The sequence below is a fragment of the Cryptomeria japonica genome, chromosome 9 (assembly GCF_030272615.1).
Source record: "Cryptomeria japonica chromosome 9, Sugi_1.0, whole genome shotgun sequence".
Taxonomy (NCBI): domain Eukaryota; kingdom Viridiplantae; phylum Streptophyta; class Pinopsida; order Cupressales; family Cupressaceae; genus Cryptomeria; species Cryptomeria japonica.
In genome coordinates this window covers 428,832,027-428,904,115 of record NC_081413.1, presented here as the reverse complement: position 1 = coordinate 428,904,115, position 72,089 = coordinate 428,832,027, and the positions used below count along the sequence as shown (strand labels likewise).

Sequence of the window (72,089 nt, the reverse complement as noted above, 5' to 3'; positions counted from 1 at the left end):
CTGGTCAAGGGAAAAACCATGGTGGGAACCTACCCACAGTAAGATGATACTCTGCAGTAGTATATGAAAATATTACAATGGGGAATGCACATGCATTAGGGAACACTTCCTAGAGCTCACTGCTCAAATATAATGGCTCGGAAGGCTACAACCCTCAGGGAAGTCTCACTGACTTACAATAAGATTTAGACTACAATTCAGAAGAAATGAACTGAAAGAATAGCATCTCCAAATGCCTGATTACAATTTCGGTTAAGCACAGATGTCTACCCTGTAACACCAATCTCACTTCAAACTCAACATCGAAAGATAAATCACTTGTTTGCACATACACCTCTCTCTAATAATGTAGACACAACATCGACACCCAAACTATATGAATATATCACCTATATATACAATTCATCAACCTTAACAACAAGGTCAGCTAAACCCTAACCCTCAACCCATAATTACAAAATTGCATCACACGATACAAAGATCATCCGTCGAACCAATATAATGGTTTACATAGCATAACATGGTCCTAAATCAAATTCTCAAATGCACAACTCCATCAGAAATCATGCTAAGATCAATCGTAACACGCTACACCACTAGGAAAAATCGCATAACATGCAAATCAATACCAGTTGATGAAAACCACCAGAAGTTCACACAACAATCAATGCAAATCACCAAAGAAAATAAGACACGACTAGGAAACACCAGAAAGCACGTTAGAATCGTCAGAAACAGTTGCACCAATACCACTTATCAAATCTTTATTGATCAACATCTGAAAGCTCAAGAACACAACCAATCGGCAACTGTCACGAAGAAAGATAACGGAGCACCAAATCACGAACCATCTGAAATGAAGATACACAAGACCATCCCAAACAATATCCCAAAATCTCAGCACCAGATCTAATCACACCGAAATATACAGGAGAAAATACCGAACTCAACAAAATAGTGATCAACAAACCAACACTACAAAGTGGATCAGAAAGTATTCCCAAACAAAAATCACTGGAACAATACATAGGAATATGTTGACATCAATGACACCAACATATCCCAGTAGCAGCAATGCATGACAATATCCAACAATCTCCTCCTTTGGCATTGATGGCAACATATAAATGTGAAAAACAATCAATGCAAAGAAATTAAGATATCACCAGCAAACTCCCCCTAAGATCATGACTTAGAAAGAATTTTTTACTCTAAGTGGTGGGTAGCTCAGAGAAAAAAAGAGCTCAAAGCAAGGAATATCACCCTCACTTATGATCTCATGGGGACTGATGAGTCCATGTCTTCTAATCACTATGTGACATCTAGCAGCCCAAGGAATCCAAAAAGTGTTGGATCGAGGAAAAGGAAGGAACCCACTGAGAATTCAATAAGGACAAAAGTAAAGAAGATTACTGGAGAGGTAGATGTGAGCAAACGCCATAAGTCAAATGAAAGTCATTCGACTATCAGTGTTTCATCCACTACTCTAGTCAAAATTTTGATCGATGAACATGAACAAGATAGCGAAATGGGAGGCAATGAGATGGAGATGTCATCTCCCATTATTGAGGAACCAATTCAGGAGCCCATTCCCACAAAAGTTGTACAACCAGAGAACCCTCTACCTGAAGGAGAATTCCTAGATGACATAATCTCTGTGGCAAAAGGAGTTGAAGATAATTTTGATGATAGCATCATGGAACAGTCAAACATCCCTGATTGGTTGAAAGAAAGGATCAAAGTCAGGGTTCCTGAGAAAGTTCACCAAGAAGATAACACTGTAGCACTCTTGGCTGAATTGAACAAATGGAGTGAAAAGAAAACACCCAAGCTAGACAAGAAGTTTTCTTTGATTCAAAGAAACTGATAGCCCTGAAAATTGATTGCATGAAAATTTCAAATTTAAGCCCAAAACATTGATTTTCAAGTTTTTTTACTTGTATCCTCTGAGAACGATTCAAGGTCTAGGGTTTAGGGTTATCAAAACTTCTTAGATTTTTGTGAAGAAAACCCTAGAAGTGATATATTTTGCTGTTACTTTTTCCCACTTAAAACCGAGGGTACCCTTTCCATGAGCAGGGCCATTTTTATTCCCTAAGCAAAATGTTGGTTAACCGGTTCGTGAAATAAAATTTCCCTAAGTCAAGCGCATATCTTTCCTATTACTGGTCCCTTTTTAAAATACTTATGGCCACGCTTATATTTTCTTAAGTCCGACAAGTCCTAAATACTCGAACCGTCTGTTAAAGAAAGGATAGATCCAACAGCTAGCGGTTCCTCGCGATCAAAGATGTGAGGATTTTAATGACCACGGCATCGCGAGATTGTGTCATGTGTTATCAGCGGAAACCGACAGGGTTAGCAAAGTAACCGGTCGAAAGCTTTGTAGTACCGGTTCGCAGGCGGTAAGGGTCGGTCTACTAACAGTCCCATCAATTTGCACGTGCTCAGAGTGAACGAGGATGTTTTATCCTGAGGTAAAAGGTGCTCAACTTTTAAGTCATGGAGGAGTTGACGAGCAGTATACAAAGAGGTAAAGATTGAATAGATCGGACGGCCCTCGTATTCCCATGATGGAAGTTGTAGGGAGATTACAGACCATGGCATCACGAGATGTTGCCACATGTCCCTGGCTGATCAGGAAGGCTTGCAGGGAGGTTGCTAACGGAGCTTGGTCGAAGAATGATATGGCGCTATCCAGTCAAGATTATATAGGTCCAAAGATGCAGTTGGAAAGTCAAATTGCTAAGTTGGCAAGAAGCAACTGTTAGATTTGCCAGGTTGGATGAGATCTGCGGCTAAGTTTCAAATGAGAAGTATGGAGGGATTTTGGAGGCACCGGTCGTAGCTCGCGGGAAAGGGCAGAATGAATGGGATTCAGACTTGTTGATTTAGGATTGATTTGACAGTCAGATGATAGCTTAGAGATGTGAAAGGATTTGGATAAGCTTCCAGTTCAGGTGTGATGAATCATGAGTTCTCTGATGAATTTAGAGATTTGTTTGTTGACAGAAATCCTGAAGCAAGAGATTGTACACTGAAAAGAGGAATAAGATCAAAATAAAATCATTCACGTAAGGCGAACGGATGCCAGTGGCAATAGAGTGATGGCCTAGGAAATGGTGGTGATAATGAGAGTAACAAGGTAAAGATGTTTTACCCACAGCAGAGCAAAACTTTCACATATGCAAAAAATGGATAAGAGATAAAAGGCTTGTGAAGTATCTGCATAAATTTAAAAATGAAAGAGATATTTTAAGTTACCAGTGTAAGTGAGTGAATTATTTTGGCTGTTAGAAATAGAATAAATATTTTCACTCACTGGTGAAAGTGCACACAGAGGCATTACAATGTGGCAAATATTTTTTTCACTTAAGTGATATTCGTCACATAAATATTTTTCATTGGTAAAGACAATGTGTCAGTAACATGGTAAAAATGGTAAGTTGGTGAAGGTAAATGGATATGGATGAGTGGTAATATTTCATGAAAGATGAACTACTACAACAAGAAGGGTTAATGATTTTACTAGTATGGGTAAAAATTTCTGTCAAAGAAATGGGCGTTATGAAAAGGAAAAAAGAATCAAAGTAAATTGAGAATTTCACTTCTACCTTATAAAAACTTACCATGAGAAGTTTGAATTTTTCTTAAGGGAAAAGGGTTTTTTAAAATCAGGTGTGTAGCTGTAAATGGTTTTCACTAGGTAAATGTTCTTACCAAGAGTGAAAGAATTTTCACCAGACAAGTAAATGCAGTAATGATTGTTTGAGAAGTTGTTCTCATAAAGGCTAAAGGGTGAATAATTCTTTTCTCACCAAGGAAATAATTTTTCAATCAAAGGGGATTGTACAATTGAAAGTGGAAAACACATTAACGAGAAGGCAAAGTGTGGACAAAAGAGAATATATGGGATATCTTTAGCAAGGCATATATTTTTCATCAAACAAGAAGTATTTTCACGGGAAAGACAAATGGAGAATATTTTCAGTTAGAAGATATTTTGGGAAAGTGCAGATCAGATTTTGAAAATGCAAGGATATTTTTTAGATGCAGAGAGATGAAAGAGATACGACACATGGCATCAATAGGGCAAATTGAAGAAAACATGTGGCAAAGCAGGAGCAGATCTAAAGTCTTCTTCTCTTCTATTTATTCTTCTTTCTTCTTTGTAGTAAAGTTTTTGAATTTTTTCTCTTGTACAGGGTCTGTAGGTAGTTCTTGTCCAGAGGTTTTAGATCCATGTAGTAGACTGGTTATTTTGAGCAACATGTAATGCATTTTGCAGAGCAGTTTTATATTGAGTCCAGTGTTCAAGTTTTTTGCAAGCATTTTGAATAATGGAATGTAAAGTGTTATTGGCAGAAGTAGCATTTGGAATACATGGAAATATGGTTCAGATCTAGCTTCTCTCCATTGTATGATTCTATTAGTTTTTGAGTCAAATCAACCAAGGGTTTATTTTATTCAGTGCATTGTTATGATGTATGTGGTTTTCTGTTTATGCTTTGGCCCAAGGGGTCAACTAAATTGCTTAAATAGAGTTGCAAAATGATAGAGCTTATCCAAGGATTTAGGTAAGTAGTTCTAGATATGAATCACTGATGAGATACACTGTAAGGCAGTATTATCTTAGATCTAATAACTACTGGATAAAATCTTGTCATATGTCATTTTATGTTTTTCACAATTTCAAGTTGCCCAATGGAATGAGGCACTGATCACAGCTAGCAATTGTGCTTACAGTCAGTGTTGTTGTCAAAATCATTTGCTCTTGCTACAAGCTTTGTTTGAATCAGAATATCTTCTATTTTGTGTATGTGTTTTTATGAGCTGAAATGTCTCATAGCTCCAGGAAGTTGAGGAGCTTTCTCCTTTTCTGTTGAGCACATATGAGAACCATTATTTCCAATAACTTGAAGAGTTGTTCATTCTCATTGCTCCACTTTAAGTTGTAGATCAATGGATGATTAGCCATTATTTAGCATCTCCTTAAATTGTTGTTGAGCCTTTTGATGAGATTATCTGCTTTATTTAATGTTATTTACAAGTGTGGTGCAAAGATTGTAAATGCATTAAGGGATCACCCTCCCTGGTTTTGCAAAGCCTAAAGTGCAGAAGGATCTTGTATCCTTGTTAAGTTGGTCCAAGTCCTTGAAATTTTTTGATAATTAAGGATGGCAACCTCATAGGAAGTGGAGAGATCAACTTGGTTGCTGCATAAGCATAAAACCCATAATTGGGAACCAATAGAATCAGTGCAGGATTCAAATCCGTTCACATAGCAGTGTTGAAAGTAGATAATGCTCAAGACAGTATCACTCCTAAGGAATATGAGATCACTACCATAAGTATGGGTAATGTTGACGTGTATTTTGTACACAATCAAACACACAATAAAATACCCAAGGGTACCTTATCCTCTCTTGAATAAAGCCTCTGATTGCTGAAGATGTCGCGAAAAAGGATCAATCAGGATGACTCCAAGGTTCTTTGATGTAGGGTCTCTACGTGTGGATAAGCACCAGTGGTCGTTGTGAATGTTGTTTCATCAAGGGGCCTTACATTTCCATACAGGAACAAAATTTCCTAAAACTAACAAGTTCTCAAAAAGGATAAAAAGGTAGGGTTTGCAAGAGATGAATTCTAATCTAATCCTAGGAATGACTCAATGTAGGCTAGACTTGGTAAGATTCTACCAATTTCAGTATTGCCAAGGAATAACAACTCTACTGAAATTGATGCGATCTTCTAAGGTGACTAATGATTTTTCAATTCATCAAGAATCATAGACACTACCATGAAGGTACATATCAATGGTTCAATAATGATTGAAGGTTTTAAGCAATCCAAATATCTCCAGTTGACCACACAAGGCGTCCTTACAATCAGCAAGAAGCTAGTGGTTTGGAACATGAATCTCACCAAAGATCAAGCTCAACACTTAGTCTTTCAAATTTAAACACTACTTCAACCAAGAATGATTCAAGAACGTAAGCAACCATGAAAGTAGCTACAAGAATTGCAATAAAACACCATAACTTCAATATTTTATTGATCTCAAAGACAAAATAGACAACAATTGCTTGAAATTCTCTCTTCAATGCTCAATCTTGCTACAAAATAACTTCTAACTATCTGACTCTAATATCTATTTCTCCTCTCAATCTCTAATTCTATTCTGCTATTCTCTATCTATATCAAAATGAAAAAGAGTGAGGGTATATATAGCATCCTCAATTACAATGAACGGCCCAGATCAAAAGAAGATCAATGGCTGAGATTCTGACACCTAAACCCTAATTAGGGTTTTATTACAAAAAGTTCCCCTTCTATTGAACAATATTAAATGCATAGCCAAATATTTAATTGGCACAAAAATCTAGGAAACATAGACCAATGACAATTAAGGTGCCACATCATCTATAACAACCTCTCTTCTAGAACCTTGTTCCCTTTCCAATGCTCCTTCTTAGCATATGCAATGAATCTGGACACCATTCCTTCAATCTCAGCAATAGGAATCTCGGAAAGATTCCTCATTCGTTCCTCCAAGTGGATAACTTGATCGAAGGCCTTGAGAAGAGCTACATCCCATCCAGGTTCGAGTTCCTTGATTTTCTCAATCAGGAGCATAATAGCGAACATTTGATCCCTTTGCTCATCTGTGATAATATTCCCATCTTTGCAAAAGATGACCTTAACCTTCTCTTCCAATTCTTGAAGATTCACATCTGTCTCACCTTCAATCCTTCTGCCAAGAATAGAACATAACACCCCAAATATCTTATCCTGTATTGGATGGATGACCTCTTCAACTTGATTGCATTTGGTGCTGATGTCTTCGAAAAGAACTTCCTTCATCTGGAGTAGAGTTGACCACTGGAGTAAATTATGAGCTCCTCCATCCATTATCTTTTCTTGTGCTAGGATCTTCCTTGGTGTTTGCCTAATTACTTGTAGAACAGGAATGATAACATCTCTAGTGTGGGCAAAGGCGGCTACTGTTATCATTAGGTTGTGAATGATCTCAAGGACCTGGATAGCTCGATGGGTGGTCTGCATCATTCTTGTTGCGAACTCAATGGCAACGGTATGGGATTTGTCAATCCAAGAGCTCATAAGCTGAACCAAGCTCTTGACTCTTTCTGCCTCGCCAACTGATTCAAGGGGAAGTGCTTGCACGGGAGACACTGCTGGATCCTGACGTCCCAAAGGCTGATTGAGATGGCTAAAGTAGCCTCTCCAAGCACCGACCTCTCACTCAAGCTTTCTATTCTTTTCCATTTCTTCTTTAAGCTTGTCTTTAAGTGCCTCAAATGAATCAGTTGCCTCATCCAGTGTCTACTCGACTGTGAGTGGACCAAGCTCAAAGGTCTCTACATCATACTCCTATGCCAGGATCTCACCTTCATATTTGTCCACTGCTGGTGTAGCTATCTGCAACTTCCTGGACCCTGTCTCATCTCTGATCATCTTGGACATCTTGGTAGCCTTCCTCCTCTCTGTCACTTCTTGAGAATTTCCAACAAGGCTTTCTAAATCAATTACATTATCTTCATCTTCGATCACAATCACCCTTGTTAGCCTCTCCTTTAACCAATCTGGAATGGCGGACCTTGTCTCTCTAACTTGTATCTCTTTAGGCACTAATCCCTCTTCTCGGAGAGGAGATGTCAATTCATCATCATTCTTGTCTTCATGTAGCTCATTGACTTGGGGAGATTGACTTGATGAACGTTGAGGTGCTTGCCTTTCTTCATGTTTATCATTCTGGACCATTGATTCCATAGATTCCTCAACTTCAAGTACCCTCTTCTCTTGTCCTTGACTTGTCCTTTTTTCATGTCGGGAAGATGTGCCAGATGAGTGATCTCGATGGGCTTCTTGCTTCTTCTTGGAGGGTTCCCTTTTCTCAGGTCTTTCTTTCCTCTTCGTGCTTCTAGGATGAGGATTGCCTTCACTTATGCATCTAGGGTGAGGATTGTCTTCACTTGTGCTCCTAGGATGAGGATTGCCTTCACTTGTGCTTGCTCCTCCTTCCCCTAGCCTTTCCTCCAAAGTAAAAGTCATCGGTGTGTTTTGTTCTCTCAACTTTTGATGTTGTATATCCACCCATCTGCGAGTACATGACAAAACCGGAGCCATCAAAGTTCTCAAGTCTGTAATCTCAGGCTCGTTCCAATCTATCTTCATTGTTTTGTCCTCTCTGTCATAAGATGATTGGAGATGTCTGCCACTGTCCTGAGCTTGATCAGCCACCTTGTAAACTTTGCATTTCCTGATGAGATCTAAAGGCAATCTGGAATGCATCTTTCTTTTTACTTCTAGATCACTTGAGAGATTCATCCAAAAGTCCTCTACCTGACATTCATGCCTGTACTTTCTACCAACTGTTTCCTCTATATACCCATAAGGATCAAAATTCTCTCTCAAGGCAAAGAATGAAAATGAATATAAGGCCAACTCTTTCTCTGCATCATCCAAGGCTAAAGCATTAGGACATACCTCAACTGAATTCCCTAGTATGATAGGCACCGGAATTCCATTCCCATGCCTATGTCTGAATGCTTTCGCATAGGCTACCAACTGTCGAGTCACCTCAAGTAACACTATCCTGTTTGTCGGATATCTTGGCAACATATATGGAGGTGAAGGACACCCATGAACTCTAATATATGTAAACTTCTAGAATTGGATAAACCAAGAACCATACCTCTTTACAAGCTCTTGTGCATCTTGAGATATCCGATTGTGAATCCCACCTTGCAACATCCTGGTGATGTTCATCGTGAAGGTATCATTAACTAACTTGTAGTTACTTCCAGGTGGGTGATGCAAATGAACATAAGATTCACAAACTCTGACTTCCCCGGGCCCTCTTCCGATCACTCCTCTGTGAGGTAGTCCTGCATATTTAAAACTCCTGATCAAGGCATATATGATGTACGAGCTCATGTGGAATGACTTGGTAGCCTTTAGTCTTCTCAACTGCACGTCCAAGCAATGGCTAATAATTCTAGCCCAATGAATTGTTCCTTTTCCTTGAACTATCACTTGGATGAAGTAGAACATCCACTTCTCAAAATAGAAGGCTTGAGGAGCCCCTGTAACTCGATTGAGCAAAGTTATCAAATCTCTGTATTCCTCCTGGAAGTCAATCCTATGTGGTGTGTTGGGAATCTTTCTCAGGCGAGGACGAATTTTGAGTAACCAATTCTTATTGATGATGCTCAAGCAAGTGTCTGGATCATCTTCGTACATGGACCTAGCTCCTTCCAAGCTTTTGTAAACCATATCTTTATGTTCTGGTAGATGGAGAGCCTCACTGATAGCCTCTTCTGAAAGGTAAGCCAAAGTGTTCCCTTCCTTGGATACGATTGACTTTGATTGTGGGTCATAATGGCGGGCACACTCGATCATCAACTCATGGCACTAGACTGCTGGAGGGAAACCGGCCGCCTTGATGATGCCACTTTCAATTATTCTCTTTGCGACAGGTGATGGTTTTCCAATGTAAGGGACCTCTCGAAACTTCTTCACACTGAAGTTTCCCAAGTTGGTATCTCCAATGTTGCTCCACTTTGACACGATCTTGGTCTCCAATTCTTCATTCCTCTGATCTTCCTTCATGAGAGCTGGACAAGTAGTGGATGCTCCTGCCTTTGGGGTCGCCATCGTGACACCTACACAACATTTCATAATGAGTAATATATCTTGCAATCTAAACACATAGAGTAGAAAGGAAGATTGAAGCTTTTAATTTAGGAAACTTCATGATAAATCTTCGAATTATCATTTCCTAAATTTAACTACGCAATTTGAAATTCAAAATTCAAAATTTCAACATTGAGACTAGGATAATCTCGCCATACCTCCACTTGAGAATTAACTCTAAAAAATGATGCAAAATAAGGTAAATTTGCTAGGCAAAAAATGTAGATCAAAACTCCCTTTAGCAAAATGCGCCTCTCTTTTAGTCCTCACGAGCATCAACTCCACCACCTTAGTCTTTAACAAAATTCGCTCCAACTTAGACCAGATTTCGCACCTTCTATTGCTTCTCCAAATCGCACTTTGAATGAATGATTGAATGATGGATTAAAATCGCTCAACACACCTCTCTTATATAGGCGCTCACCACTTCCTTTTCCCATAGGCCGACTTGGAAAATAGGCCAAAAACAAATAAAAATAAATAAAAGGAAAAGGCCGACTTGCCCCAAAACATTAAAATGATACCTTAAGCGCTTGTTTTTTAATTTTTTATTTAATAATAATTAATTTCGAATGCCTTAATAATAATAAAAAAACGATTTTCCAAGGCTTAAATTAATTATTAAATACCAACGCACCCTTATAAAATGCCAATTTAATTAAAATATTTCAACGTTTTAGTGAATTTGGCAATTAATGCGATTTGTTTGAAGTAAGCACTCAAGCCTAGGAAAAATAATGGATATCAATAACATCGCTCTGGTCCCTTGGAGAGGGACAGGAGCGCCCATGCATTTTAGACCTTGCATTTCTTATTTTCACGTTCAAAACCCCACCTTTGGCATTCAAAATGGCATTTTTATTGGGAACTTTGAGTTTAATTCATTCGATCTTTGGAAGGAGCTTGCCTTAAAGCATTTTCGCCCTGGTCCCTTGATGAGGGACAGGAACGATCTCACCCTTTGTCCTTGGTCTTTGTCTTTCAAATCGCCAATTCAAGTTTGGAGGTAAGCGATGATCTTCATTATTCGTTCTATGCATGTTCAACTCGCTTTCTCAAGGCAAAATAGACTCTCCAAAGATTTTCGGCCTGGTCCTCCAGTGAAGGACAGGAGCGATTTTTTGTATTTGAGCCTAGGAGTGTTGATTCTTGGAGGCAATTCCTTGTTCATCATCTTTCGGAAGATATTTCTCACTTTGCACAACCTTGTCTTGGCGTGATCCTGGAGGGGATTTGTTGATTTTATGAAAATCGCCTTGGTCCTTCAGTGAAGGACAAGAGCGCTTTTTAGTTTATTGCACAAATTCTTGACCACGTCAACCTCCAATTACCTTCAAGGCATAAAACATGATTCTCCATTCTATCTTGAGTCCTGGAAAAAAGAAATAGTATTTCAAACGTTAAGTGTTTAGGCATACTTGAAGATTTCGCTCTGGTCCCTTGGTGAGGGACAGGAGCGCCCTAGCCCATTTTCATCGAATTTTGTGGTCCTTGCAACTCCATTCTTCCTTGAAGCAATTTTGAATATAACTCCAATCTTGTGCCTTGACCTGGATTCGTCCCAATTTGGGGAGGAAAGCTTGTTTATGTGTTTTTCGCCCTGGTCCCTTGGTGAGGGACAGGAGCACCTTGGCCATTATGAGCTCACTTGTGTTTTGCTAATTTTCAAAATTATCTTCAATGGACCGATTATGCCTCCCTTCATTCATCTCAAACATGAAACTTGCTTTACCTTTGCCAGAAATTTGTCTTGTGAGAAAATCGCTCTGGTCCCTTGGAGAGGGACAGGAGCGCCTTTGGCCATTTGGGTTGATTCTCTTCTTTGTGACCTACTCAAGTTATATTCAACGGGCAAAACATACTTCCCTTGACCTCTTCAAATCGCGAAATCACTTAAATCTTGCAAGGATAATGCAAATTTAGAATTCAAGCTCCGGTCCTTCAGTGAGGGACAGGAGCGCCTTTTGTCCTCAAGGCCAAATCTTTTCACTTTTTATCTCAAATTCCCTTTGCTGGGGAAGATATCATCTTTTTACAATCCATGAACGAGAGCCCAAATCCAGAAAAAGTCCAAGAAGGTGTGTACAAAGAAAATTGCTCTGGTCCCTTGGTGAGGGATAGGAGCGAATTCATCTTGCTAGACAAAAGTTCAACCTTTCATTGCTTTTAACTAAGTCTGGATACTCTATTATGCTCGTTTCATTCTTCCTTGCACCCTTGATACTTCAATTTGACCAATCAAGGCCAAAAATGACCAAAATAAATCATCTCGCCCTAGTCCTCCAGTGAAGGACAGGAGCGATTTGTCTTAATCCTTCAAATTTCATTATTTTTAAACCTTCAAAATCCTCAAAATCTTCAATTCACGTCCAATTATCTCCCCTGGAGACCCTGCACAAAACAATTAAAGGAAGTTAGAGACAAATATGCACTAAATAACATTTTCGCCTTGGTCCCTGGGAGAGGGACAGGAGCGATATCATCTCTATAAGCCAAAATATCCACAATTTAGGTCTTCAATCATTTGACAAGGCATAATTAGGTCATCTCCAAGGCCGGGAACCAGTTATCAAGCCTTCAAAATATTGGTCAAAATTTACCCAGACAAAAATGCACAATTCCATCCTCAAAAATGCTAGCACTTAGACATAGCTTGAATTTGCCCTCAAAAAACCCTGACTGGACCTAACCTGAGACATACCTAACTTCCTGACAGGCTCATCCTATTTCAAAATTGCAAGCCTCGGGAGGATGCATAATAATCTTCAAAATTTGACTGGACTCGGCTTGAAAATATCCAAAAGAAACCCCTAAGGCTTAACCCTAGTCCAGACAACTCACTCTCTTAATCAAAACCCTAAAAGCAGAGAGAAGAACAGGCAAAACAAAAGCAAAAAGAGGGGGTCCCCATTTTAATGGGGCGATGTGTGAAATGGTCACAACAGGTAAGACCACCAAAATCCAAGAAGTCTAGGAGTTTGATGATTCCAGCAATACCCTTGAGGAGAGGTTAAACAAGGAAGTTGAGAAGAGAAAGAAGGTAGAGGCTGGAAATGAGCAGTGGAAGAGGTATGTTCAGCACTTGACAAATCCTATTAATTGAAAGGAGGTAGCAGTTACTCCACCCATGCTCCTTCCATAGGAATCAATGAAAGACTTGAGGATATGAGAACAACTTTCAGAGAAGTCAAAGGATGGACTTCTGATGCCTCAGAGCGTGCTGATATACCTGTTGAGAACCTAATGTCGGCATATGACTCCACCTCTTCACTCTTGAGAAGACTCCGGGATATATCTGAAACTTGGAGGGCATTGAAGACATCTAGAACAAAATAATCTCGTGCTTAAAGACCATTAGAGGGCTTCCCCATCAAGATTTAATTGATGGAAAGGTTATTCAACCTGGTGACATATATGACTTCAACACTTGGTACTTTGCCTTGACTACTAGAGTTGAATCTCTGAGGAAATCAGAAGCTAAATGTTTGGAGATAGAAAAGACTATCGGGAGTATTCAAGACAAGGTCTTCCTTGTAGCAGCAAAGATATTGCAGCAGGATGAAGTGCGAGAGAAACATTTATGTGCAAAGAATCTGAAGGCCAAGATTCAAGGAAACTTATTCAAAGTTTCAAGTCCGATTCTCAAGGATGATCTCACCAGGATTTCGAGTTTCTTGCTCATTGACGAGAACTTCCTAGCATAGGCAACTAACTGGGAGAACACTCTCGCCACATGTACCGATGATGTGGACGTGGTTGATTACCAAATTGGCAGCTTGCCACATGTCACCATGGAGGAAGTTCGATCGCTCGCGTCTAGATACATTGAATTTGCAGCTTCCAAAAAGGAAACTAGACCATCCACTTCACTGAAATTAGCAGTTGTGCCACTTGTCTCATTTTCTCTTGTTCGAACTAATAGAGTTTTAGGAAACCCTAATTAGGGTTTTGATCTTTCAATCTGAGCCCTTGATCACTGTTCGATCTTGGTCATTCAAAACTTTTTGCGTGATTATATAAGGTTTCCTCCTCTCATTTGGAGAGCCTAAGGTTTTTGAAATATTGTTGCGAGAGGTCATTTTTCGATAATATATTGCTTGTGTGCTTCTAGGCTTTGTAATCTCTGTTATCTGAATGATTAGCAAGGTTTTTCAATTTCTTCAACACAATAGATCAGATTTAATGTATGTTAGATTGAATGCAAGATTTGATAAGTATTGATTTGTGGTATATCTTCGCTCATACTTTTGATGAACAAATGATTTTTGTTCATTGTGTAAAGTTAGTCTAAGCTTTCCTTTGTGTATACTTAACTACCTATCATAAGCACATCCCTTGAAGATTGCATCCACTTTGTGTAGTTGTCCTAAGCGAGGCAAAACCAAGTGTGGTTATTGAATTCACCTAGTTAATACCATCTCTTGAATTCTTAGGAGTAAAATAGATCTTCTAAACCTCATCCTTTTGTCTTTTTTGAAATTTTAAATCCAAAAATCGAAAAAAAAAAAAAAAAAAAAAAAAAAAAGAGCATCTATTGTTAAATTTGTCTAAGTCCTAAGATTGTAAACAATCTAAGCGTAAGTCCCCCTTGTATTTCAGCAATACATAACCGAGGTAGCTACCCAATATAAAGTCGCTTGTTCGCATATATAAACCTTGGAGTCGTTGTGTGGTCTTTCTTGTGCAATCTTGGCATATGTAGTGATTTTGATCAAGAGAGGGTAGAGTGTCCTTGACATTTTATTCTAATGTTCGGTGAATGATAAAACGTACACCAATAGGTAGACACTTGGCTTAATAGGTCTCCTACAATATGTAAGGTGGTTGGACTTTTCTGGAAGCCAAAGAGATCTATTGTAAGCTTGTATACCCAAATAAGGCATATCGACAAAGAGCCTGTCGAAGATGATCTCAAAGACTTCATTTTTGAAATCCTCAAAAAGGCATGTTCTAAAGATTACAAAAGTGAAGAATGCAGACAAAATATCTACAACTTTGAGAAGGATTTGTTCCAAGGTGAAACTGAAATCTCGGAGGTCTTGAAGTCGCATGGGAATCTGGAGGAAGTCATTCTGATATGGCATATAGCTACCACTTTATGTGAGAGGCAGAGAGAATTGTCCCAAAAGAATGAGATTGAGAAAGAATTGCTCCAAAAGAATGAGACTGAGAAAGATGTTAAGTTGAGTAGAATACTGTTGAGGTACTGTGCATATATGTTGCTGTCATGACCCAATCTTTTGCCTCTCCACCAACTTCTGGACATGCTACCGGTGTGCAGTATTCTTGATAAAAAACCTGAATATGTGTTAGGCTCCACGACAAAACTGGCTCATCAGCTGCTGAAGAAAGAAGAGGATAAAATGTGGGAAGTTATTGGTGGAGTATTGGGGTAAGTTGGTAATATACATGGCAGTGTACAATAAGGCAATATTTCATGCAGAGTGTGTGGCTGCAAGAGGAGAATTTCTAAGTCTAGTGTGGGTTTTAGTGGCTCATATGGGATGTGGAGAACGGTCTGATTCTGCTGTAACCAAGAAGGTAGAGATGCAATCAGATAAGGAATTAGTAGTAGCCATGACAGATTACCATGAGTTGTCCTTTGGAAGAAAGGCTATCGTACAAACAGTACTGATGCAACTTCCAATGATGCGCCTTCAGTTGCACATCAAATATACAATTAATTTAAAGCGAGTGACGTGACGAAAAGAATTGAATAATCTAAATTAACCGTATCTTTTAAAGCGAGTGATGTGACAAAAAGAACAGTGGATGCACGACTGATGGAAGAAGGAAATGGACGACCGAGATGATTTCAATCATCTTGCCAAGGTAAAAAGTATTTTCAACCATAGATCTTTTATATCAGTTGGTCCATTTCATATAAGGAGATGCCTTCAGCGTAATAAAGAAGAGATATCAGTGGGAAGGTATCAACCCAATACAGGGGTTGCAACTAGGAGAGAAGGAGAAATGACTGCATGCAAAATGCGAAAAGTAAAAAATTGCAGAGGATATGTATGGTGCGTAGGAAATCAAAGAGGCACCCAAAGAAGATGAAACTTGGCAGAAGGAAGGTGGTAGTTAAAATTAAACGCAAATATAATTACAATTTGCAAATGGAAACAAAGACATGGATGAATGAGTGTGTGGATATTGTCCAAGTTGGAAAGGAAAGGCCATTAGAGTGTGGGTTGTGGCCTGAGAACAAAGAGTTGGAATTCGGCTTGAAAACTTAGAGCCATGGGAGCCAGTAAAGATTGGTAAAGTAGCTGCTATAGAGAGTAGTTGAGATGTGTAGATTTAAAAACTAGGGAAGATAGAATGTGTGCCAATAAGGCTGTTGAGAGGCCATGATTGTATGTTTTATGTTTGTAGTTTGATAAGAATATAGTTATGTTTCTTTGTTGCAATCTAATGTTAATCTAGAAGCAGAGTGTCTCTGCATTTATGTTATGTGTTTTGAGTTTTGAAGTTGAGCGCTAGAGGGAGTACCTTTTGCATCATTTACTTAGCTATCATTTGCTTTGGCTATAGTTTCAACTTCTTGGCTCTAACATATTGACAGCTACCTCTTCGCCTTATTTTAAAATTGGCTCTCTAGTTGCCTTGACCCAATGTCAAAGGTGAACTTTGCTCCTTTGTGTAAGAAAGCTTAAAACACAATGGTTGCTGATTATTCTTAATGTCTAAAGTTTGTCCAGAATTGATTCCAGAATGATAAAGTCAATGAGATTTGATGGCAGAGGATTAGGAATATATGGACAAGGAATTAAAAAGCCTATGGAACCCAATATGAGATCAAAGTATGCAAGGTGTTAATCCATCTGAGTGATTAGAACCACAAAATTTGTGAAAGATGGATATATATTAAAAGTGACAATTAAACAGCGTTCAGGTATAGCAGATCAAGGGTATATATTGCTAATGAAGATGATTGACTTGACAACAGTGGTACTAAATAACTTTTAAAAGGCAGTTAATAAATTGGCCAATTGGTATTCACCTGATTGAGATTGTTTACATTTTAGCTAAACATATGAGCTAGTGGGTGAAGTTTTCAATACTACAAGATCAATCACACAACTAGAGTTTCAAAATGTTCATGTTGTTCAGGACATGAAAGTGCTGATGTTGTATATTTTGTAGCCTTTCACAGTTTTGAAACATTTTATATTTGTTCTTAATGTCTTTCTTTCTTTTGTTTGTTTATGAAGTTGACCCTTTGTTTGGGTACTCCTATGAGCTGCTATTGTAGTCCCATGTATCTACTCTGGTCATCTGTGCATATTAATATAATTTCAATTTCTCAGTCTTCTAGGGAAACCATGGTTTTGTATTGCAGTTTACTGCTTTAAATGTGCAACATGCCATAATGTTTTTAGCTGCTTAAAGATTAAACTCAAATAATGCACTAGTTCACAAAGAGAATGCTCCTAAGTTCAGAATACTACCTAATATAATACCAGATAAATCACATTGAGATATATTTTAGATTTGTATAACTATAAGTGACATCTGAAAACGAAATTCGGAAAAATAAAGTACACATTAAGCATTCAATTGGAATCATCTTTTAACAAATTAGATCAAGAAATTACATCCTCACATTCAATGAGCTTAAAGAACAGTTTCTAAACTAATGGTCACTTGGTTTAAGTTCCAGAAATCAAAACTACTTTATTGAAATGCACCACACACTTCCTCTTTGAAGCAATGATTTTAGATACTAATATGTCTCTGTTCTCCAGTAACTTTGCATGTCGCATCATTTTCTGATATGATCCACTGAAGACAGAAGACAAAATATCATTATTGTTGTGTTCCTTTCGCTTTGAATTTGCAAATTACTGAATCCCATATGTTGTACCCTTTCTATAAGTTGTTTCAGGATTGAATTAGCAAAGAAGTAGGTAGTATCGAGAAAAAGAAAAATGTCTTCCTGCAGAAACCTTAGATTTAAAAGGGCATTCTACATCCTCAACAGGTGGGGACTTTACATATTTGCCTATTTGAATGCAGACAAAGACCAAACTCAACATCATAACTGAAATTCTGAAATCTGAATTATGGAGCGGCTGAAGACCAACAGGATGGAAAAATTTAGGTTCAAAGTCCCATGAAAGCTCTGCATTGATCTTCCCAGTGTTTCTTTGCTTGCTGGAGACGCTCTATTCTTTCCCTCTGAAGTCTCTGCTCCCAATATTCCTCACATCTATGAGAAAAACAGAAATATATTTGAAGTTTTCTGGGATACCATAATCAATAAATCTCAGAATACACATGTTCAAATCTCTATAAAAAAAACACAGATATTTTTTTCATGTTCTGTAAAATAAAAGATATTAGACTTCTGAAACAACCATTGTTCTTAACAAAAGTACTTTCATTGGTATGATCTCAATTTACCTTTTACTCAGTAAAATATTCAACTCCACCAATCGCACAGCTTCTGTGAAAACGCTTTCCTAATGTTATTGAATCAATAGAGATTCAATAGAAATGTAATGGAGGTTGAAAATCAGAAATATCAAATAAATACAACTACTAGGATATAAACCACAATGCTTCCAGTAACAAGAACTTTTACCTGTCGGCATAGAGGGCATTTGGATGTACGATTTGCTCTCTCTAAACCCTCAATGATTGTGACTGATGCAGCAGCACAAGCACAACTGTAGCAGAACATATGGCCACATTTTAAGGAAACTGGGTCAAATAGAGTTTCCTATACAGGTCCAGAAAACAAGATGAATTTTAGACAATACTGTAAGAAATCAAAGAAAATAATTTATTGAACAGTTTCTATACTACAGCTACTACAGGTTAAACTCAAGAATACCCCTCTAATGAATTGAACTGATAACATTAATTTGACTGGTAACTGATCTGAAGAAGCAGATTAAATTCATGTAGAGGTCTCTGAGGGTTATGTAAGATAAGTTTTACCATTTTAACTGCATTTTCCACAATTCCAAAATCCTTCCACAGATTCAAGAATCTCACCGATACTAATTTATCATGGCATAGAACACTTGTTTATTTCCCTTGACGTCTTTCAATTATTCTTTGGTCCCATTTCATTTAAAAATGCCCTTCAAACTCTTTACTGTCTCATTATATCCGAGTTTGACTGAGATATAATTCAATTTGGTGATTTATGCAACAAGCTGTGGCATGGGAAATAAATTTGGGCATTGAGGTTGCTCTCTGGATTTTAACTTGTATTGTGCCTGAGATTCAGAAACATAAACATTGACTATTACTCCATGCTAGCTCTTTTATTCATGTGAAACATTCTGCTAATCAGCTTGGAAGCAAATGTTTTTGTATCGGAGACAGGAAATGTTATGGAATACTGATCAAATTTCCACATCTATTTGATTATTCATTTGGATGTTCATGATAAGTCATTCTACTTAACCAGAATATCATGCGATATTTAGATAGTGGCATGTTTGTTATCATTACTTCCAATTATCTTTCATAGCCTGCATGCTTGAATAGGTTATAGAGGCACAAAAGCAGTTCAAAGTTCAAACTGTGAGGTTAAACGGTTCTAGTTTTCACATGCATGAATGGCAGTTTAACTTTAAACTTCATAATTTGATCCTTTTATTATTGGATTCATTTCATCACCATCTTGTAATGAATAAGAAATACAAGGACTAAAGTGTGCCATAATAGCAACCATGCTTAGTGAAACATGTGCACAAATGTGAGTGTTTGCACTGTTTGCAGTACTATGATGCTTAAAGAGTGTTATTTTTAATCATGGGCACAGCCATTTGTATGACTGCTAGGTATAATACAATTGTGTTGCAACATTTCCTTATGTTCTTGATTGAGTTGTTGTCCCTGAATTATTTATGATTGTGTATTGAATTATCCAGCAATGAGATTTCAATGCAGCTTTAAGAGATCATTCAAAGTTCAAACTTTCATTGTGGCATGTCATTGACATGAATGTCATCTACTTGTCTGTGTTTGACTTAGATTCACAGTTTCACTCCAAGTTACTTCTTCGAATCTTACAAGTGGAAACAAAGGATTCAAAATCCTAGAACTGCCAACAGATTAATGACATCTAGATCTATGGAAGAACACAGATCAATTTTCTGACATGGAAGACATTATCAAATGCATACATAATCCTGACAAACATGCAGAAACACTATCCACTTAGGATTATGAGAAATATGAAAAGTTTCTCTGAGCTCCCAGCTACTAGATACTAAAACTCTGGGACCTTCAATCACAAAGTCAAAGCAAACTGAATTGTGCTTAAACTGTTATTAGTCTTAGTATAATGGCCTCATTTTCAGAGTTGAACAATAATATCCACAATTCATAACCTAAGATTAAATTTTCTATGCCATGTATTTCTTCCTTTCATTTCCTCTTTGTGAATGTAGCTTTTGATTTTGCAGAATTTGTTTTTTATACATTTGTTTGAATTTGAAGAAATAGCCTTGGTCTATAGTTCCTCTAATTGTAAACACATGGTAATGGCTGGTAATTACTTTTTTATAACCCACCTTCGCATGTGGTTTATCAAGTTTGCAGGTTTCAAATCCCTTGCTCCATTGAACATCATCCATGAAATTCTGAAATTCACCCAAGGTTCATTTTCAATATTATGTTTGTTTATTTGATGTTTCCTTTGACTATTTTAATAAAACCACCACTCAATTACTACTATTTTATTTTTTTTAATTCAATTCACAACAACTACCAATTTAATCGACCAAGCATCTTCCATCTAGCTTAGAAGTGTTGACTTCAAAACTTTGCCAATCACCATAGTGGTGACAACTCTACATCACCACTTATATGCTTGCACTCAAAAGTGGCAAGCCTCCAATTTTAGGGTCATTCCTAGACTCAAACTAAACCTCAAGGGTTCATTTGAGATGACCCTACCTGCGTATCCCCTTTGCGAATTAGAGGCTTCATAATTCATACACCAATGATAGAGAGAATTCATCCTCTCCTATTCTATGAGATCTCCAATTTCACATTGAATCATGACTATTCATTAAACATAAGGTTTCAATTTAGTCCAATTACAATAGAATGATAACCAATTGCCATCAAGTGTTGGTTCCACACCAAATAATAGTAACCATTAGTGTATATACTATAAACACACACAAAACCACATAGGGGTCAATTTCATTGCAAAATCCCAAGTTCACACAATGATTGGCTCAAGCATACATCACTTATACATAGGGTGACTAGCTCATACACACATTACAAATACAACAATGATTAGCTCATACACACAAGTACAACAGTTTCTAGCTCATATGCACATCATGAGTACGATAGTGACTAGCTTAAGCATACATCACATATATTTAGCGTGAACGATCCACACATCAAATGTTTACATAAAGAACAATTGACACCATGTAAGTGCATGCATTCTACTATATGCATCATCTCACTACCTGGTTTACTAACACAAGTCCGTAAGTAGATCCCCTCTAGAAATGGAATGTCAGTGCATCCCATACTATATTATGGCTCCCATCCTTTTACCAATCCACTGCCATTTATGATGACAATCAAGCATCCCATACTCTTGATGTCATCACTGGCAAGGGCATTAGTACAATAATGTGCAGTTGCACAATCCCTAAGTCCATTTACCCAAGTACACAATGAGTGACTAACACATAAACAATGAGTGAATGACACATACACAATGAGTGATTAACACCTACATTTTTAGTGTATCCTAGCTAGAAAAGGAATGTCGATGCATCCCATGCCATACCATGGGTCCCATTCTTTTACCCAGTCTTCCACTCCAGCCATGATGATGGGCAAATATCCCATGCTACTTGTGATCATCACCAACTCAGGAGTAAGTGTAACAAAACACATTACATAAGGCCCTTGATATGACTCTCATAGCTCACAAAACCATCGAGTTGGTGGATTCCGACATCTATCGCCCCTAGGCCATTGGCAACAAGCCTATCCACCCAAGAAAGAGTAGCATCTGACGTATATCACCTTGTGTCCTTGGTGATAATGTCAACCAACTCCTTCATAATATGGGTAGCACTTGGCATCAATCACCTCCATGCTATAGGTGATTGCTTGCTAACCCTCTCAATACAATGGCCAACTGTGATTTTTGTTACTTGCATGGTAGAGGTAACAACCAGCTCAACTGCTCTAGTATCACATCTAGAATAGCTCTTGGAAATCTTTTACCTCCGTGATGTAGGTGAATGCCAACTAGTCCATAAAATACAACAATAGCAAAAGGCATCAGTTATTGGCACTGTCTAATAACAACCTACTACTGCTCCAATATTAAATTTGATTCTAACATGTGGGGGTCTTATAGCCATGTATGCATGATCTATACACCACGGGTGTTCACAAGTATTAGTTAAGTGGACCTATATATATATATATTAAAATCAAGTGATTCACAAGCCTATACATAGAGTTTTATAGGTCTGCAGTTGAATTTTACAAACACAGAAAAATCACATCGAACCCACATGTGTTGGCCTCTACTCAACACATACATAGAAAGAAATACTGACTTATAAGGTACTTAAATCCATTCACTTCATTCAACTTATTATTTGGAAGCACTTTATTTATTGGATACAAGTTATCAAGTTTCTTTAACTCGTTCATAGCCATCTTATGCATATTCCAGCCTCAGATTAAAGCATATTTAAAGAGGGAAGGTTTACAAGTTTAGGAACAGCTCCAAACCTTGGAGTTATCCCCTAAAACATCCCCTACAAACTTGGTATCATAGAGGCATTCTTCATCTAAGGACTGCCTACACATCCGCTTCCAAATGAGATCAAAGTCACATGTAGTTCTCCTAGGATTTGAACCATTAGGATGAGAACTTGTTCTTTCCCTGGTTAAGATGACCTATACAAACACTAGACAAAACCATTTTTTTCATATACATCATCAAGGTATTACCACCAAGAATTCTCAACCTTGATAGATAGTTAACAACTCTATATCCATTAGAGAGTCATATAAGGACTTATACTCAATGATATTGATGAGAATAGTAACAAAATATTCTGATCCTATTAATTTGATTTCCCTACTAATTCTATATCAAGGATATCATACAACTTATAGTACCCTAATGATACCACCATACATGTATCTATCACCAAGTGCAATTAAGCTTAGCATACATATTCATGTGCACATGCTAGTCATAGGCACTGCTATATCCTATGTCCAAAACTCAACCATATAGTCTTAATACTAGAATGTTTACATAGATGACTACCGACCAAGTTTTTGCAAGGAATAGGATAAGTTATATTACACTACATGGCTTAATGGAAATAAGTACCATAAGCATATTGTATTATGTTGTCAGCTTATCAGTCACTAAAATATCCAATCGAGTTAATGGTTACAAAACAAACACAAAAGATAATTTAAAATTACACAAATCTTTTACTAGGTAGGGCTTGCTAGCTCATACTCTTAGGCACAAAATGATTAACCATAAAGAAAAATAGTGACATATTATTGCACCCTTTACTGAAGATTTTGTTAGCGCTTATCCTTGTTGATGATTGAGGCTTACAATAGAATCCCTTAGTTTTCCATCATATTTAAGGACCTGATATAAAAGAAATAAATAGCCACCTCCATTACTAGTGTAATTGCATGTCAAGACTAAAATGATATTCACTATAATAATTAATATTGTGGTATTTCAATTTGTTCCAATACTAACAAGATATTACAAGAATTATTCAGAATATACTACTATTCATTTTAATTCAAGATTTCACCCTTTTCTACATACCATTCTAAAATCTCTACATAACTCATACAGGCCTTGATAACAAATTATCTATGTTACCTCAAGATTCTGGGACAGGGATAACGGGTGGGGAGATGCGTTTCTGAGATGGTGATTTTTTTTTTTCCAATTTTAGGGACAACTAAGGGGACGACTATATAAAATATACAGAAAATTTAAAATATGTAGGGAAGTTTTAAATATTCATATGAAAACATGGATAAAACATGCATATATACATTATATTCATATGAAAACATGGATAAAGAATGTATATATACATTATATAACCTTAACATATCTACATTACCCTGAGTTTCCAAGACAGGGACAACAAGGGTGGGGAGATGCATTTCCAAGACGACAATTTTTTTTGCCAATTTTAGGGACAACTAGAGGACGACAAAGGGGATGACTATATAAAATATAAGGAAAATTTAAAATATGTAGGGAAGTTTTTAATATTCATTTGAAAACATGGATAAAACATGCATATATACATTATATTCATATGAAAACATGGATAAAGAATGTATATATACATTATATAACCTTAACATATAACATTTGTGTTCAATTGATGCCCTTGTTTGACCACCAATATTGATGGTATTGATTACTCTACACTAGCCGTTCCCATTGATGTTCATTTCCAGCCCAAGCATGTGAGTTTGAAGAAGTATGAGTGGTTTCCAGCCTGAAAAGTACAGCCCAGTACAGGTTGTATCTCTTGCAAATCCAGCGTGATCTACTAGGTATGATTTCCTGCATTTCTTGGCCCCTTTGTTGCTGTTTGGTGGAGCTGGTGTTGTATGTTTCTGTTGGGGTATGTTGGGAGGTGTTTGATGTTTTGGGAAGGTGTTTGAGTAATTTTGTAGCTGTTTTGACCTGCAAACATCAGACCTGCAATTAAGTTTGAGCTTTGCACACTGGTTTCCAGACTTGACATTGATCATTCTAACACTTGTTTGCAAGTAGTTCATTGTTTCTTTCTGGTTGGAGGATATTTTCATAGTATTCTATTACTATTATGAACTACAACTGCTTCTTTATGCACTACCAGATTCTGGGTGTTTGTGAAATTGATTACCAAGCTGTTGTTCATATTTCTGAGTGCTTTTGGCTATGATTCAGACCTGTTTACCCTTCATATCAGTGAAAAGTCCAATGTTGCAGACCTGCAACCATTTTTTTACACACTACCAAGTTTTGAGTGTTTGTGAAATTTATTAATAGGCTGTTGTTCATTATTTCTAAGTGTTTTTGACAGTGATTCAGACATGTTTACTCCTTATATCAATGAAAAATCCAGCGTTGTAGACCTATAATTGCTTTCATATGCATTACCAAGTTCCGGGTATTTGTGATAATGAGTTTTGCTTGCTGCCCAGATTGTTGCAGCACCTAAACCCAGTGTTTTCTAGACTTGTTGTAGTTAGATCCGACATATCTAGTTAAATGCAGTGTTCCACGGAGACTCGTTCCCCCAAAAAAAATTCATGTCTCCTATAGGGGGATATTTCCGGGACTTGGGGGAAACGTCCCCCCATAGCACCACCACTTCCGCCACCTCTAGCAAGGACGTTGCTGGGTTGCTTGCTATATGTCACATGTCATTACATACTGATTGCAACCTTTAACTTCATGAAAACTAGTTGGCATTTCATGGGACACTCACAAAGATGTTATTTTGCAAAATTTTGCTTGAAGATTTCAATTCACCTCTATTTTTTATATCAGCACCACCCCCCCACCACCACTCCGCTGCCGTCCCCAAATTTAGGCCCTTAGTCCTCCCGTGCCCGTGTCCCCAAGTTAGGAAACTTCGTGGAACATTGGTTACATGTGTATGAAATCTATCAAACACATATGCACTATTGTTGAGGTGTGGGGGCCCACAAAAAGAAATAAAAAATGTTTTTTTAAAGCATTTGAGTCTTCTTCTTTTTTAAATGTGTTGGGAAAAAGGGGGTGACTATCTGTCCCCGGTATGGTTAGGGGATGTCACATGTGTCCCCAACCGTCCTGGGGACAGGGGAACATCCCCTCTAAGAATTGCTACTGTCCCCAAATTTTCAAGATGTTTCCTAGGAAAGTGCAATTTTTGGGTATGCGTGGGGACATCCCTTGGCCATCCCTGTATCCCCGAAATGTCCCTAGGACAGGGACAGGAGATTTAGGCTCAGGGGTTGGTCTTGGGTAACGTAGCAAAGTATAATTCATTAAATAATTATAAATTAATCTTAATTAAAAATAATTCCAAAATAATACATATATGTGAAAGTATCGATTCTTATATAAAGGTACCACTAAGTTCAATGTTTTTAAGGTATATGATTTTGTGAATCTTCTTCTAATACCAAATGAGGCCTATATATTCTATAAGCTTTGAAGCTGGAGGATAATAAGCCAAACTCGAATCAATCCATCTTTGGTCAATACAAACTTCTATTTTTATCTAAGGTTGAGAAAATAAAATGTTGATTAGGAGAAGTATTTTTGGCCACCAAGTGACTAATTTCACTTTTCCTCCCATGAGAGTCATGTAGTTAAAAGTTACCAGAACATCAGAAAGGTGTAGTCTATGGTTTGTAGACTGCTCACTCAAATCATGGAGAATGGATCAACAACTAAAATTTCATTTCAATGCATCTTTGCACCAATGATAATGAATAGAATATGCAACAACAGACACTTGATACATACAGATTTCAAAACCAACTTCTAAGTTGTCTAATTGTTGTAGAGGAAAGTAGAGTAGACATTCAACACAAAAACAAAGGCATTACAAAAACCAATTCCATTTCATACTACTATCAGGATTCAAAAACCTTTAACTATGATGAATTCAACTCCTCACCATTTATACAACTTACACAGCTTGTATCTTTGGCACAAGGTTGCACTAGGATGGGGGTAATTGGAGACTTCAGAGATTGGTACCAGTAGTGGTATGACTATTTTTTCAAAATAGAAGATAGGGGTACTTGGAGATGCCAATTTTTTTTTAACATAATTTAACAATTTACAAAAAATCTGAAAATGTATGACATTGAACTTTCAAATATAGAACAATGATAAAGTTTACTATTTAACATTAACTTTGAAGTTTAAGTACACAAAATCAATGTCATGTAATCATTGTGTCAAAGCTTCAAACTGATTACATATTGAAATTAGCTTGATAAGCAGCAAGATGATATGCAAACAAAAAACAAAAATCAGAAATCTTAGGTCTATCATCTACAATGCTATAATCATCCATATCAAGGTCCTGTTGATGTGTCTTTTGTACACGACCAAACACAGAATAAAATACCTAAAGGTACCTTATCCTCTCTTGAATAAAGCTTCTCCGAATGCTGAAGATTTCGCAGAAGGATCAATCGGAGCAGCTCCAAGGTTCTGATATGTAGGTTCTCTACTTGTAGATAAGCACCAGTGGTCGTTGTGTTTGCTGTTTCATCAAGGGGCCTTACGTACTTTCTAAGAAAGCTTGTTCTTGCAATCACTTTTCAATGAGGAAACAAGATTTTCCTAATATTAACTAATGTTTCAAAAAAAGGCAAAAGATCGAGGGTTCGAGAAGCCTATACTAAACTAGGCCTAAGAATGACTAAATGGAGAGTGATCTTGGTGAAACTCTACCAATCTCAGTATTGCCATAAAACAACAACTCTACTGGAATCGGTGCGATCTTCTAAGGGAATTCAAGGATTTTCGAATCATTAATGAACATAGATACTATCAATTAGATACATATCGGTATTCAAATAATGATTGAACTCTAAACAATTACAATATCTCCAGTTGACCACACAGTGCACGCTTACAATCAGTAAGTGGCTAGTGGTTTGGACTATGAGCTTTACCAAAAGATCAAACACAACATTTGCCACTCAATCTAACTCTAAAATTTGAGTACTATCTCCACTAAGAGTGATTCAAGAAGATAAACAATCATGTAAAAAGCCACAAAGATTGCAATAAAACACCATACTTCAATATTTCATTGATCTCATAGCAAAATATAACAACAATTGTTCAACTTTCTCTCTTCACTACTTTTATCTTTGCTGCTAACAATCTTATTATTCTTCTCTCTTTTCTCTAACTCTTTAAAATGAATTGAGTGAGGGCTTATATAGCACTCTCAAATACAATGAATGGCTTGGATCTAAAGAAGATCAAAGGCTGAGATCTTGACACCTAAACCCTAATTAGGGTTTGTTACAAAAATGACCCTATTTAGATAAGTATTATCATCCCATAGCCAATAGAAATTGGCACAAATAACGAGGAAACATAGCCCAATAGGAATTGAATTGCCACATCATTTCATAACAACTTTTCATCTAGAATTTTGTTCCCTTTTCTATGTTCTTTTCTGGCATATTCAATGAATCTGGACGTAATCCCTTCTATCTCTGCAATGGGAATCTCATGCAGGTTCTTCATCCGCTCTTCCAAGTGAAGGACCTGATCAAAGGCTGTGTTGTGACCATTTCACACATTGCCCCATTAGAATGGGGACCCCCTCTTTTTCGCTTTTGTTTTGCTTGTTCTTCTCTCTGCTTTTAGGGTTTTGAGTGAGTGAGTGGTCTATCTGGGCTAGGGCTAAACCTTAGGGGTTTCTTTTGATGTTATTCAAGTTAAGTCCAGTCAAATTTTGAAAGTTGTTAAGTGTCCTCCGAAGAATTGAGATGATTGAAATAAGGTAAGTCTTTTAGGAGAGTCAAATAGGTCTTAGGTCAGGTCTAATCAGGGTTTTTAGGGTAAAATCCAATTTTGACTAAGTGTTAGCATTTTTGAAGGTGAAATTGTGTGTTCTTGCCTAGGTGAGTTTTGATCAAATTTTTGAAGCAAGACGATGCCTAAAACAGACAAATCGCTCCTGACCCTCAGAGAGGGCCCAGGGCGAAATTTATCCTGAGTACCATTTCTTGTTTTGATGAACTTGCTAACTGGTTCCTGACCTTGAAAATGACCTGACTTTGCCTTGTGAAGCAGTTTGAGACTTAAATTTGAAGCAGTTTGGCCTAAAAGGGTAAAACCGCTCTTGACCCTCAGAGAGGGCCCAGGGCGAAAATGTTGTTTAAGTCATATTTGTCACTGACTTTTCTAAATTACTTTGTGCAGAGTCTCCAGGAAGGATGATTCAACGTGACATGATGCTTTGGACGGTTTGGAGACGTGAAAGATGGTGAATTTTGGAAACTAAGGAAAAAATCACTACGGACCCTCAGAGAGGGCCCACAGCGAGATTTTGATTTCCTTCATTTTGCAATGAAAAGAGACCAAGTTTTGATCATAAATGGAAAATAAATGACCTTCTCCACCCACCTGAGGAAGTTTTGGCTAGAAATGATGAAGGACCTTGTTGAAAACAGAAAAATCGCTACGGACCCTCAGAGAGGGCCCACAGCGAGAAATCTTATAAGGATCATTGCAAGCTTTATTTGGTCGATTTGAGGGGTCAAGAGCATGATGAAGGATAGAATGAACATAATGAAGTATCCAGACTTGATCAAAGATGATGAATTGAAGGAGTTTTGCCCAGGAAAGGAAAAATCGCTACGGACCCTCAGAGAGGGCCCACAGCGATTTCCTTTGTGTGCACATTTTTGGACCTTTCTTGGACATGAATTTTTATTCATAACAAAGAACAAGATGATATCTCCCTTGGCAAAGTGATTTTTAGATGAAAAGTGAAACATTTTGGTCCAGGTAGCAAAAATCGCTCCTGACCCTCAGAGAGGGTCCATAGCGAGATTTTCAAATATGCATTATTCTTGCAAGATCAAAGTGATTTTATGATTGGAAAGGATGAAGGAAAGCATGTTCTATCCGTTGAATATAATTTGGAGGATCAACACAAGAAGAAATCAACCCAAAATGAAAAAGTCGCTCCTGACCCTCACTGAAGGCCCACAGTGAAAAATCGCTCCGGACCCTCAGAGAAGGCCCACAGCGAGAAACCTAAAATGGGAATTTTTCATCCAAGTTTGAGGAAGGCTAAGGTTAGGCATGGGTTTGAAACGATGTTTGAAAAGCCTTGAAGTGAAATGAAATCATTAAGAATCAAAATTTTGAAGGCAATTCAAAAAAACGCTACGGACCCTCAGAGAGGGCCCATAGCGATTTTCCAGTTTTCTCTCCTTGGTTTGAAGAATTGAGATAAAATCTTGGTTGGATAGGAGGAGAACGTGATGTGTTATGCCTTGGAGGTGATTTGAAGATTAAAAAATAAAGGAATTTGCTTAGAACCAAAAAATCGCTCCGGACCCTCACTGAAGGCCCACAGCGAGATTTTCAAAAAATGCATGTTTTCTTCAAAATGGTGCTAAGGCAAGGTTAGGATAAGGCGAGGAGACCTCCAACAACAGGATGAATATTATTTTACCTTTGAAACTTGATGGTTTTGGTCAGAAAATGAAAAATCGCTCCTGACCCTCAATGAAGGCCCACAGCGAAAAATCGCTCCGGACCCTCCGAGAGGGCCCATAGCGATATTGTTGAAAATCCTCATTTTACCTTGCAACAACAAAGCGAATTTGGTTGGAGTGGATTAAGGGAAGGCATTGACAAATGATGAATGAAGTTTTAATGAAAAATGATGAAGAATCAAGCCTAAATTGCAAAAATCGGTCCTGACCCTCAGAGAGGGCCCACAGCGAGAAACTTCAAAATCACACCTTTTCTCCAAAATTGGATTGAGCTAAGTTTGCAATTCAGTGAAAGGACCTAGTTGAAATGTCTTGAAGAGATTTTGGAGGTGGAAAGGTGCTAAATTTGAGCAAAAAATGAAAAAATTGCTCCTGACCCTCAGTGAAGGCCCAGGGTGAAATAGACAATTCCACCTATTTTCCTCATGAAAAATGTCAAATTTGAAGTGCAACGCATCAACTAGATATCGATTTACCCTCCAGGAGATTTTCACGTCAAAATGTGAAATATTCAAGGCTAAAATTCAAAAATCGCTCCTGACCCTCAGAGAGGGTCCAGGGCGAAATCCTCAGGAAGTTTCATTAAGCCTGTTTTAAAAATTAATATTCTCCAAATTGCATTTGATCGCCAGAATTGCTAATTTTGAGTTATTTGAAAAAATTAAAATTAAATTGGCATTAAATAAAAGACATTTTGGCATTTAATAAATTAATTTTAAGCCTTAAAAAAATCGAACTTCTATCTTGGAGGCATTTAAAATTAATCTTTATTAAATTAAAATTAAAATATAAAGCGATCAAGGCCTTATTTTCATTTATTTTGCCAAGTCGGCCCCCTTTTTTGGAATTTTATTTATTTTTTAACCTCTTTTTTGCCAAGTCGGCCTAGAGGGAGCAAGGGGGTGAGCGCTCTATATATTGGAGGTGTTTTTTCACAATTCAAATCATTCAATCATTGCCTTAAGAGTGAATTTGGAGAGCTAGAAGGAGGTGCGAAATCTGGTTTGCTTGGAGCGATTTTCTTTCAAGTGTTGGAGGCTAGAAGGAAGTGGAGTTGATTCTTTTGAAGGCTAAAGGAGGCGCATTTTATTCAAGGGAGAGCTTTGATCTACATTTTGCTTAGCGAAATTCATCTATTTTTGCATCATTTCTTAGAGTTTAATACTCAAGAGGAGGTATGGCGAAATCATCTTGACCCCATTGTTGAAGATTTGAATTTTGAACCTTTGTTTTGAAAAATCTAAGTTTGGCATGGTTAATTAGGAAATGATAACTCAAGATTTATCATGAAGTTTCCTAATTAAAATCTTAAATCTTCCTTTTTATTCTATATTTCTACGCTTCAAGGTATATTACTAATTGTGAAATGTTGTGTAGGTGTCAAGATGGCGACTCCAAAGGCTGGAGCATCCACTAGTCGTCCAACTCTCATGAAGGAAGATCAGAGGAACGAAGAATTGGAGACCAGGATCGTGTCCAAATGGAGTAATATCGGAGATACCAACTTGGGAAACTTCAGTGTGAAGAAGTTTCGAGAGGTCCCCTACATTGGCAAGCCATCACCTATTGCGAAGAAGATAATTGAAAGTGGCATCATCAAGGCGGCCGGTTTCCCCCCAGCAGTCCAGTGTCATGAGCTGATGATCGAGTGTGCCCGCCATTATGACTCACAATCAAGATCGATTGTATCCAAGGAAGGAAACACTTTAGCTTACCTTTCAGAGGAGGCTATAAGCGAAGCTCTTCATCTTCCAGAGCATAAAGATATGATTTACAAAAGCCTAGAAGGAGCCAGGTCAATGTATGAAGATGATCCCGACACTTGCCTGAATCTCATCAACAAGAATTGGTTGCTCAAAAGTTGTCCTCGCCTGAACAAGATTCCCAATACACCGCATAGGATTGATTTCCAGGAGGAGTACAGAGATTTGATAACTTTGCTCAATCGAGTTAAGGGGGCTCCTCAAGCCTTCTACTTCGAGAAATGGATGTTCTACTTCATTCAAGTGATTGTCCAAGGGAAAGGAACGATTCATTGGGCCAGAATTATTAGCAATAGCCTGGATGTGCAGTTGAGAAGACTAAGGCCTACCAAGTCGTTCCACATGAGCTCATATGTCATATATGCCTTGATCAGGAGTTTTGAGTATGCAGGGCTACCTCACAGAGGAGTGATCGGAAGAGGACCTGGAGAAGTGAGAGTTTGTGACTCTTATGTTCATCTGCATCATCCACCTGGAAGTGACTACAAGTTAGTCAATGATACCTTCACGATGAACATCACTAGGATATTGCAAGGCGAGATTCACAATCGACTATCTCTGGATGCACAAGAGCTTGTGAAGAGGTATGGTGCTTGGTTCATCCAATTTCAAAAGTTTACATACATCAGAGTTCAGGGATGTCCTTCACCTCCCTACATGTTGCCGAGGTATCCGACAGACAGGATAGTGCTACTTGAGGTAACCAAACAGTTGGTAGCTTGTGCAAAGGTATCCAGACACAAGCATGGAAATGGAATTCCCGTACCTATCATATTGGGGAATTAAATTGAGGTATGTCCTAATACTCAGGCTTCGGAGGATGCAGAGAAGGAATTAGCCTTGTATTCATTCACCTTCTTTGCCCCAAGGGAGAATTTTGATCCTTATGGTTATATGGAGGAAACAGTTGCTAGGAAGTACGGACATGAGTTTCAGGTAGAAGACTTTTGGATGAATCTCTCAAGTGATTTAGAAGTTAAAAGAAAGATGCATTCCAGATTACCTTTAGATTTCATCAGGAAATGCAAAGTTTACAGAGTAGCCGATCAAGCTCAGGACAATGGCAGACATCTCCAGTCATCCTATGACAAAGAAGATAAGAGAGTGAAGATAGATTGGAGCGAGCCTAAGATTTTGGACTTCAGAGCTTTGATGGCTCTAGTTTTGTCATGTACTCGCAGATGGGTGGATGTACAACATCAGAAGTTAAGAGAGAAGAACGTACCAATGACTTTTACTTTGGAGGAAAGACCAGAAGAAGGAGGAGCAAGCGTAAGTGAAGACAATTCTCATCCTAGAGGCACAAAGAGGAAAGAAAGACCTGAGAAAAGAGAATCCTCCAAGAAGAAGCAAGAGGCCAATCGAGATCGCCCATCAGGCACATCTTCTCGACATGGAAAGAAGGCAAGTCAAGATGAAGGTCAAGAGAAGATAGTACCTGAGATTGATGAATCTATGGAATCCATGATATAGAATGATAAGCCAGAGAAGGGACAAACACCTCAACATTCATCAAGTCAACCTCTACAAATTGATGAGCTACAAGAGGATCAGGGAAATGATGATGAAGCGACATCTCCTCTCCGAGAAGATGAACCACTACCTAAAGAAATACAAGTGAGAGAGACAAGATCTGCCATTCCAGATTGGTTGAAAGAGAGACTGACAAGGGTGATTGTGATTAAAGAAGAAGAGGATGTAATTGACTTAGAGAGCCTTATAGGAAATTCTCAAGAAGTAACGGAGAAGAGGAAGGCCACGAAGATGTCCAAAGTGATAAGGGATGAGACAGGATCCAGGAAATTGCAGATAGCTACACCAGTAGTGGACAAGTATGAAGGTGAAATTCTTGCAGATGAGTATGATGTAGAAACATTTGAGCTTGGTCCACTCACTACTGAACAGGCAATGGATGAGGCAACCGATTCATTTGAAGCACTTAAGGGCAAACTTAAAGAAGAAATGGAAAAGAATAGGAAGCTTGAGAGAGAGGTCGGTGCTTGGAGAGGCTACTTTAGTCATCTCAATCAGCCCTTAAGACGTCAGGATCCAGTTGTATCTTCTGTGCAAGCACTTCCCCTTGAATCAGTTGGTAAGGCAGAAAGAGTCAAGAGCTTGGTTCAGCTTATGAGCTCTTGGATTGACAAATCCCACACGGTAGCTGTTGAATTTACAACAAGAATGATGAAGACAATCCACCGAGCTATCCAGGTCCTTGAGATCGTCCACAACCTAATGATAACTATAGCCGCTTTCGCTCACACTAGAGATGTTATCATTCCTGTTCTGCAAGTAATCAGGCAAACACCAAGGAAGATCCTAGCACAAGAAAAGATAATGGATGGAGGAGCTCATAACCTACTTCAGTGGTCAACTCTACTCCAGATGAAAGAGGTTCTTTTCGAAGACATCAGCACAAATGCAATCAAGTTGAAGGTGTCATCCATCCAATTCAGGATAAGGTGTTTGAAGTGTTGTGTACCATTCTTGGCAGGAGGATCGAAGTTGAGACGGATGTGGACCTCCAAGAGTTGGAAGAGAGAGTCAAGGTCATCTTTTGCAAAGATGAGAATGTCATCACAGATGAGCAACGGGATCTAATGTTCACTACTATGCTCCTGATTTAGAAGATCAAAGAACTCGAACCTAGATGGGAAACGGCTCTTCTCACTACCTTTGATCAGGTTATCCACTTGGAGGAACGAATGAAGAATCTTCCTGAGATTCCCATTGTTGAGGTTGAAGGAATTGTGTCCAGATTCGTTGCATATGCTGAGAAAGAGCATTGGAAAGGGAACAAAGTTCTAGAAGAAAGGTTGTTATAGAATGATGTGGCATCTTAATTATCATTGGTCTATGTTTCCTCGACTTTTGTGCCAATTAAATATTTGGCTATGCATTTAATAATGTTCATCTAAAAAGGGAACTTTTTGTAACAAACCCTAATTAGGGTTTAGGTGTCAGAATCTCAGCCATTGATCTTCTTTCGATCTGGGCCGTTCATTGTAATTGAGGATGCTATATATACCCTCACTCATTTTCATTTTGTCATTAGAAGAGTAGAAGAAAAAATCAGATTAGATTTTAGAGAAAGAGATTAGAGAGCTTAGAGAGAAAGTTATTTTGTAGCAAGATTGAGTAGTAAAGAAAGAATTTCGAACAATTGTTGTCTATTTTGGCTTTGAGATCAATAAAATATTGAAGTTATGGTGTTTTATTGCAATTCTTGTGGCTATCTTCATGGTTGTTTACTTTCTTGAATCATTCTCAGTCGAAGTAGTATTTAAGTTTGAAGGACTAAGTGTTGTGCTTGATCTTTGGTGAGATTTACGTTCCAAACCACTAGCTTCTTACTGATTGTAAGGACGCCTTGTGTGGTCAACTGGAGATATTTAGATTGCTTGAACCTTCAATCATTATTGAATTATTGATATGTATCTTTATGGTAGTATCTATAATTCTTGATGATTTGAAAATCACTAATCACCTTAGAAGATCGCATCAATTCCAGTAGAGTTGTAATTCCTTGGCAATACTGAAATTGGTAGAATCTTACCAAGTCTAGCTTACATTGAGTCGTTTTTAGGATTAGATTAGTATCCATCTCTTGAAACCCTATCTTTTGATCTTTTTTGAGAATTTGTTAGTGTTAGGAAATTCCTGTTCCTGCAGTCAAGTAAGAGTAACACAGACCAGCTTTCAAAGTACGTAAGACCCCTTGAAGAAACAACATTCACAACGACCACTGGTGCTTATCCACACGTAGAGATCCTATAGCGAAGAACCTTGAAGTCACCCTGATTGATCCTTTTTTGCGATATCTTCAGCATTCAGAGGCTTTACTCAAGAGAGGATAAGGTACCCTTGGGTATTTTATTCTGTGTTTGATAGTGTACAAAATACACGTCAACAGAATTGGCGCTAGAAGGAGGGCACATACTTGAACCACACAAAAGTTGGATTATCAAGAGGAACAGAAACTGTCCAAAAAATGTTCTTTAACATGGTCATGCATCACGATGGTGTTACCACATGAAGGATTGAACGAAGTAGCACAACCTAATTTGGAGATAGGCAACATTCAAGAAGATATTGTTTCAGGATTGAATCACCTAGCGTGGAATGTAAAGAGAAGTGAAGCTGAGTATAACAGAGTGAGAATCATCTTGGAGCAAGAAGAAGATAGAGCTGAAGAACACCAAAGAGCCGCCGCTAGAAAGCTTCGCAATCAAAGGAACCCGCAGTAATCTCCGCAAGACAGATCTTCACGCTGGATCGTATTGGTTCTTTCTCGCCCGACAAACATCAAAGGATATTGAGGTCGACACCAGGTGCCAAAAATTTGGATGAACTTCAGTTTACTTCAAGGTCGAAGCGAGTCAAAAGAGAAGATACTCCAAAGGAATTTGAACCAAGATTAGAAGACGCTTCTGAGTCATCACAAGCTCCATCTCTTCAAGAACAAGTACAAGCGGCAATTCAAGCAAGTATCCAGGCAATTTCTCAACCAACAAGCCAGGTTGGTTCATCAAGTCTCCTGTCAAGCTTTCAAACTTCAAGAAGCACGATGGCTCACAATGCTCCTCCTCCTCCTCCTCCTGCTCATGTGCTCAATGGCGCTACTTGGATGATCAAAAACCCATCACCATTGGAATTTGCAATCTATCACGACATGCCAAAGAATCCAGAGAATTTTTGTCCCAAATTCAATGTCAGTGATTTCAATCGTACAGCAAAGGATCATATCAAGATGTTCGAAGACCTGCTTCGTAACAGACGAGTTGAATATGGAGATGTGGCATGTAGGCTCTTTCCCTACTCATTGGGAGAAGAGGTGTACTTCTGGTTCATTCACTTACCTACAGGGTCAATCAGGACTTGGGACGCAATGAAGGATGCATTTATTGCAAAGTTTGGTATACCAACCACGCCAGTCGAGCTGTATAGACAGTTTGTTGAAATCCGAAGGAGAGAACATGAGCCAATCACTTCCTTCAACAACAGGTTCCACCACGCATACACGATGTTACGACATCCCTACCTCATTGCTGACCCAAGGGAGATCTATTATGGAGCCCTAGATCATCTTACCGCCATGTTCGTGAGGACATCTCCTATCCCGAATGATCTAAACGCAGCATATGCAAAGGCTATTGAAGTCAGTAAGCACATGGGACAGAATATTACTGGGCCGCTACTACATATGGGACCTGCTGCAGTACCAAATCAAATACAAGCAGTTAGTATGGCATTAACCAACCAGACTCCAGTTATGAATCCTATTCCACAAGCAACATATCCTAGCGTACAGCCGGTAAACCAGTTGGTGCTTCATCCTGGAGTTGCACTTTCACAAGCCCCACCAGCACAACCTGTGTACCTGCAAAATGCAACAAACTCCTCAAGAACACAGGAAGAAAAGGATGAAATGAAAGAGTTGATTGAACAAGTCAAGAAGTTGTCAACCGAAGTAACTCATTTGAGGAATCAGAATAATCAACTTCAAAGCATGCAGAGGATCAACCAAGGCCAACATGCAAACAATCAAAATTTCCAAGGAAATAATAATCAAGGTTTCAGGAACAATTATCAGGGAAACAACAACCAGGGCTTTCAAAGGAGACCATGGAATACTGCTCCTAATAATGGAAACGCGGTGACGCCGTTAGACAACCCATCAAGTTCACAAAATCAAGAAAATCATCCTACCAGTAAAGTGTTTCTAGCTGAGGCAGCCTTGTCCAGTTGGTGTAGACTCCACAATACAAATCAGCATTCTGAGTTGCAGTGTCCTGAATTCAAAATTGCAGCCGACATATTCCAGCAGGAGATGTGCAGCAACGATCCACCTGAAAATCCTCCTACAACAGGATATGAAATGGTCCCAACTACGCGGTATGATCAAGCCATGATTGTGGAAAGTTACAAGCATTTACCAGAAGGAGAAAATAATCAAGCTCGAAATGGGAGATTTCCACCAGAGTCGGCTAATGGACCAATGGTACCTCCTGGATCCCAGTTTCCACCTGCATCAGCAAATGAACTTGTTGAAGACTCAGAGTATTATTTTCCGCCCTTGAATAATAGTGTCCTAGTTGAAGGGATAAAGGAGGTATTTCACCAATCCTCAGGAGGCATGGGTCCGAGAGTCTATCATAGAAATCAGAGAAATCAGGAACCTCTGACAACATCGATCCCTCCAAACAATTTCTCTACTCCTCCAGATCCACAGGCTAGTAATAATCCAAAGTATCCACAGCACACGCAAGAATATAGGCAAAAGAATGTTGCACCTCCCATGGGCGATGAAATTAAGAGATTGGCCATGTTGGTGTTGGAAGAACTCAAGAAGGTCAAAATTAGCCTACCGCTCTACGAGCTACTGAAGGTCTCAAAGATTAAAGATGCTGTGATTAATAGTCTGAATGGTTCAAACACACTAAGGCCGGATGTTCAGAATCCATCCAAAGAAGCGGCCAACAATGCTCAAGCTACCGTTAGTGTAATCCAAGATGAAGCTGATAGCAAGGAACAATCTGAACAAGACGAATGTATGGTCCAGACCATAGCCTTCCCAGCCAAAAAAGAAGATATGTTAGAAGGCAAGGTATTACTCAAAAGGGGCGCGGTTAAGAAAACTCAACCCGCCATCAAAGAAAACCTCACCATTAGCCAAACTCTTCCAGAGAAGGAGGTTGCCGTCAAGAAAGATACGATCAAGAAAGGAAAGCCTTTAAAGAAGGTGGACGATTCAAAAGAGGAAATATCAGAACAGAATAACAATCTGAAGGTCAACGAAGTGAAGAATCAAGAACATAATGGGGATTCCTCGATCCTTTCCCAAGGCAAAGATGAACCGGCCCCGTTCCTCCTATCAGTCAGAATTTTTGGGAAATTATTGCATAACTGCCTCTATGATTCAAGAGCTTCTAGTAATGTGATGCCCCTAGCTGTCTGTCAGAGACTAGGTATAACTCCTGCTCCCACCAGAAGAAAAGTCACTCAGCTAGACAAGACAGAAGTCCCAGTCATAGGAGAATTGAACAATATCCACATGCAATTGGCTGCGGACCCAAGGGTTCAAAATTTCATAGACATATCAGTCGTAGATATTCCTGACTCATATGGAATGCTTCTAAGTAGATATTGGTCACGAAAGTTGAATGGGTATGTGTCAACAGACTTTGCACATATGTGGCTACCCTGGAGAGGAGTCCCAAACCAAATCAAAATCGACAGCACTCCAAGATTGAGACTTATGATAACTGAGTATGGGGAAGATAATGAAGTCCTGTTCTTAGAATCGGATTTAGGGACATACAAACCTAAAGTGGAAGAGGTCTTGATGATACAAAACCTACAAGACAAAGACGGTCAACAAGAGGTGATGGAATCTACAGAAATTGTCGTGGAAAGTGACCAAGGATCCAACCAAGAGGATGATGGGATGTTTGAAAATTTTAGAAAATTTGTTCACAAGAACGTGCGACAAAGTATGCAACTTGGCAACATGGCGTCCGTCCAAGACTTACTCCTCCCCAATTGGTGTAGGATACATAATGCCGTCCATTCAGAACTATCCTGTGCTTTGTGCCATACTGCATTAGAACAAGTATACAAGAGGGTCCCGTAGACATTGATTGTAGAAGAAATTGAAGACCTAGGAGTTGAAAGCTCCTCAGAAGATGAAACTCTATCCGACACATCAGTCGAAAGCCAAGAGGACGAAGAGACGGAAGACCAAGGAAATTCAACATGGACATTAAGGTTCGATGGATCCAAATCCAAACAAGGATCTGGAGCAAGCTTTGAATTAATTAGCCCAATGGGAGAAACTTACCTTGCCGCTCATAGGTTACAATTTCCTTGCACCAACAATGTAGTTGAATATGAATCCTTGATTCATGGGTTATTGCTGGCTATCAGAAAGAAAGCAAAAATATTGCAAGTATATGGAGACTTAGAAATAGCTATAAGGCAAATCAGAAGACAGTACGTCTGCCATGACAAGAGGCTGACTAGATACCGAAATCGAGTTTGGGACCTTATTGAGAGTTTTGAAGCATTCAACATCAAGTCTACATACAGGCATCAGAATCAAGTAGCTAATTCCCTTGCACAAGCCGCTAGCTCTTTGATACCATTAGCGATGGAAGGATTGAAGAAGTTCACAGTAGAGCTGACCTCAGTACCTTCAGTCCCAGATAACATCACCAATTTTCAATTTTTCGAAGACGACAAGCATATATTGGATTTCTTGACCAACACAGACATCTTCTTAGCTCAAATCATTGACGAAGAAGAAGTGGAGGGAGCAGAATTGGATGCTGAAGGAGTTTTGAATTTGAAGACAAACACTATTCCAAAAGGAATGGTGGAGTTAGAAAGAATCTTTGATCCCGACAAATTGAAGGAGATGAAAAGCCACAGCATGGAAGGAAACATGTGCGACACAATCAACGTTGGTGATGATAGACAAGTTAAGAACGTGTTCATTGGGAAGGCCTCCGCACCAGAAAGAAATGGTATCCTGAAAAATGTAAGAGATTTCCCAGATGTCATCGCTTGGAGTTATGAAGACCTCAAGACCTATGATACTGCAATCATCACTCACACGATCCCTTTGAAGCCAAGAAGCAAACCGTTTAGACAAAGACAAAGGCTGGTCAATCCTCTGCTGGAACCCCTAATATATCAAGAGGTTAAGAAGTTGCTCTCAGCCAAAATCATCTTCCCAGTAAGACATTCGACGTGGGTCGCCAACCTGGTTCTTGTCAGGAAAAAGAATGGGGAGATCAGACTGTGTGTCGATTTCAGAAACCTCCACCGAGCTTCAGAAAAGGACAATTATCCATTGCCATCGCTGGATGAAGTATTGCAGATTGTCAACGGGTCACAGATGATGTCTTTTCTGGATGGATATTCAAGTTATAATCAAGTTTTGGTCGAGCCTGAAGATCGACTCAAGATCGCATTCACTACCAAATGGGGAACATTTGCATACAAAAGAATGCCTTTTGGACTTATCAATGCTGGGGCCACATTCCAAAGAGCCATGGATATCGCCTTCAGGGACCTAATTGGGAAATGCATCATCATATACATGGACGATATCACGGTTTTCTCCAGAAAAAGAGAAGATCATGTGGATGACTTAAGAAGGGTATTCCAAAGGTGCAAAAGATATGGTGTTTTTCTCAATCCGAAGAAATGCATATTTGGGGTAACAGAGGGAAAACTTTTAGGACACGTCATTTCCGAAAGGGGAATCTCCATTGATCCTGAAAGAGTAAAGGCTATATCAACTATCAATTTGCCAGCCAGTAAGAAGGAACTCAAATCATTCTTCGGCAAGATCAAGGCTGCAAGAAGGGTCGTCTCCCACCCGTGCTCTAGTTCTTTTGTTCTCTCGATTAGGAACATAGTAGCATACATCTGATCTTGCTGCTTTTGTGTGATCATGTTCTCTTCTTTGCAAAAAATAACCTTGATCCTATCTTCCAATTCTTGGACATCCACATCTGTTTTGATCTCTATCCTTCTGTCAAGGATTGTACATAATACATCAAACACCTTATCCTGAATAGGATGGATAGTTTCCTCCACTCAGCTGCATCTACTATTGATATCCTCGAATAGAACTTCCTTCATTTGGAGTAAAGTTGACCATTGTAGAAGATTATGGGTTCCTCCATCAATTATCTTCTCTTGTGCTAAAACCTATCTAGATGTCCTTCTTACTACCTGTAATACAGGGATGACAATATCTCTAGTGTGAGTGAAGGCATCCACAGTCACTACCAGATTATGAATGATCTCAAGGACTTGGATAGCCCTGTGGACTGTCTTCATCATTCTTGCTACAAATTCCATGGCTACATTGTAGGATTCATCAATCCATGTACTCATGAGTTGGGCTAAGTTCTTCATCTTTTCTGCCTCATTTATTGACTCGGGAGGGAGTGCATGCAAGGGTGAGACTGCTGGATCTTGTCGCCTTAATGGATGGTTGAGGTGGCCAAAATAATTCCTCCAAGCATTAACCTCCTTTTCTAACCTCTTATTCTTCTCCATTTCTTCCTTTAGATTATCATTAACTACTCTCACTGAATCGATCGCTTCTTCCATGGCCTGCTCGAAGGTAAGTGGACCAAGATCAAATGTCTCTAAATCATATTCTTCTGCCATAATCTCATCCTCGTACTTGTCCATAGCTGGTGTAGCTACTTGTATCTTCCTGGATCCTGCATCATCTCTAATTACCTTTGACATCTTTGTAGCCTTCTTCTTTTCGATTTCTTCCTGAGAGTTTCCTAGGAGACTTTCCAAATCAAATACTTGCTCTTCATCTTCAACCACAACTACCCTCGTAAGTCTTTCTTTTATCTAATCTGGAATGGAAGATTTTCTCTCTCTTACTTGTATTTCCTCAGGCAAAGGTCCCTCGGCTCTGAAAGGAGATGTTGCTTCATCATCATTATTTTCTTCTTGCTGCTCATTAGCACCAACTTGGAGAGGAAGAGACTGACTTGATGAGTGCTGAGGTGTTCGTCTTTTGCCTTGTTTATCATTATGCACTGTGGATTCCATAGACTCATCAACTTCATACACTATCTCTCTTTGATCCTCTCCTTGACTTATCTCCTTTTCATGTCTAGAAGAAGTACTCGATGGACGATCAGGATTCACCTTTTGTTTCTTCTTGGATGGTTCTCTCTTCTCAGGTCCTTCCTTTCTCTTTGACCCCTTGGAATGAGAAGTGTTCTCACTCACACTTGCTTTTCCTTCTTCTGTTCTTGCTTCTAGGCTGAATGTCATGGCTATATTCTGCTCCTTCAATTTTTGATATTGGATGTCCACCCATCTGCGAGTGCAATTCAAAACTGGGTCCATCAATGCTCTCAGGTCTGCAACTTCTTGCTCATTCCAATCTATCTTCACTTCTTTATCTTCCTTCTCATAGGATGATTGGAGATATCTACCACTGTCTTGTGCTTGATCGGCTACTCTATAAACTTTACATTTCCTGATAAGATCCAAGGGTAATCTAGAATGCATCTTTCTTTTCACCTCCACATCATCCTGAACATTCATCCAGAAGTCCTCTACTTGAAACACGTCTGTACTTCTTCCCAACTGTCTCTTCCATATGACCATGAGGATCAAAATTCTCTCTCGAGGCAAAGGATGTGAATGAATACAGAGATAGTTCCTTTTTCTGCATCTTCGGCTTCTTGAGAATTAGGACACACTTTAATTGAATTTCCCAGTGAAATAGGTATGGGGATACCATTCCCATGCTTATGTCTTGATGTCTTAGCACGAGCTGCCAACTGTCTAGTTACTTCGAGTAATATTATTCTATCCGTAGGATACCTTGGCAACATATAAGGAGGTGAAGGACATCCATGGACCCTGATGTAGGTGAATTTAGGAAATTGAATGAACCATGCACCATGTTTCTTCACGAACTCCTGTGCTTCTGGAGATAGTCGTTGGTGAATCCCTCCTTGCAACGTCCTAGTGATATACATTGTGAAGGTGTCATTGATTAGCTTGTAGTAATTCTTAGGCGGATGATGCAATTGCGCATAAGAATCACATACTCTCCCTCTCCCAACAACTCCTCTGTGTGGTAGCCCTGTATACTCAAAACTTCTGACTAAAGAATATATAACATATAAACTCATGTGAAATGACTTAGTAGGGACTAGCCTCCTCAACTGCACATCTAGGTTGTTGCTAATAATTCTGGCCCAATTGAACATTCCTTTCCCTTGGACGATCACTTGAATAAAGAAGAACATCCACTTGTCGAAAAAGAAGGCTTGAGAGGCACCTATAACCCGATTGAGCATGGTTATCAAGTCTCTGAATTCCTCTTGGAAATCAATTCTGTGAGGCGTATTAGGTATCTTATTCAAGCGAGGCCTACTCTTGAGTAACCAATTCTTATTGATGAAGTTCAGACAGGTATCAAGGTCATCTTCGTAGATAGACTTAGCTCCTTCTAAGCTCTTGTAGATCATATCTCTCGGCTCTGGAAGATGAAAAGCTTCACTTATAGCTTCTTCTGAAAGATAGGCGAGGACAGTCCCATCCTTGGCTACGATTGTCCTTGAATGTGAAACATAGTGTCTGGCGCATTCGATCATTAGCTCTTGACATCTGACTGCAGGAGGGAAGCCTGCGGCCTTGATGATGCCACTCTCAATTATCTTCTTGGCTATGGGTGATGGCTTGCCGATGTAGGGTACTTCTCGAAATGTCCTCACATTGAAGTTCCCTAAGTTGGTGTCGCCAATACTGCTCCATTTGGATACGATCCTTGTCTCCAAATCGTCATTCTTTTGATCTTCTTTAATGAGAGCCTGCCGGGTAGCGGATCCACTTGCCTTGGGGGTCGCCATTTGCTTCCTACAAAAAGAAGTTTAAGTCAGGTTTAGGCATAGTACCTTAGATAGGTGACTTAAGATCTCTTAAAGAAACAATTGAACCTTAATTTGAAAATAGAATGATAAACCCTTAAAATTATGAATTTTCAACATTGACATCACCCAGAAATCAAACTAGATTATTGAAGACCTAACCTTAAGAAGATTGACATATAAATTGAAATCAGACCTTGAATACATCTTCAAAATCAGATTGCACATACCTGGTGCTTGATTTCTAATTATCAACCTGAAAAGATGGATAAAAATGGAGATTGCTTTTGGATTCGCCTTCCTCTCAAGTGATATTCAAAGGGTTTCAAAAGTTTCAAGTCTGCACCTCAGGTTCACCTTTGTAGATTCAGTCCTTGACCAGCCTTCTTAGATCAGAAATTCGCCTTCCTGCTGCAATTCGCTCTTCCAACTCTGCTCCTCAAATTCGCTTAGGAAGAAAATATAAATGAATGAATGATACTTGCAAACTTACTTTCCTTTATATGGTGCTTTCATCCCTTTTCAAAGAGGCCGACCTCTTAAATAAACAAATATAATTTAAAAAATTCATCCCCAAGATGGCCGACCTAGCAATAAAGCTTAAAAAAAATGTAATTGGGCAGCAAAAGTGAATTTTTCGAATTTTAAGGCTCAAAGATCAATTTAGCCCATTTGACAAGTGTTTAATCAAGCTGGATTTGCATTATTTATCCAAATGAGGTTTGATTAGCAATTTAGGAGAGGAAAAATGTGTCTTGAATGTGACTTTGCTTGTGAATCTCTTAAAGAGGCATAGGCAAGTCTAGGAGATATTGAAGTTTCTTTAATGTTTGCCACTTTTCTCCATTTTTTTTTTTCATTTCACCATCTTGATCCTTAACCTCTGATGTTCTTGCCATTATGAACTTGCAATTTGCCTTCAAACAAGGTGAAAAATGTGGATTTCAAAGGACTTCGCCCTTGACCCTTTGGAAGGGTCAAGAGCGATTTTTGTGATTATGTCCAAATTGCATCATTTAATTTTTACCCCAAATTGCTTTCCCAGGCAAGCATTTACTAGATTTCTTTCCACCAAGGCCTAGGAATTTCTACCTTAGTCTCCATCATGAGCAAATTAGGTGATCTTGAGAATTTCGCTCTGGACCCTTTGGAAGGGTCAGGAGCGAAATTCATTCTTTAGCTCAAAATCCTTACCTTTTGAACTCATAACCCATTCAAATACATGCCTATGGAAATCTTTAAGTCCAATTCACCTTCATCAACTTTTGGCTTAACACAAAATTGAAAGAAAAAGGATATGTTGAGAATTTCGCTCTGGACCCTTTGGAAGGGTCAGGAGCGAAATTCAAGTTTTAGACTTGATCCTTCATTTCCTTCACTTCAATTCATCTTGCAAGGCAAAAAATACATCACTCCACCTTCAACCACGCCATAGGAATCAATGTTTTGACTTTCTCCAAGGGGAAAATAGGTGTTTTGAGGAATTTTGCTCTGGACCCTTTGGAAGGGTCAGGAGCGAAATTCATTCTTTGCTTGTTTTTTCTTACTTAGCTCCATTCTTCTCACTTTGTTCTACCTTGACCCTCACCTTTGGATCCCTCTCTCATGAAGACATCACTTGTTTGACCCCAAAAAAGGCCTGAAAGGGGAAATTCGCTCAAAACCATGACCAAGGACAAGACCTATTTAGGATTTCACTCTGGACCCTTTGGAAGGGTCAAGAGCGAAATTCATTCTTTAGCTCAAAATCTTCATTTTTGGTGGCCACGATCCATTCAAGGGCATGCCTAGGGGTATCTCCGAACTTATTTCACCTTGATCAAGGTTTGTCTTCACACAAAAGTTGGAAGAAAGAATAGGTTTTAGGAATTTCGCTCTGGACCCTTTGGAAGGGTCAAGAGCGAAATCCATGTTCTTGAGCTCATTTCTTCATTTTTTCAACTTCAATCCATCTCACAAGGAAAGGACACATCAATCCACTCCTATCCACACCATAAAAACCAAGGATTTGACTTTCTCCAAGGGGAAAATAGGTGTTCTCAAGAATTTCGCTTTGGACCCTTTGGAAGGGTCAAGAGCGAAATTCTAAATTTAGCTCAATTCCTTCACATTTGGTGATCACAAGCAACTCAAAGCCATGCTTAAGTACATCTTCAATCTTAATTCACCCTAATCCACACTTGGCTTGACAATTGAGGGGAAAAGGTAGATTTTGGGAATTTCGCTCTGGACCCTTTGAAAGGGTCAGGAGCGAAATTCAAGTTTTAGGCTAAAATCCTTCACTTCTTCACATTCCATCACTTCAAAAGGCAAAGACATGTCAAAATACTTCCAAATATGCCCAAGGAGATAAAGTATTGACCTAAACAAGGGAGAAAATGAGGTTTTTGAAGAATTTCGCTCTGGACCCTTTGGAAGGGTCAAGAGTGAAATCCACAATCTTGGACAAAATCCTCACTTTTCAATGCTTTCAATCACTTCTTAAGGAAAGAACATGTTAAAACCTTCCCAACATGCCTTAGAAACTAAGATCTTGGTCTAATCCAAGAAGAAATGGGTGTCTTCTAAGAATTTTGCTCTAGACCCTTTGGAAGGGTCAAGAGCGAAATTCATAAATTAGGTTGATTTCACACTCAATTGCCTTAATTCACCTTCAAACTTGATCTAATTCACCTCTCCTTATCACCATCAAGTCTATTTGCCACTTACTTAGCTCAAAACAAGGTCTTTCCAATGTCCTAGGCAAAATAGAGGGTCAAATGAGGATTTCGCTTTGGACCCTTTGGAAGGGTCAGGAGCAAAATTCTCATTTTAGGTTGATTTTCACCATTTCATCACCTCAAACCTCCTTTCAAAGGCAAATATGCATCAAAGTCCTTCAAACCATGCCTTAGGAGTTACAAATTTGGTTAGGTTAAAGAGCAAAATAGAGGAAAAGTGGATTTCGCTCGGGACCCTTTGGAAGGGTCAGGAGCAAAATTCTCATTTTGAGCTAATTTCTCACTTCCTTTCTCCTTCTCATGCCTTGGACCTATTTTGTTAGGCTTCCTTCCATCAAGATCAAGCTCAAATTGGCATTTACTTCAAGATTTTGTGAAGAGATAGGACTCTACAAGAATTTCGCTCTGGACCCTTTGGAAGGGTTAGGAGCGAAATTCACCCTTAGGCTCTAATCCTATCTTCATTCTCCACATTTCTTCACTCAAACAAGTATTTTGCCTTCACTCAAGCCTGGGAATGGGTTAGCTCCTAATTTGGGTCAAGGTGGAGTGTCTTGTAAAGGAATTTGCTCTGGACCCTTTGGAAGAGTCAAGAGCAAAATTCCTATTTTAGGCTCAATTCATCTCAAATTTGACTTGGCTTTGCGTTAGACTTGATCCTAGATCCATTTCCTTCCATGCTCTTGCAAATTTGTTCAACCATTCAATGACTTAGATGAAGAATTAGGTCCTTTTGGGAAATTTCGCTCTGGACCCTTTGGAAGGGTCAAGAGCGAAATTTTCATTTTAGGTCAAGTTTCTTGACCTTTTTCACTCATCATACCTTAAATTCATCTTCTTGAATCTTCTCTCTGTCATTCAAGTCTATATTTGCTCACTGGCTCCATTCAATCGACTCCGACTCGACAGAAGACAAGACTCAGACCAAAAAAAACCACCCTGACCTATCCTGACTCAAACCTTCTAACCTCTTTGCACAATCTATACATTTTCCATCTCCTGAAAGGTAAGATCCTTCTAAGATTCCATCAGGGTTCAAGGCAGACAACACATGACTTTCCCAAGCCCAAGTCAAATTTGGCTTTGAAAAAAACCACCTAGGTGAGCTCTCCGAAGGAAACCCTAACCTACACAGCCCAGGCGACCACTAACTCACTCAAAACATCTAGCAAGCAGAGAAAAACCTAGCTAAGAGAAAGCAAAACCAAAAAAAAGAAAGGGGGTCCCCATCCTGATGGGGCGATGTGTGAAATGGTCACAACAAGTCCTTAGCTATGATGCTCTCCAAATAGTCACCACTCTCAAAGTCAGGTTCCTCTGTTGGTAGAATAATAGGGGGTAAATCAGCAAGACCATCTCCTTTAACCACTTCATCCACAATGGTTGCAACTTCTCCATCAAGTGAAATTTGATCCCATTTTGTTAAGGGAACCTCATTGTATCTAACATCTACACGAGAGAAGTGAAGTGAGCTATGAATGTACACCAGGTTCTCTGCTTTCTTTGACCCTAATTGGTTCCTCTTTACTGAATGAACCCATAAGTACTCCAATTGCTCTCACAAGATGAAGAGCTAGCTACTTGTGAGAGTAATCTTATTGCGATTCAAGGGTTTCGCCTCCATGGTTCCAGCACCACTCTATAGGGTCTTTCTTTACTTTCATATCATATGAAGCTTGCACAAAAGAAAAATCACCTTACCCATGTGAAAACTTATTCCATTGACTCGTCGAAATTGAAGCATCCTCACCTCAGCCACACATCTTTTTTGTTGCAGCCCAAAATCACTTCATTACCTCTCTATCCTGATGTGGAGCCCTCTTATTGGTCACTTGTATATCATACCATTTAGGATTAAGGGCATAGGTAGCACAATGAAGAGGTGTGTTGAGTTTGTTCCATCTTCCATTTAACTTTTCTTCCATCAAAGGATATAGAGAAAGATCTTTTGCATCCGTCATTTGCTTGACTCTTTCACACATAGAATCTATTGCTTCATAATCTTCTCCCAAACATGCCTTGTCTAAATTTGTAAATCTCATCACCTCACATATGGGCTTGATAAAGTCAAGAACAAATTTAACATCAACCCAAAAATGGTCATCAAGGACCATACCTCCATCTCAACTATAGTATCTATTGTAGATTGTCTCCAAGTTGCCCATGCATCACTAACAACCATGGAATGCAAAGCTCCTTTGACTTCACAAAGGCAGTCAAGGAGAACAAAGTAAGAAGCAAAACTTGTATCAGCAGGTTTGAGAAGTTCCACCTTGGCAAATTTATGATAAATGGCTTCTGTGTGGTGATGGTTATGTATGAAAATTTGTATTTTGCCGCCCTTCTCTATGAGACTTGAAATCCATTGGAACTTGCCAACATCTTTGAGTGCATTATGCAACAAATACATGCAACAAGGTGTCCAAAATATATGCTTGTACCTTTTTTGCACCAACATGCATGTTGCTTTACAAAGAGGGGCAAAATCAATAATAACTTGAACATGTGTTGCCCCCACTTCCTCAATGTCGTGACATAGCTGGTTATGAAGAAATTCTGCATTTTTTCTTGCCCTCAACAATCTATTGCCTTCAAAAAATAAGCTCCTTTGCTGCATGTTACCATGATATTAAGTAGTGGACAATTTCTACAATTTGTCCACCCATCCATCACAATACTGCATCCTTTTGTAGCCCACTCTCTTTTCGTTGGTGCAGTTTGTTCCTCTGATTGAGTTTTTTCTTTATCAATTAGAGTAGTGTAAATCTTTTCATACCCAGGTGGTTTATACCCTATTGGTGCATTACTGATAGCATGGACCATTTCCAAGTAGAAAGGTGAGTAAACAACATTAAATGGTATTACATTTGCATAAAAGAATCGTGCAATCACTGAATCAACTGATTCTAGACCTTGCACACAAACAATCTTCCAATGGGGTTTGAGATACCAATGTGTGGTCTCTTACAAGCATATTCTACTGCTACATCTCTAAAAGACACATCCACCTCTAACTCTCTATTTTGACTTTGAGCTACAGTAGTTGCCCCTAGTGTTGAAGCATGAGCTCTAATTAGCAACTTTCCCATCAACCCTTTCTTGATCCCTCAGAGCATCATGTTGTTCTCCTTCATTTGGACAAGGATCAACACCTTTCCCAAGTATGTGAAGGAAATGAGCCTTCACCCTTGTGTAAGTACCTTGTCATGCCATTGGACAAAGCTTACATTTGATTGTGGCATTTCCACTTGTACCTTTTTGTCCCAAAATACAATCAACATACTTCCACAAGGGGTACAACCCTTGTTTTCCCCCATTTGACATTTTGAATCTGAACAAAAAATTTAAAAATATTAGGTTTGGCAAATTGGCAGCAAGATACAACATTTGAATTCAAAATATTTCATCATATTTATCTTGATTGTCTAGTTCTGTCTATCATCTTTTTATGGCTAATTTTGTGGTTTTTTTAAATCTGAGATCTCAACTAAAATAATTTATAAATTATAAGTATAAACCATCAGGAAAGCAACCAATTGCAGCTAACAACCCCACCTAGTCAATTTCTAGGATAAAAAAATTGTGTTGTGTTGCAAACTTTCTTTGTTCTTAAGTGCTTATTTCTAGTCTAACAAACATTCTAATCCTCTAATAAACTGTCATTTGAGATTTTCAAGAAGCTCACGATATTGTAAAATGTGTAGTTTGTTATTTAATTTATAATAGTTGTAATATTATAATATATATTAATAATTTAAAATAGTTTAAATTTTAATACAAACACGAACTGTATTTTAAGAAGAAGTAGACTGTGTTTCTTTTATTGAAAGAGGCTTTAATATTTTCTTGTCTTCATCAAGTTCCCCCTTATTTTTGCATACAATTTCCATTTTTCAGATCGACGTTGATTTAGAATTTTTGATAGCAAATATCTATACAAATAAAAGACATGAAAGCCTCTTGTGCATATTGTTCCAGTTTGCTTTTCATAATACTAACTTGAAGATCCTTGGCATGATAATTTAAAAAATATTATACAAATGGCATCAAATACCCTTTTTCCCACAGTGTCGTGGCAAACAAACCCTCGAAAAACCTTGGAAAACACCTTCAATGTATGTCGTCCCTTTCTCCTGTGGCATCGTAGCAAAAAACTCTAGAAAATGTTAAGGAATTTAGATTAGTGATAGAGAAAACAATAGTCTAATACTATATAGTAAGAACAGACTTTCAATGAGATCGTTGATATCAATATATTGACCACTGATATATATATATGATTCTGTCAAATAATATTTGATGAATATTATCGACTGCTTGCTGTATCATGAAATTGCCACTGTTATTGATATCATTCACAGCAAGTGTCAATATCGTTGTATATGTATAACGGTGAAAGGTCATGTCTATGTAGGGGCATGACTTCTACGTGGCTTATGCCACGTAGAGTCATGACCCTACGTAAACATAACTCTTCACATGCATTAGTCACCGTTCATTAGTTATTAGTTATGCATCAAAACATTTACGGTGCTCAATACTATCGGGTTTAACAATAATACTTCGACTTCGACAGTCATCGGATAATGCAACGATGATAGTCATTGATCTGCCGTAAGCAATCAATAATATGTTAATGTTACTATCAATCAATATATCTATATGTATGTGATGTATATATATATATATATATATATGATATATTGCTTGCTTCAATCCGAATGAGGCTACATCCTTAACACTCCCTCTTAGCAAAAGAGGATTGAATTTCATAATTAAGTTTAAGGAACAACATTCTAGATATATATTCATTTGGCATGAGCATATACATTCACCCAGTAAAGCTTACCAGTGAGATACTGCATATCTCAAGGAGATATGGATTATCTGACATCCAGCACTCTGGGACAACAACTACATGAAGTCTTATCAGATAACAACCTTGATCCTAGTGACAACTGTAAAATTGTCATTATCACAGGTGCAATAAATTTTGTATCATCACATCTGGCACATTCCGGGACAGAAAACTAATGTAGTCAATCATGATATGATTGTTATCATAATTTCCGACACATTTCAGAACAACACTTAATGACAACAAATCAATAACTCAACATAACAAATTTAGTATCAAGATTTCTGGCACATTCTGGGACAACAACTTAATGTAGTCAATCTTGATAACAGATCGGGCTATTGTGGAGGTCGTCACCTTACAATAGCGATCTTACACATACATCACATGAAAGATCGTCACCTTTCATGACATAACACATACATGCAATATTGCATCCAAGATATTCATGAATATATCAAATTACATATGACTAAGATTCAATATCAGAAATTTCAATTATAATTTAGTCATACCAAGTTTACCTCTAAAGTACTCCACTTTCAACTTTGCAAGAGGTTTGGTGAATATGTCGGCACTTTGCTCTTCAGTGCTGATGTAAGTCAATTTGATAACATCTCTGTCTACCATATCTCTTATGTAATGGTAAGGGATTTCTATACGTTTGGATCGATTATGAAAAATTGGATTTACAAAAAGTTTAATGCAGCTTTGATTATCACAGTGAATCACAGTGGGGTTCAGGGGCTTCCCAAATAGTCCAACTAGCAATTTCCTTAACAACACTACTTCACGAGCTCCCATGGAGGCAGCCATATATTCGGCTTCAGTGGAACTCTGAGCAACTGCTGACTGTTTTCTGCTAAACTAGGATATCATAGCCGATCCAAGACTAAAACAAAACCCCGTTGTACTTTTATGATCAATGGAACTGCCTGCCCAGTCGGAATCAAAATACCCTTGGAGTTGTATCTCAACATTTTCATACTTTAGGCCAAGTCCAATAGTACCATGCAAGTATCTCAGAATATGCTTAGCAGCCATTAGGTGAATCTTCTTGGGTTCGAACATGAAATGACTTAACACATTAGTAGCGTAACAAATATCAGGGCGAGTGTTTACCAGGTACATAAGAGATCCAATAATTTGTCTATAGTATGTAGGATCTGTAGGTTCTGAATCTACTGCTTCACTTTTGAGCTTATGAAGATTTGTTTCCATTGGAGTGGATAGAGGTTTACAATCCATCATACCAAATTTGGTCAAGATATCAGTGGTGTATTTTCCTTGATTTAGGAAAATATAATTCTCTTTTTGCCACACTTCTAGACCCAGAAAATAGTGCAAAAGACCTAGATCCTTCACATCGAATTCAGACACAAGACCTTGTTTGCATTTTGCAATAAGATGATCTTCTCCATGCCCTGGGAGCTTGCTTAAGGCCGTAGAGAGCTTTTTTCAGTCTACACACATAGAGGTTTCTATCATGTGCAGCAAAGCCTTCAAGTTGTTCTATTACTATATATACTTCTTCCTCAATAACACCATTCAAAAATGCGGTCTTTGCGTCCATTTGATGTAACTTCCACCCTTTAGACGCTGCAATGGCAATAATGGTTCTTACAGAAGTATATCGGGCAACTGGAGCAAATGTCTCTCCGTAATCAATTCCAGCCTTTAGCGAAAACCCACTGGCAACGAATCTAGTTTTGTGTTTTTCAATACTACCATCTGGTGCATATTTGATTTTGAATAACCACTTTGAAGAGACAACTGATTTGTCTTTTGGTCTAGGTACAATGTCCCAGACATCATTTTTTAAGATAGATTGGTATTCCTCAATCATTGCATCTTTCCAAGCTTGACATGTTAAAGCCTCTTCAACATTTGATGGTTCAAATTTTGTAAGCTCGGTCATGAGTGCAACATAGCATGATTGACTTCTTGTTTTCTTATTCTCTCTGAAGATTTCATCAGGTTCCACATTATTTTCTTCAATCATCTTTCTTGCCCATAGTGGTTTTTTCTTGTTAGGATTTTCAGCATTCTCAAAATTAGATGATTGAAGTTCATGATCTTCTATGCTATTCTCCCTCTGATTCTCAATTGTAAGATTTTCATCTAATTCTGTGGTTTGATCATCTTCTGCACTTAGAGAGAGTTTATAAGCAGCATCTTCTTCAAATTTGACATTTCTACTGATTTCAATAGATCTTCGTCCTAGAATATAGACTCTGTATCCTTTAGTGGTTTCACTGTAACCAACAAATATGCCTTTCTTCCCGGAGGGTTCTAGTTTGGTCCTCTTTTCTTTAGGAACGTGAATATACACGTGGCAACCAAAGATTCTTAGATGGCTTAAATCTGGTTTATTCCCTGTAAAGGCTTCTTCAGGTGTTATATTCTCTAGGATTTAATGAGGGCATCTGTTTTGAATGCACACAGTTGTATTTGAGGCTTCAGCCCAGAATGAGATATGTAGATTTTGATCATGCATCATGGCTTTAGCGGCTTTGATGATGGTTCTGTTTTTCCTTTCTGCGACTCCATTCTGTTGAGGATTATAAGGTATTGTACACTCCCTCTTAATCCCAACAGAAATGCAGAATTCTTTAAAAATTTTAGAGATATATTCACCCCCATTATCTGATCTTAGAGTCTTTATTTTTTTCCCAGTTTGATTTTCCACTAAGGCTTTAAATTCTTTGAATTTCAATAACACTTCATTTGATTCTTTGAGTTTTATGAAATAGATCCAAGTTTTCCTAGAGTAGTCATCAACAAACATCACGTAATACAAAAATACCCCTAGTGATAGTAATGACATTGGACCACACAAATCAATGTGGACAAGTTCTAGTACAACTTTTGATTTGTGTTCACTTGAGGGAAAGGACCCTTTTGAGTTCTTCCCTAGAGCACATCCTTTACAAGTTCCAACATGATCAGATTTTAGATTGGGTAATCCTGTGGTGATCTTTCCTATAGAAGGTAGGGCACTAAATCGAAGATGTCCTAATCTTCTATGCCAAATTTCATTAGAATTTGATACTTCATGATTTAGTGCTTGTTTTTGAGTATTACATAGTTTATAAATAACTACCATCTCTAGATCCTATAAGAATAGCATTCTTTATGTTAGAATTTTTAGGCCAAAGTAGAACTTTATCTTCATGGAAGGTGACACGATATCCTTGATCAGCTAGCCCTGAAATAGAGACCAAATTCCTTTTGATACCCAGTACAAAAATAACATCTTTCAATTGTAATGTAACTCTTGTTCTTAATTGAATTGAGTAGGTCCCAATTCCTTTCACTGGCTAGGTAGAATTATCTCTTATTGTAACTTCTTCAGTTGAGTGCCCTTCAAAGGTTTCGAATTGATCTCTAAATCCGGTTATGTGTCGTGATGCTCCACTATCGATTATCCACATATGTTTGTTTGAGTTTAGTTCGCTTGACAAGGCTAAGAAGAATAGAGGATTCTCTACTTCCTTGACTTCAGCTATGGTTGCTTGGGCTTTCCTTCTTTCCGGGCAGAACCTGTGAGTGTGTCCAAATTTATCACACCTGTAGCATTGAATCTTGGAGAAGTCTTTGTTTTTGTGATTATTTCCTCTCTTCCATTTGAACTTCCTTTTCTTCCCCTTGTTGCTTGTGTTAGCATGTAGTGCTTGAATTTCTCCCTCTTTGTTTGGACCCATCCCTCTTGTAATTAGTCGAGATTCTTCTTGAGTGCAATCGTTCTTGAGTTGATCGAATTTTGGTAGTGTCGGTCGAGCACTAATGCCTTGAATAAAGGATTCCCAACTGGATGGTAATCCCTCAAGTGCTATTAGAGATAGCTCCATATCATCTACATTATTTCCAATAGTTGACAATTGGTCTTTCAACTCTGAAATCCTCATGAAATAGGATGTGATTGTTTCTCCTTTGTTCATGTAGATATGCATTAATTGTTGTTTTAAAGTGAGCAATCTACTTGCATTATTTATTTCATATGTATTTTGAATTGTCTTACATATCATAAGCTGTAGTTAGTTTTGATATGGTTGGAAGAATGTGATCTTTAACGGCATCAATTATTATTTTCTTAGCCTTGTTGTTGTGTCTTTTCCAGGTTGTTCTCTCTGGTTCGTCTTCGGGCATCTTTGTATCTTCTTCTATGTATGCATCTAGTTCAAGTTCTTGAAGAATTGCTATTATTCGAATTCTCCATGAGACAAAGTTGGATGCGCCTTTGAGTCTATCCTCCACTCTAACACTGTTCACCATGATTGTTCTTCCTTTGATTCTGAATGCAAGTCTGAATTTTAATTAAAAAATGTCCCTATCTTTTATTTATTTCTCTACCAACCTGGCTCTGATACCATGTTAAGGAATTTAGATCAGTGATAGAGAAAACAATAGTCTAATACTATATAGTAAGAACAAACTTTCAATGAGATCGCTGATATGAATATATTGACCACTAATATATATATATATATATATGATTCTGTCAAGTAATATTTGATGAATATTATCGACCGCTTGTTGTATCATGAAATTTCCACTGTTATTGATATCATCCACAGAAAGTGTCGATATCATTGTATATGTATAATGGTGAAAGGTCATGTCTACATAGGAGCATGACTTCTACGTGGCTTATGCCACGTAGAGTCATGACCCTACGTAAACATAACTCTTCGCATGCATTAGTCACTGTTCATTAGTTATTAGTTATGCATCAAAACATTTACGGTGCTCAATACTATCAAGTTTAACAATAATACTTCGACTTCGACAGTCATCGGATAATGCAACGATGACAGTGATTGATCTGCCATAAGCAATCGGTAATATGTTAATGTTACTATCAATCAATATATCTATATGTATGTGATGTATGATATATATATATATATATATGATATATTGCTTGCTTCAATCCGAATGAGGCTACATCCTTAACAGAAAACACCTTTGTGCGATGTATTCACACACTCCCATCATATTTTTTGACCCTGCCAATGCATTTTTTTTGCTTTTACAACATTTGCATTTTAGTTTTCTTTTTTCTTTCTAATTTTTTGGGCCAAAAACACGTGGAGATGTCCTCCCATCTCCTGTCGATGTCTCCCAAACCCTAAAACACCTCCCTTGGGGTTTCCGAGATGGGAGATGCATCCTAGTCTTTGGGACGCATCCTAGGGGATTGGGGACATGTATCCTTGCAATGTTGCTTTGGCAACATCATGAGCTTATCTCAATGGAGGAGATTGAAGCATTGGCTTTTGATGAATAGTAACTCTTTTTCAAAGCCACAACTACTCGATTATAACACATGTAGTAGTAATATCACAAAACTCAAGGTAGGAAGCTTGTCTTACATATGTCATCAACTAAAATTATTGTTCAGATTATCCAGCTGTATTGAGCAGTTTTAATTATTTCAACTTGGCCAAGAGAATCTATACACCTAGCACCATGATCCCAAACTCCATTTGCTCCTTCCACTTGGTCTTTTGATGCTTATGGCGTTATATCATTGAACAAGTTGTAGAGGACTCCTTACATGAATAGATGCAAAGTACTAGGTGAAAAAGATGTCGACAATGACTACCCACATAGATGCTATGACAGGTTTTCCATTATTAGCCAAATCAGAAAACACCAATCAATATCAAGAATCCTATCTTTCCATTGCTGTAATCAAATATTTCTTTCTTTTTTATCATAATAGATTCCATGGTCCATGTGGGTAAAGCTCTAACCTTTGATTACCCCCATTCTAGATCTCTCAAATGCTCAACTATTTTTTAGTCATCCCCTTTCTCTCCACAAATACTTGAAACAAACTTTTCCTCGTTTGGTTGTTTGACCTAGCTTGGCAATGAGATTTTTATAAATGTCGACACATTCATGAAGATAGTCACAAAGAAACATATAATCAAAATGTGAGCAGTGACTCCCCATCGTTTGTGCTGTGCGGACCTCTATCCTTTATGCTTTAATGGACGCTCATAACCTATTCGCAAGTTCTCATTGTGGCATAGGAAAGGAGGACACAATCAAAGGTTGTGGAATCTAACATTTACAACTGCCAACTGCATTTGCTTCAAAGTTTCTTGAGCCTTTTCAATGAATCCATTTCCTGTGTATCCTGCCTTCCCCTCGTCCCTTCCTACACTCAATAAATGTGGAGAGGGGACACCATTCCTTATAATGGTGTTGCAGTCCCTTTTCTTGGCACCATAACCCTTTTAAATGCACTTGCAAGTCATCCTGAACACTCATACTTTTTTCTCCTGCACACGAGGTTTTTTGTCATCCTCTTTGAATGACATTTTAATTTTATTTCTTTGTTTGTTTTCCTCCACAGTAATCCACCATGGAAGTGGTTGACATGTGGGATGTGACACATTTTAAGGTCCTTTTAGAAGAAATTTTCCTCCGATATCTACTTTGGCTATTGTTATATCTATATTTCTCAACTTTCTTTCTGAAGTACTACTATAGAGACTACAGTCTTCCAAGTAATCTACTAATAACATGGAAAGAGCTTCCAAAACTGTATATTTTCAAATCCATCCCTGATTCATAGATTTATCCATGCTTTCATCCCAAGAGTCCTTGATTTTTACTGGGACTACTTACCTGATCTGAATATTGACTGCCTAAGACTAAGAGCTCTCTGAAGATTGATTGCCTAAAATCCCTCCCCCTCAACCGAATGCTCAAGTGCTCTCCCAATTGTGGAGCCCTCTAACACGTACCTAGAATGCACTGCCCTGGATGAATCCCTCTTCTGTTGGATTCCCAACTCAGGTTGAGAATAATCATCTGGACCAATTGGATATTGACAAATCAGCACTGATATGAGGCCACATCTCCTTGATGTAGTGATCTTCCAATAGGCAAGGATGACCTCCCAAAAGCAAGGTTCAAACAGGGAAGAAGTGCAATGAAGAATTCTGGATCAGATATTTCACCATTTGATTAATGTGCTCCAAAGCCATGGCTACTCGTATTTCCCCAGACATAATTTCACTTTACCATTTCCAATGTAGGAGCATCTCAGGGGTTGTGCAATCCTGCATCACCCAAAACTATTTCATTAATGTTTGCTTAGCTTCTGCAAATTTTCTTCCTTTGTCACAGGTATTTTATTCTTACTGGAGATTCATTTTCTTACCTCAGACCTCTGGGTACTCACACAGAGTACAGGCAGTCATCATCTTATGCAGTGCTGCATATCACTGTTGAAGCCTCCAAACTGAAATATAATTATTGTAATAGGACCTGGAACAATGTCCATTTGTCCAATTTTGTATTTTGTAAGCCATGGCATGTTCTTTTATTAAAGGAGGCCTCATTTAGACTGTGCACTTATGAATTTGGATTTCGCACCAATTTGTAAGGTCCCTAACTGGGACCAATCCTAGGAAAGATTATTAACCATAATAGCACATTTGTGCTTGGCATCTTATTGTTATATTGCAGAACCCCTATAAAAGGTGGACAATTCAACTGATGAAAATCAGCAAGGAGGATGGATAAAACAGATTGAAGATCAGACAACAAAGAAGAGTATGAATCTTGGCATGTATTGTTGTTAACATTCTGTTGTGCGTTGCACATGCTCCCTGTCGCCGATAGGGTCCCCCTCTTTTTTGGTCTTTTCGCCTTCGCCCTGTTGAGTTCTGCGCAGGGTGTCTCGCGTCCCTTTTGAGTAGGCCCATAATCAGTCCAAGAGATGATGATGTCATGGGCGGAAGCCCGGGAATCCGCAAGATAAGTTTAACGTTTGGGCGTTAAAATTCCAAGAGGATCGTTTAAACTTGTAAGATCGCCTAAGTTAGGTAAGGAATGGCAAAAGCTTGCAAAATCCCCCAAAAGATGAAATGTCTAAAGGTCGCAGAAGGACCCAAAGTGCCGATTTTCGCCAAAGGATATAGAGGGGAGAAAAAATTGTTAAAGTGTCAAAAGTTGACAAAACCTCCCAAAATCCCGAAATTCGCACTAAGGGGGAAAATTACAAGAGTTTTTAAAAGTTTGCAAAATGGGTGAAAATCCCGATTTTCGCCAATCAAGGGTAAATTGCAAAGATTTTTTTAAGTTTTCAAGACCTCCCATAATCCCGAAATTTGCATTAGAAGGCTTAAAGTGCGAAACGTTAAAGTTTGCGAAAACCCCAAAAACTCCGAAGTTCGCTGTCTAAGGCAAAAATGACAAATATTTTTAAAGAATTTCCAAAATACTCTAAATCTCCAAACTTTGCAAACCTCCTCCAAACGCCGAAAATCGCATTCCAAGAGGAAATCGCGATTTTCGACAAAGTTTTCAAAAGCAACCCAATCACCGAAAATCGCACTATGGAGGTTAAATTGCAAAAGTTAAAAAGTTTTCAAATCATGTCAAATCGCCGAAGTTTGAGCCAAAAGGGAAAATCGCGATTTTTTTTAAAACTTTGCAAACCTCTTCAAAACCCCGAAATTTACATTCCAAGGGTAAATCGCGATATAAAGTTTGCAAATAGCTTAAAAGCGCCGAAGTTTGAAAAAGACCCCCAAATCGCGATTTTTGGTAAGTTGTAAAAGTTTAAAAACTTGCCGAATGTTCTATTTTGCCAAAGTTCGGCCACTGAGGCAAAATCGCAAAGTTAAAATTTAAAAGGACCCTCCAAAATGCCGAAGTCGCGAGCTAAGTCGGGGGTGCGAAGTTTATATAGTTTGCAAAGCATAGAATCGCCAAAGTTCGGTGACTAAGGTGAGGTTACAAGAGTCTGAAGTTTGAAAAACCCCCTCAAACCCCGAAATTCGCATGCAACAGAAAGTCGCGAAGTTTATATCATTTGCATAAAACGCAGTGTCACCAAAATTTCCCTCATTCACTAAAGTTCGCGTAAGGTTAAGTTCGCGCAAAGTTTATAATCCTTGCAACGCCACAAACCCATTCTCATCGCGCAAAAAGGAAATTGTGAAGTTCATAATTTGCAAACCTCCCTCATTCTCCAAAATTCGCCATAAAGGGGGTAAGTGTTGAAATTTTAAAGTTTGCAAACCTGTCTAGAATCCCGAAGTTTAGCAAAATTGCTGAGTTTGAGGGTTTTCAAAGATCTTAAACCCATTTTCAACGCTATAGGTAAAACGGAGGTTAAATAGTTTGTTGAAGAACAAAAACGCCCAAGACGCCATAGAGGAGGAAAAACGTAGAAGTTAAAGTTTCAAAACATTGCAATAACCCCGAAGTTTACCACTAAAATTGCAAAGTAAGAGCTTGCAGCAGGAATCAAAATCACCGAATTCCAACCAAGGTAAGTTGCTAAGTCTAAGACTTAAAAACGGTATTCTTCTCCAAACTTGGGCGCAAAATAAGAGACATAGAGTTAACCGTTAAAATTTGAAATTGCAGAAACCCTCCCATTCCAAATTTGCAAGTTGTGCATTTGTCTTTTCAAAAGCATAGGGCATAAGGGGGGCATTTTCAAATTTCAAAGGAAATCATTCCTGCAGGCCAGATTGTGCGGATTGACACCATTTATTTCGCCAAGTAAGTTTGCTTTGTCTCTCTTAGAATCGTTTAAAATGCGGATTGACAACATTTATTTCGCCAGGTAAGTTTGCTTTGTCTCTCTTAGAATCGTTTAAAATGCATGCAGAATTGGATAGATGTGTTTTTGCAAAATTGATCAAATGATTAAATCTTTAAACCGCATCTTTTCCCATTTAAAAGCATCAGGCAAAGCAATTGAAATCGGAATCTATCCCAGGGGTTAACCAAGAACGCATTTTCAGACTTAGAGAATCTTAAAGCTCATCCTTTTTTTTTTTTTTGAAAATTGATCCTAAAATGTCTAAGTGTAAATTTAGCAGTCGAAATCGCCCAAGTCCTTGAACGGCAGCCGAATAAGTAAATTTTTTAATCAAAGAGCTTAGTAATGTTCACGTCTAAATCAATCAAGCTCTTTAGCTGCAGTATCGTGCTTTCTTCAAAATTCGGTTTTCAAATTAATCTTTGTGTGCTAACGTATCCCTTTTATCTAACCCGATTTGTTTCCTTTATCTCGTCTCGTAATCCGCATCCGGTTGTGCAGGATAGATGCCTAAATATGCGGTAGAGTCCTCAAAGACACCTGGTGCAGCCGAAACGTCTCGAGCATCCAAATCAGACATCCCTCACAGAGTCAAAAAGATGAAATATCAGTATCAGAGAGGAGGACTGAGGGAATCAAAGGTTCAAAGCGTATGGGAAAATGTAGGTGATACTGACCTGGGCCACATTGATATTCAAGATTTCAGAGACAGAGTTTTCTCCCCTAACGCCTATGGCAGGCCTAGGCGGATGATGGAAAGTGGCATCGCGGATTTCCCCCGTCAGTGCAAAATTATGAGCTGGTAGTAGAGGCTGCCCGACATTACCAGCCAAACACCAGATTGGTGCTCCTTGAGAATATGGTCCTCGTTGACTTCACTCCTGAAGCCATCGGTGACGCGTTTGACATCCCCTTCCCAAACAACCCCATAGCAACAACTATAGATGAAGCGCAAGTGGCGTATGATATGAACCCTGCCAAATGCAGAACATTGATAAATGAGGAGTGGTACAAGGAGAGAAGACCTCCAAGCATCAGAATTGGGAAAAAGACCCCCAGAAGCGACTTTCACAATGAGCATAGAGATATGGTCACATTGCTCAGCAAGGTTATGGGACTCCCCCAATCTAACTACTTTGAAGAGTGGATGTTCTACTTTACAGAGCAGGTCTTCGCTGGGAAATCCAAGTTCGACTGGGCCCAGCTAATAAGTGACAACATCCATACCCAGTTGGTCGAACTTGAGGAGAAAAAGTACTTTACCATGACATCCTATCTAGTCTATATGTTCGCCCGAAACCAGCCACTGCCAGGTTTAATCATGAAGGGTGAAATTGGGAATGGGCCCAATCAGGTGAAGGTGTACAATTGTTATCCACAATTACACTATCAGGACATAGCTCAGAGGGAAAAGAACAGCTCTGCCTATGCAGTTGGCCAGTATGAGCGTGTCAATGACGCCTTCACAATGCGCCTAGTCAGGCTGATGCAAGGAGGACTACACATAAGGCTTTCAGAGCAAGCTACCATTTGGATACAGAGGTATGGCGCCTGGTTCACCCAGTTCCCAAGATTCTCCTACATCTGAATAGCTGGCTTTGAGGGTGCTCCTTTCCGACTTCCACGATATCCAACCGACAAGATAGTTCTTCTGGAAGTTGCAAGGCAAGCACGTCCGGCGAACAGTTTACTCAGAAGCAAGAAGCAGTCTGGATTCGTCTTCCCTATGATTTTAGGTAACCTTGATGTCCATTTGAAGAATCCAGCTCATGTCGAAGAATCCCTTGCTGAGTTAGCCTCCTATGGCCTACAAGAACATTTCCCAAGGAAATGCTTTGATCACGACAATCTGGTGAAGAGAGCCTACGGCAGGCGCTACAAAGAAAAGGAGTCAGTTGAAGATTATTGGAAGAATTGCTCTGATGACTATGAGGTCCGACGACGCGAATATTCAAAGCTAAGTGTGCAGCAAATGCGGCTCTATGAATACCATCGGGTCCCGGATCAGTTAACGAATTCAGGAAATTGCTTACAAGTCCGAGAATTTGAGGCAGTAAGACATCTCTTGCCAGGCATCGATTGGTCACAAAATCCAATCACTGATTTTGAGGCGGTTATGGCAGCCCCCCAGCAGATTGAGCGGCTGATTCATGAGGGAGTCCAGTTCACCTACCACATGATGGGTAGCCTTGATTCTCAGTCCTCTAAAGATGAGGGAACCTCGAGTGCACCTAAGGAAGAGGTTGAAAAGCCCGAAAAAAGGAAGAAGGCTAAAGCCAGCAGAGGGACTCGGACATCTAAAAGAACAAGAAGGGAGAAGATCCCTATTAGGAGACCAGAGTTCACTTCATCATCAAAAGACCTCAGTTCATCTGATGATGTAATTGAACTAGATTATATACTTGCTCCGCCTTCCCAGAGCGAAGTTGACGTATTCGGAGCTGATGATCCTCCTAAACAAGACAGGCTAAATACAGAGGTAAGGATCATTGAGTCTGTCGAACCTGAGAATCCAGTTGAGGAAGGAGAAATTCTGTCCACTCAGGGGCTTGAGATGCATGAACCGACCCAGGGGAGCCGCCATGAATTGCAACTGCATAGTACTGCCAAGGATGACTCCACTGTTGAAGGAGAGCAAAGGATAGATGAGACCCGCGAGCCTGAAAGGACTGAAGAACAACCATCACATGAAGATACCAGACAATTGTTCAGTGAAGTAGGAGAGAATTCAGCTGCAAGCAAGGGACTTGACACTTCCTCCACTCCTCCTGTAACAAAGCAGCTACAAATATGCGATGAGCCAGTTGAAAACATTAAAGAGCAGAGTGGGAATTTAACCATAGCATCCGAGCAAACTATACCTCAAGATTGGTTAGTTGCTCGAGCTCAGCGAAAGGCAGCGACCAAGCCACCCATCGACTTGGAGGACATTTTCTCGCGCATAGACGAAGCTAAGTCCAAGGGGAAGAAAAAGCCTAAAGCATATTCCCGAATAACCAAGGATGAACAAAGGAACCATACCCTCCATATCGCCACCCCGCCTGTCGATAAGCCAGCAGATCAAGTTACACTGGCTGATTATAGCATCACAACCGTCCCAATCGGACGAGCCACCAAGGAACAGGAAAGGGAGGAGTTCAAGGACTCCGTGCAAAACATGCTCAGGCAACTCGAAGAGATAACTGCTGAGAAAGACATGTATCGAATTCGTGCTGAGCAGGCCGAGGGGTACGTTGATCACCTTCTGAGACCATTGCATAATGCCCCCGAATCCCATATTCCCCCTACAGCATTGGCGCAAAGGACCACTACAGAATTTGAAGGAGTACGAGATACCACCAAGGCCGTCAGAGAATGGATTCAAAGCATTAAAGAAAGAGGAGAGCAAATCTTCAAGGATCTGTATGAAATGGCCCTCCATAGGGAATCCACTATTATCAAAATGTGTAAGCTAAGGAATGCTATAACACTCATGAGGCCATTGCTAGGGCATTGCCCCTCATTAGGGCTCTATTTTGGACCTGCTCTCAAATCCCCACTATTGATAGTATCCTAAATCCTTATAGTGTCAATACCTTCAAAGAATGGTATTGGACCCTCAGCATGAAGGACGACATGAAGGATAATATCAATAAAATGCATGATAAGTGCGATGACACTTTATCAAATGTGAAGGACCTTGGTGAAAGGATCCTCAAATCCATGGTTCCCGGTTGGAAAAATAGTATGGAAGATAGTGAGGTGCAACCACAGTGGGAGGACAGGCTTAATCCCAGGGTCACTTACTCCGTGGAGGATCTAGATTTTGTTGTTGGGCTGCAAGCAGACATATCATGTTTTGAAAATCACAAGTCATACTGGAGAGAAGAGCTGGAGAATTTAGATAGCCTCCTACAGGGTATTCATTACAAAATGTTTAATCCTCCTATGTTGTCGACGACCGAACTATTCGAGTTATGTCTGAGATTTCAGGACTACGTTCGGGTAGAGCGTGCAGCCGATCGGGATATCTGGGGAGAGTACCTGCATGACGAGGTCGAATTCATCACAAAGGAATCTACAACTGGAAAAGAAAAAGTGCTTTCTTAAAATACATTTTTTCTTTTAAAATTGAAAAAGCACTTTTTGGCCAAAAGTTCATATTTGACTGCCAAGTCAACTGTAAACTTTAAACTCTGTGCATGTGCACTTTTTGAATTGTTATGGATAGTTTTTAATTACCTTTTTTAGGTAGTTATTGCTTCCCTTTGGGTGGTTGCTGATATTTACCTTCCATTTATGGGTATGGGTACCTTTTTGTACAGATGAATCTGGGCCACTTATTTAGTTTAGATCTTGGTCATTCATCTATTTCTGGAATTCTATTTAAAGGGATTGGTTTTCCCTTATTTTTGTAAGAAGTTCAAGGATTGTTGCTGAAGCTCTGGCAAAATTTACATAGGATTAATGGAAAATTAAGGCTGTTTTCATTTCTTTGAGAGTGCATGGTCTCCTTCTTCACCATTTAAATTATTCTGTTATGTCTTTTATTTTTCAATAGCATTTTTAGGATAAACATCTGATAGAATCCTCGTTGTTCATACCATTAAGGACTGACTGATTGTCATTCCCTTTGCATGGTTAATCTGAACCCTCTCATATGCTCAGTTCGGTTATTAAACAATTAGTGAATGAATGTTAAAATTCAGAATTTATGTTTAATAACATGAAAATCTAGTTTTCCCTGAAGATCGCACTAGATTCTTACAAACATTGTGCTTAAATAGCTGATAGTGTTAAATCTGGTTATTTGGAGGTGTCTGTCTGTTTTCCTGAACATGTTATCTTAGTTAGGTAATCAGATTTTTTGTATCTCTTTTCCCTATCCCTCTTTTTTCCCTTTTTTTACCAAGAAACCCCATAGCCAGCTGAATTAGTATCAATCCAACTGAAATCAACCGATAGCGAGACTGTTAAATTTCAGGGAACTCACCCGAAAGTTATTCATCTCATCGTAAGTCCCCTTTGTGTTTCCAGCAAAACACATCAAACCACTGAGTAATACCGCAGTCAAGACCTGACAATCAAAACCTTGAGGTCGTCCCCTTTGATCAACAAAACCAGCATTAGGGATTTCCTTATCTCAAGAGAGGATAGGATACTCGATGAGATCATTCTATTCTGCGTTGGCCGGATGGAGTTTACAGCGATGCGGCTTTAGACACGTCAACACATTCCTATTGTGCATGAACATGTTGTAACTATAGATATAGATATATACAAGCTGATTTTCTGCACCACCTTGTATCAAATCTTCTAAATTCAACTACTCTTGCATTGAGTTTTCAATTTCTGTAGTTGTGCTGCATGAATAGGCACTCTTTAGTTAGACCTTCTATATGTGCTCTATCAATTACCCACATCAGAAATCCTCTCCATCATGATTCATACCCCTCTTTTAAGTACCATGCATTGGTAATTATATGCTAATGTAGATTTAAACAAACTGTATGTTTTATGATAGCCACTTACCAAACACAGATTATCTTACATTACAGTTTAACAAATATTTCGAGATTCTGTAAAGTTGTAAACTCACCAGGCATATAGAACAAGTCAAGTCAATATCGATCTTGAGTGAATCAAGAAGGATACAAGACAAAGATGGCTTCCCACCATCAAAGGTGAGTGACCATTCCCCAGAAACAGATGCTAGATTATTACTGTCATTCATCAAGTTCGTGTGGAAGGCAATAAGCTCATTCAATAATGGAGAATGAAGAATCTCCATTTGCATAATCTGTGCATGAGTTCTGAATTCTCGTCCCTGCTTTGAGTAGTGAATCTGCAAAGAAGACTAAAATCAGGTTTTCCATCTGCAATGAATTGAAAATTTCCTTTAAACCATTAAATGAGAATTATATAAAACTTCTGCAAGTACTCTGATTTGGCAAAAAGAAAAGATTCAGAGAAATGGTGCTAATGTATGTATGATTCTGGTAACTTGGGTAAAAACTAGTCCATAAGTTTGGAAAATGGGAACAGACCTTGTCATACTTTTTAAGTATTTTGTGAATGGCCAGGGCGTTGATGGAAGCATAGCTTACCAAATTGTTGCCCTCTTGAATCATCGCTACCTGCTTACCAGCAAATTTACCTGTCATCCATTTAAGAAATTTCTGAAATCCAGAGGCAAGGTGCAAGTCTAATAATTGCTTTGCCCGTGCATTGAAGTAACAAACCACGGCAGCCATTTCAGCCAGCAATAATGGGAAAAAATTCTGGTCACAGACTGCATGCAAATTGCCATTCACTACTGAGCTCTCTTTCAAAAAGCTACAAAAAGATTATAAGATATATGCTAGACCTCAAATTTACGTGCACTAATTAAATCATCTTCATACAACCCAGAAATAAACTTTTAACAACAAAAAGAACGAATAACTGCTATCCCTTGTTCCACAAGTTGTGAATTTCCTTAAAAGCTATAACAATCAAACATAAGAGGCTAACAAAATTACAAGAACCATCTCTTGTCTGCAATTCTCTTTCGAAATTACAAAATGTATTCAAACACAAAATAAAAGTTTAGGAATATAACCCAAGCTTCTCAGGCATGAGTTTGAGGTCAATGGGGTACATTTAAGTGCAAGGCATATTAACATTTTTAGGACTGTTGCCCAGGTAAGTGGCACTAAGGCAGTAGTCACTAAGATGCAACCCAAACGTAAACTACACCATAACTTTTAAGGCAGCCATAACTTTTTTTGGGTAAATTATCCCTTTTTAAGCATAACCTTCAGCTTTAAACACGGGAATTAGGAGGTAACTCTTTCACTCTTTCTGCAATTAGAGGACTCGGCCAATTAAGAACGTGATCCAGACTTATCCCACGCAAGTTTAAGCTGAAGGGAGTAAATTTAAGTCTTAACCATCTTTAAATGCTGCCCAAGCTTGCCCGGCACTGGCCACTAAAATGCTACCAAACTTACACTACACCATCATACCCTAAGACAGCCTGTAATCTCATCAAAATTTACAAAAACTTTCGAGAATAAGAATATTTATCAAAATTAATCAACCTTCAACTTTACCAGTATTTATTGGGTCTCTATGTCTGGGCCTAGATGTCAGTACTTAGTGGTAATTCTTCGGCCCTTGTTGAGTAATCTTCATCATTGACCACGATCTAACAAGACAGTAGATGAAATAGTTTACCCAATTTACAGGTCCGGAAGATTTAAGCCTCGGGCTCTCCTTTTTGAAAGTCAATTTACTTTTAATATCTAAATTCATCTTACTCATCAGTTTGAAGGTTCTGAATTTGACTGTGTAAGTAAAATAAACATGTTTCGGATCATATCACACTCCGGGATCCATCGTCATCTTACTGATAAGATTTAAACAAACTTTTAAACTTATTTTTCAGACCAACACAGTTAGAAACATAATAATAGATTCATGCTGCCAAACAAAAGTTATTTGGATATTTCAAACAAACTTCAAAATCATAAAGGTTAAAATATGATGATTTTTAATGGTAGAGTCAAATTCTAAGAGAGAATTTTTAGGATTTAGTTTAAAGAACTCAATTTATTAGATTTTGTAAGAAATTTTTGAGAAATTTTGATTATATAAGAAGAGAGGGGAAATATAATATCAGCAACCAATCAACCATTATAAGAAAGCTACTATTGTCAATAGACAAGGAAAAGTTGATGCATTTTAACATTCGCATCCCGTTGACATTATATTCAATAAACATAAACATAACATATTCAAAGAAATTCTATAAATTCTAAATCTGTTTAAAAAAATTTCCAAGGCTTACTTACTAGGGCAAGAAGTGGGATTGGGACACCTAATTAGCAGGCCAACTCCGTCTCTGCTATTATTGTCATTATTGAGCTCTCCTGAGCTGGTCGCTGCATCGGAAGCAATTCTTTTGCCGCCTTGCTTATGATCTATTACAGTGCACTGTTTGAGAACTTTCTTGAATTTCTTAAATGAGACTCCAGGCAGTTGATCTTGGAGCCCCTGCATGTACTCTCTATACCTCTTACAGAACTTCATCGCAGAATTTTACGATAGATATTTTCTTTTACCAGACTTTGACACTAGAAATTCTTTACTGAACACATGAAAATACTTGGTTTGAAGCAAAAAAGAAGAATCCCGCGAAAGACGTCAAACTGGACACAGAACATATCTGTTGCAAAGAAATCGCGCCGCTGTGTTTATCAGCGCCGTTACAGAACAGATTACACGTATGATTTGGCAGTTATGACGAGGAAGTAATGCCGTCTGGAAAAAAAGTATTGTCATGGCGGGACATTTCACCCGTACAAATAAAACTACAAATAAAAACCAATAAAATGGAAACTGTATTTTACATGTATTTTACAGGGGAAAAATAAAAGAATTAGGCAGCTTTAAAATCGTCATTTTTTAAGCTAAGAAGATTTAGACAAGACAACTAGCCCCAGATTACGTCAAAAAAAGCTTGCTCTTCGGAGTAAGAAAAAATGTGAGAGAAAAGCAAGTTGGTAGAAGAAGGCAAGAAATTTAAAAAGAAAAAGGGAAACTAGCCTAAAGGTGATGGTGCTTTGTTTGTGATTCTATTTTGTTTCATTTTTATTTCACATTGTTTTTTAGGGAAGGGTCTTAGTAATGGACATAGTTTCAATAATGGACAGTTTTTTGTCAATTCAACCCTGCGTTTCTAGATTGTAAAGAGCTCAAAAAATTGATAATGAAAAGGAACATTTGTCCACTACTACTGCATATTTTGAATTATCTACTATTGGCACAAAGGTGATTATGTATTGGGCCGCACTTTTAAATGACCACTTTTTGATCTTTGCCGACATAACGAATTCCACAGCGTGCATCGTTACTACCCAGAAGCTAGATCCTTAGTTATAAACAGTTAAGTTGTATACCAAGACAACAATTAAAAAAATCAAAATCTAATGTAAAGTTTGAAAATTAAAAATACCCAAAATTAACTATGTCCACAACAAAATAAATATTATTATTTTCATATATATCGTTTATTTATTAAGATGATTCAAGATGAACTTACTTTAATGTCAAGATGTTTAGGAATGAACTTGAAAGTCAAATATTCAAATTCAAGTTTCGAAGTTTTCACTCCCTCACTAGTTAATACTAGTCAACTTTGCATATAGTGAGACATGCCATTGAATTTGAAGGTATTTAATTGCATAAGAAAAAACAAATGTCTTCATTTAATTTAATTTTAGTGAGTACTTGTCATTGTCATCATAATATTATAATAAAAATATTTGTTGTAAATTTAATTATTATTATAAATTTAAATTATTATATTTTAAAATTATATTATTTTAATTGTATTTATGTAATATTAATTATATTTGACTTTAATAAAATAAATATTAATAATATAAAATCGTAGAATAAAAATATTTAAATTTATGATTAAAAGTTATTAAATTATTTTGTATATATTAAAATGATTAAAAAGAATATTATAATTTTCAAAAAGTATTAAAAAATATAATGATTTCAAAAAAATATATACAAAATTATAATTATAAAGAATACATATAATAATTGAGTTTGTTATTTTCTAATAAAAATATTTGTTGTGTAATGCTTATGAAACAATTTAATTTTTTATATAAATTTTTATTTTATTTTATTTAAATGGTGTACATCAAATTCCTATAAAACAAGTGTCATATAGTGGCAAGTATTTGCCTTCATAGTATTTTAATAATAATATTTGTTGTGAACTTCAAAGACGGGTGAGCATTAGCAGAGTTGTGTGTGCATGTGCACGCTAGGGCTCATGCCCTAGCTATGTTTGAATTTGTCTATTCATGTTGCATGTGCTTTGGTTGGTCTACGGTATGTTTGGGATCGGTGTGGGGTTGTTTACTGCAACTGGTGCTCAAGTTTGATGGGGTGTGGAGATTGTTTGTTGCATGTTCCTTACATTGGTTGTGGTGAAGAGTTTGGGGTGAGCTTTTCAGTTTCAGGTTGCTCTTTGATCTGCCTTTGCTTTGTTTAGAGCTTGCGTTCTTGGGTTTGGTTTCAACAGTCCCCTTTTTTGAGGCGTGTGGTTGTGACCTTTTGATCCTAGTTTGTTCATGGCGAAGAGTGGCATTTTTTCAAGGTTTTTGTCTTCTAGCAATATGGTCTCTATAGAGCCAACTTCTTCTCTACATGCAAATTCCATGGACCATTTGAATTTGGTTTCATCTAGCGAAGGTTCTTGTTTTGTTAAGGGCCACCCTAGAATTAAAAAAGTTAATGGTTGTTTTGAGAAATGCCAAGATCGTCTTGTGTTGATAATTCAACATGAAACGATATCAGAGGATGTTACTTATTTTGTGCAATCATACTCTTATCTATAAATTTATGCGACTTTGGCTATCGATGCATGTTTTGGCATCTTGGGCACAACAAATCTAGAACCCTAAATGTGATATGGAGTTAATGATGACTGGTAGTAACCACTTTCTAGTTGTTTTTTCATGCATGACAGATAGAAATAAAGCCTTTGAAGGTGGCCCTTATTTCTATAATCAAGTTGGTCTTCTCATCAAGCCCTGACAAGTAGGGTTCAACTCTATCGAGGAGCTCCCTTCGAGAGTCCTTGTTTGGTTTCGCCTTCTTAGGCTCTCGCTTGAGTTTGAGCAAAGCAATATTATTCATTTGATTGCTTTCCTACTTGGCAAACCTATTGGCTCCACTATCTAAACTCATGTTAAGAAGGTAATCTTT

At 38.3% G+C, this 72,089-nt stretch overlaps 1 protein-coding gene across 5 annotated transcripts; it reads right to left on the bottom strand.

Annotated features, from left to right (window-relative positions):
• Positions 1-17,247: 17,247 nt before the first annotated feature.
• LOC131077854 (probable E3 ubiquitin-protein ligase BAH1-like 1) lies at positions 17,248-69,816 on the bottom strand. 5 transcript variants are annotated; one of them, XM_058015442.2, is made up of 6 exons: positions 69,152-69,816; positions 67,424-67,473; positions 66,916-67,161; positions 18,308-18,445; positions 18,127-18,185; positions 17,248-17,932 (listed from the first exon to the last, which is right to left on the bottom strand). In XM_058015442.2, the coding sequence occupies exons 1-6, from the start codon at positions 69,387-69,389 to the stop codon at positions 17,827-17,829; spliced, it is 837 nt and encodes a 278-aa protein (XP_057871425.1). In that variant the 5' UTR covers positions 69,390-69,816; the 3' UTR covers positions 17,248-17,826. The 5 variants fall into 5 exon arrangements, with proteins under 5 accessions (XP_057871425.1, XP_057871422.1, XP_057871423.1 ...); XM_058015439.2 differs by having other exon boundaries at positions 67,424-67,608; positions 69,152-69,811; XM_058015440.2 differs by having other exon boundaries at positions 67,364-67,473; positions 69,152-69,810.
• Positions 69,817-72,089: the final 2,273 nt, after the last annotated feature.

Bases quoted from the DNA above. Each gene is read 5' to 3' on its own strand.
- LOC131077854 (XM_058015438.2), bottom strand. From the start codon at position 69,389: ATGAAGTTCTGTAAGAGGTATAGAGAGTACATGCAGGGGCTCCAAGAT. The intron at 67,162-67,363 runs GTCTGTTCCCAT...TCTTCTTTGCAG, and splicing joins TACTTAAAAAGTATGACAAG to ATTCACTACTCAAAGCAGGG. The intron at 18,186-18,307 runs GTAAAAGTTCTT...CAATAACATTAG, and splicing joins AATGCCCTCTATGCCGACAG to GAAAGCGTTTTCACAGAAGC.